Source organism: Poromitra crassiceps (assembly GCF_964638095.1).
Source record: "Poromitra crassiceps genome assembly, chromosome: 13".
Lineage (NCBI taxonomy): Eukaryota > Metazoa > Chordata > Actinopteri > Beryciformes > Melamphaidae > Poromitra > Poromitra crassiceps.
In genome coordinates, this window is record NC_139644.1 from 26115359 (window position 1) to 26186488 (window position 71130).

The 71130-nt window shown below is 44.8% G+C and overlaps 6 protein-coding genes across 8 annotated transcripts in view; 5 read left to right on the forward strand and 1 right to left on the reverse strand.

The window, feature by feature from the left end:
* Positions 1-1255, forward strand: part of emc10 (ER membrane protein complex subunit 10) — a 6427-nt gene extending 5172 nt beyond the window's left edge. Inside the window, exons 7-8 of one of the 2 annotated variants that reach the window (XM_083649162.1) lie at positions 248-345; positions 951-1255. In XM_083649162.1, the coding sequence (XP_083505288.1) occupies positions 248-334 (87 nt within the window). In that variant the 3' untranslated portion in view covers positions 335-345; positions 951-1255. The remainder of the gene's footprint in view (positions 1-247; positions 346-950) is intronic. The other variant, XM_083649161.1, reaches the window with a different exon arrangement.
* Positions 1256-26130: 24875 nt separating this feature from the next.
* Positions 26131-34623, forward strand: LOC310787639 (tripartite motif-containing protein 16). Of its 2 annotated transcripts, XM_083649117.1 has the most exons (5): positions 26131-26180; positions 32335-32358; positions 32521-32583; positions 32747-32886; positions 33488-34623. In XM_083649117.1, exons 1-5 carry the CDS (start codon positions 26162-26164, stop codon positions 33893-33895), a joined length of 654 nt encoding a protein of 217 aa, XP_083505243.1. In that variant the 5' UTR covers positions 26131-26161; the 3' UTR covers positions 33896-34623. The 2 variants fall into 2 exon arrangements, with proteins under 2 accessions (XP_083505243.1, XP_083505244.1); XM_083649118.1 differs by lacking the exon at positions 32335-32358 and having other exon boundaries at positions 26133-26204.
* Positions 34624-35541: 918 nt separating this feature from the next.
* On the reverse strand, positions 35542-41436 carry akt1s1 (AKT1 substrate 1 (proline-rich)). Its single transcript, XM_083648830.1, has 6 exons — positions 41311-41436; positions 39952-40766; positions 39597-39864; positions 39419-39502; positions 39143-39318; positions 35542-37129 (listed from the first exon to the last, which is right to left on the reverse strand). Exons 2-6 carry the CDS (start codon positions 40345-40347, stop codon positions 36992-36994), a joined length of 1062 nt encoding a protein of 353 aa, XP_083504956.1. The 5' UTR covers positions 40348-40766; positions 41311-41436; the 3' UTR covers positions 35542-36991.
* Positions 41437-44006: 2570 nt separating this feature from the next.
* Positions 44007-56147, forward strand: tbc1d17 (TBC1 domain family, member 17). Its single transcript, XM_083648799.1, has 17 exons — positions 44007-44081; positions 45099-45194; positions 45280-45357; positions 45448-45556; positions 45690-45873; positions 46070-46181; positions 46495-46665; positions 46816-46941; positions 47056-47159; positions 47265-47359; positions 47491-47607; positions 48803-48903; positions 49689-49788; positions 51529-51626; positions 53352-53468; positions 53588-53674; positions 54934-56147. Exons 1-17 carry the CDS (start codon positions 44055-44057, stop codon positions 55105-55107), a joined length of 1896 nt encoding a protein of 631 aa, XP_083504925.1. The 5' UTR covers positions 44007-44054; the 3' UTR covers positions 55108-56147.
* Positions 56148-60090: 3943 nt separating this feature from the next.
* Positions 60091-61737, forward strand: ccndx (cyclin Dx; the record flags this gene model as incomplete). The annotated part of the gene is made up of 4 exons (XM_083650152.1): positions 60091-60369; positions 60481-60696; positions 60821-61195; positions 61588-61737. 4 exons carry the CDS (start codon positions 60091-60093, stop codon positions 61735-61737), a joined length of 1020 nt encoding a protein of 339 aa, XP_083506278.1.
* An 804-nt stretch (positions 61738-62541) lies between these two features.
* nucb1 (nucleobindin 1) overlaps positions 62542-71130 on the forward strand; it is a 15407-nt gene continuing 6818 nt past the window's right edge. The window contains exons 1-4 of the mRNA XM_083648953.1: positions 62542-62605; positions 64875-65027; positions 65165-65272; positions 66832-66964. Coding sequence (XP_083505079.1) covers positions 64890-65027; positions 65165-65272; positions 66832-66964 — 379 coding nt within the window. The 5' untranslated portion in view covers positions 62542-62605; positions 64875-64889. The remainder of the gene's footprint in view (positions 62606-64874; positions 65028-65164; positions 65273-66831; positions 66965-71130) is intronic.

Here is a 71130-nt window from a genome sequence, read left to right on the forward strand (position 1 = left end):
TGATATTTTAAGCAGTGAGCAGCTTCCAAAGCAGCCCTGTGTGTCTCCACACAACCCATAGTTTCTTAGTTTAAAGCATTCCCATGTAGCTCCCGGCCTCATGTCCTGCCCCATGCCCTCGTCTCGCCTGAGCTCCTTCCTGGTCTCTAACTGTACCGTGCCATGTTCAGTGACCCGTGTTGACTGTGCTGCGCTGCATCCATCCAGTGATGTGTGGTGTTGACTTGCTGCTGTGCTGTTGTTCCAGTGGTATTTGATTCTGGGAGGTGCAATCTTCCTCATGGCCACGAGTTCGGCACAGCCCCCAGCAGGGGGAGACAGAGAGCAGAGCTGATTCCCACTCAAGTACAGTTCTCCCTTTTGGCTCATTCAGCAAACTCACTCTGGGCTGTCTGTCTCCCTTCTCCCTCTAGCGAGTTGTGTGTTTAACTTCTAAAGCAGCGTGACTAACTGAAATCCACCCCGCTAGTTCCCCCACTCCTTCCCTCTGTCCCACTCTTTGATTCCCTCCAGGTTCAATGCCAAAGATGTTTCTGGCTGGTTACCTTTATCCACACTTCTCCCATTTTGTTGATTTACAATCTACAGAAGGCTGTCATTGACTCTTCATAGGAGGAAATGCTAGAGTGCCTCCCTCCTAAACAACCAAGATAGTTGATGTTCAAAATATAATCATAATTACATAACCATGTAAATGTTAGCGTGTGAATGTTTTTGGCATTTGACCCTCATATGTGTTCTTCCTCACTGCTCAACAGACTCTCACCCCCCTGTAGACTTTTTTTTTTCTTCTCTTCTGTTGTTCAGAACATGACTTGGACCTAATCTGGGATGAAAGAATCAATCTGGAATTGTTGAAAAGAGGTTTTAGTGATCACGGTTAATTTGTTGTCTTCAAAGCAAAGATATTTACTTTGCGGTTTCTGTTCCCCCTTCTTCTTCTTCTCCAGTGGATGTACATTGTGCCTCTCGTTCTCTTCCTCATGATGTCCGGCGCCCAGGACCAATCAGGAGGAGGAACCGGTGGCGGAGCGGCCAATGGAGGTGGCCGATAATCACCATGCGAAGATATCTCTCTTTTTTGTGTGAACAGTAGTTTGTTGAACACAAATTCACAAGTTTCTAATTGCTGTACATAATGCTGTTGAAAGAAGATAAATTGTTCTCACACACCAATTAAACTTGTACAGTTAGACAGATAGATAGTTAGATAATCTGCCCTCCAGATGTCAAGGATTGCGTTTTTAATACTGATGGGGAAAATAAAGTATTTATTAATACCTGACATTTTGAGTTATGGAGTTATTGTATTAGTAGTGATGTCCTGCTGACTATTTCATTCAAGAGAAGAAGTTTAGTTTAGTTACTGTTTAGTTCCACATGCATGTTGTCCAGACTGATGGAGACGCTTGGTCTGACGGCTCCTACACACCGCCCGCGATAAACTCCCATGTACTCGCACTCGCCCAGTAAGCCCTGCCCCGCTGCTACAGCGTGGTTGGCTGCCTTGCTGTATTTCTGTCTTCAATTAGTCGATTTCAAAATGCCCCTCCTTCCCTCGCTGCCATCTTGTCGCTCACCAGCTTGCAAAGCATGCTGGGATACCTGGCATCAGGACATCGCAGGCCACAAGACGAGAGGAGGGGCCAAAACCGAAATAGACCAATTGAAGACGGCAAGGCAGCCAACCAAGCTGAAGGGCGAGTGCGAGTACATGCAAGTTTATCGCTTAGGCTCGTGTTTGGTGAGAAGGGGGTCTGAGTTCTCCACTAGAGGGCCTCACCTCTGAGGCTTACCATTACAGTAACATGATTATAATCTGCAAGCAAAAGGCTATTAATCAGGAAAGAGTGTCATTACTTTATGCCATTTTGGGGATAGATTTTCTGTTAAAGACCCTGGCAAGCAAAATGCACAAAAACCTTCCAACTATCTACTGTAATTTAGAGTCTTATGTGACTAATTGTAATCCTCAAAAGTTTGAGGCATTTGTTTCAATATAACCTCGCGTCACCAGGCTCGCTCTAGCCTGGCACGTGTTACTACAGGCAGGAAGATAAAAGAAGACCCGCCCCTCCTTCCGGTGGTCCGCAGTGTTTTCGTTCCACCACAACGAAAAAAACATCACATGGATGCAACTGGGACGTATCATCAGTGATGTACCCTGGGGTCATAGGATGTCCCATAGAAATGCAGTAGTAGGCAACCTAAGCTCGCAAGTCACTACGAGTTCGAGAAAAAATTAGAAGCATGGACATACCAAAGGAAGTATTCAAAGAAGTACTTGAAGAAACTTGCCGGTTCCATAACATTACGTCTGAACGGAACGCAAGAATTGAGCAGGATATGTTCCTGGAGTACAGCACTTTGGTTCCTACGTTCCGCCCACCATAGGAGGATTGACGGCCCTATTGCCTTCTTTCCTTGCCTTCACTGCACTTCCTGCCAAAACCACAAAAAGGCCAACTCTTTTGTCAGCCATGTAACTAAGAAAGAATTTAAGATCCATAAATGTATTTCTTGCCGTTCTATCAATGTTATTTATCTACTTATTTGCCCTTGTGGGCTTCAGTACGTGGGGAAAACAAATAGACAGCTCAGAACCAGAATCAATGAACACAGAAGCTCCATCCATAGAGGTGATCTCAAGTCACCTGTAGCTCGACACTTCCTGGAAGCTAAACATCCAGCCACTGCTCTGAGATTCTGTGGTATTGATCAGGTCGACCCCAATCGTAGACACACAGATCTAGAAACCAAACTTCTCCAATGTGAGAGTACCGGTAAATGGATCTTTAAACTAAAAAGTGAACAGCCTTTAGGGCTGAATGAAACTTTGTCTCTAACCTGTTTCCTCTAGGCTTCTTGACAGTGTCTGCATATACCAGCATGTCCCTATGTCCTCCTGGCTCTTTATTACTCTGCCTCCCATTGCTTTCTCCATTGATGAATGTATTGTGGCAACTTTTGTACATTTGAGGAACATTCTTGTAGTATACAGCCATTATCTCTTGTTTTTGGTGAAGAACCTTACTTTCAGCTAATTGACAGTGACCTGACTTTGTCTGGCCCACATGCAATCAGCAAGGACCATAATGGAAATAAGCGGAAGCTTTTTTGTGTAATCCTTGACTGTTTTTTTTTATTACATCTTACTTTTGTAAAGTTTTTTATGAAAATGTGTCAAATAAATCAAATCAAATGAAAGCTGATTGATTGATGGCACCTGAGCAACATGATGTGCCTGCCTGTCTATTTAACCTAGACCTGAATGTTAGTAGCACTGATGATAGTCACAGACTGAAACGTTTGCTGCCTTTTAAATCCACCTTTTCTTTTTTGCACTGTTTTGTCTTGCACCATGTCAAAATAAAGTACGGTAAGTCTTTTTTGCTTGATCTCAGCCTCTGGACCTCCTCTGTGGCTTTTTTAGCCCTGTTATATCTGGTGTGTGGGTATTCCCTTTGACCTCTATTGTAAGTACTTTTGTACCGACGTGATTCCTTTCTGTGACCCAGACGTGCCCCTACCAGGGCTGCTCCAAAACAAGAAGGTGGGATAGTCAACCACTTGTGGGCAAGACTCAGGAGTCGGGACTGAAAGCAGATGAGAGTAGAGCCCTGCATTCTGGCCCGAGCCGGACTAGTGCCGATTTTCACATCACTAGCTAGGGCCAGGGCTGGGCCTGGCTCTTTCTTTTCTTTCTTTCTTTTTTTACAAAAAAATATCTCTATTACACAAAAAAGTAAAAAAAATATAGGCATTAAAATGACTGACTGAATGTCTTTGCAGTAATGTCGCTGCAACAGCCCCCGGGCTCCAGCTGACCTCACCAGGTCCTCTTGGGCAGGAGAGCAGCCTGGATGAGTTGGGCAGCATGCCTCCCTCAGGGCTGGTGACCCCGGCCAGCAGCTCGTTGAACTCCTCATCATTCATGACGGCCAGCAGGACGTGACGAGAGTTGATGCGTGACAAAGACGATGGGATTTCAAGCAAGACGGCCCAACTTCAACTCAGTTCCTGTCATTTTGGCACGCGCGTTTTGCCCATGGCTTTCCACAGACATGCCCACTTGAGGTTTTCGGCAGGTCTGAGTCTATTGGAGTCAATGGGAAAAGTCAATGTGATCTCAGATTATGACCGTTCCCTTCGCCCCCATATTCATTAAAGTAAATATTCTGTCCATTCTCCGAAGCCACATATCTTCAGAATATTCTGACACTAAAATGGCATTTTTCAGACAGACAGATCAGGAGAAAATTAAACTTGTTAAAGACCTGTCTCTATCTCAGCAACACACTCGTGAGATTTGGCAACAGGAACTCATGTTAGCAGGGAGCGATTAGCTAAAGCTGAATTTCGTTAATGTAGTAACTAAATGTGGCTACAAAAAATATTTTTTAATGGAATGTCTTAGTTTCAACTGTATTGAGCCAACAACGGGCAGCTTTGTGTTTAAATGTGTGGTTTGTGTGGAGTTTGGGAACTCACAATCTCTATTTCAAGTTAGCTTGCTAGGTCAGCAGCACTAACCCCGCATCACCAGGCACACTCTCACAACACTTCAAGAGAGGTGACCACGTGACCATTTGTTAGAATTGGCGGAGCGTACTATCTAGATAGACAGTAATAGAAAATCTATGGCGTGACCGCTTGTTGTTTGGGCAGGCGTTCCCAGCCAGCTCCAGGATCTCTTCCGACAGGTACTCCAAGATGGCTGCCAGGTACACCAGGTGCTCACTCTCTGGGCGTAGTTGCTCTTCTTCAGCAGCCAGTTGATGCGGCCCACTGGGAAGATCAGCCCTGTGGGTCGTGACTTTCTTACCACGGCCAGACATCTTCAGTCAGTAGGAGTATTTCTTGGCAGAACTTGTTTTGTTTTTTAACGTTTGAAATGAGAGTAGAACAGAAAACTCCCGCACACCGTCTCCCTTCTCTGGAGAATATATTTTATTCTTGAATGGCCAAACGTTTCGGTCGGTAGACCTTCATCAAGTGTTATTGTGGGAGGCACATATCTCCATCTATATATAGCTACATATGAGGAGTGCCTCCATCAACCAATCATCCAATGAATGAAGAGGACATAACCTGGCTGATCACCTTGAGGTAATTGCAAATAGGTGCTCAATCAGGGGAAAAAAGACATTGAATACACTTGAATAATAAAATAGACAGTGCTCAACAATTTAGAACAAACTTGAAAACATCCATAATTATACAAGTAGCAAATATAGAATATAGAAAAATACAGCAAGCAAAAAAGAAAGAAACTTGTCAACATCATAAAGTGATCTAAAAAAGGGTTTATAAAGGGGGGGGGGACACTATGGAAGAGAATAGGATTGAGTTGCCAAAATCATGTCGGGCCTGGGAATTAGGCTATACACTGTAGGCTATAGCCTCTTGTATTTGTAGGGCCAGTGTCAGGATAAGCAAAATAGTCTGGATATGCTACCATATATATACATATACATATTTATATCTACAAGTGGACATTTATAGATATGGCTATAGGCCTAGTTGCCAAATTAGGTTACATCATTATGTTTAGTAGCAATTCATCATTAGGTCCCTTCGGGGAAAGCGTCTGTAGTGTGAAGATCCAGAACGCTTTCCATCTCTTCAGTAGATTGTGGTTTCCGCCCCTAGGTGGCATCACAACTTTTTCGATGCCACAGAAACGGAGGGAGGCCACGTCATGCTTCATATTATTAAAGTGCAGTGTAACTGGGGAATCCATTATTCATTCATTCATCCTTACGGCGTATCACACTTTTGTGTTCACTTATTCTTTGTTTTAATTTTCTGGTAGTTTTACCAACATAAGCGAGACCACATGGACACTGTATCATATACACAATGTGGGTAGATGCACAAGTTATGACACTCCTAATAAAATATTTTTTCCCATTGAGGGGGTGACAAAAGTGTGTTGTTTTCATTGTGTTGCACTGGGCACAAGAACCACATCGGTAGGTTAATTACCATTTTCCAGAGGGCTTAGGAGGTATTGAACCTGGCCTTTTGGAGCTTTTTTTTTTTAAATTAGCATGGTGGTCTTCAAAGTGTTTTAATGTACTTTTTTAATAGGCTTAGGCTATTCAAAATTGATGAAACACATAAGGTGAGGGGGTTGGGGCCGTGCTCGGGCCCAGAATTCGGACAAGCAGTAGGGCTCACATTGGGCTCGGGCTCGAACATGTAGTGCCCGGGCCGGGGTAGGGCCTAGATTTGAGGCCCATGGCATGCAGGGCTCTCTAGAGGAGAGCTGAAATTTACAGGAAATCATATTGACACATTGACAATTAAATACTACTAATCAGCGTGATGTCACTTGCCACCCAGAAATGCGCAACCCCGCGGCAGTTAATAGTATGAGTTGTGTCAAACAAACGTTAATATCTCAAAAACCATACATCACATTGCTTATATTTTGACATTCTGAGTGAGAGCAGAATTAGCTCAAGAGTTTGATGTATAATAATATTATACATACATATATGCATGTAGTGTTAAAGTTGTGTGAACTGTCGCAGTTTTTAAAATGTAAACAGAGTCAAGCGGCTAGAGCAGACGCCTCGCGCCACTTGGGCTCCATAGGGTTCCATTGGCGTTGCCACCCAGTGCCGCGGTTTGTTTACCAAAATGCTGCTCAGTAAACTGATTTATAATAACACTTTTAAAGTAGCCATAATATAGGAATTCAAATGTTACCTTTATTTATGTATATTTATTATGATCCAAGGTGCTTTAATAAACTGTTGAAATTTCATTTTGTTGGAGTGGTAAATGGAACCTTACTGCATTTTCAAAAATCCCCCTTTTTACAGGCAGTGTGTGACTCACTTGTATTTGCCAGTGGCACATTCATGCAAATAATTGTGTACAATTGTCTGCTGTTTGCTACATTATCAATTGTGTCATGTTGATCAAAATGTAAGCCTATTTATACTGGTTCTCTGTTGAATAGTCTTACCCTCCAAAACATCTAGGCATTGGTTCATTGCATATACAGTATTATGCCATTACATTAAAAATGGTTGAACCAGTTCAGTTGTCATAATCTGTCAAGCATATTTTCTAAAAAAAAAAAAAAAAAAAAGTGAATGTGTCCTGAATTGAATAATTTGTCTCAGGTGAATCTTGACTCACACTAATGAAGAGGAATGTGTGAAGCATGGAGATCAACCAGTTAACTAAAATAGCTCAGAGGTGCTTCTCAGGAACCTTCACAACACAGTGCTACAATGTCTGCTGTTGTGATGTGGATGAGAATATGTGGCCTAAACGTCAGGAGGTGTAGAAAGACAGTCATAGATTGGCCAGAATTGGAACGAAGTGAAACCCAGGCCCCAATTTGATTAGTCCATAGAACGAGAAGATTCAGAAATGGAACGCAATGGGCTACATGCACAACTCCACTACTTCCTGAAAGTAGTACAGCTTCTTTATTTCCTGTCATCACTATTGGATGAACTGATTAATGTCAGGTGTGCTGCAGTCACAACAATGATCAGGCACACCTGATTAATCAGTTCATCCAATAGTGTAGGACAGGAAATAAAGAAGCTGTACTAATTTCAGGAAGTAAAGAAGTTGTGCATGTAGCCAATTAAATCCTCCTCCCCTCCGATTTGGCCCAGGTTTCCACGTCCGCCGGCAGCCAATCGTTGCCCCCTGACGTCATAGGTACTTTTGCATACGAGTCCCAGGATTCCTTTCGTCACCTTTTGTAACGCACCGAACCTGACCCGGTACAGACTAAGTCAAACCGGGTCAGTGCTCTTCATCAGAGCCAGCCTTCATACACCTTCTGTGGTCCTCCACAGCCCTTCACTGCCTTCCACTGACCTCGCACCATGAGTGTTTCAGCATTCACATGTCAGGCTATATATAGGTCGTGGCGTTCATTTCGATATTGTGTAACTCCGGTTGCACATATACTAAAATTGGAACGATACAGAGAAGATTAGCATGGCCACCGCGCAGGTATGACACGCAAAATCGTGAAGCGTTCCCAATTTTCAAATTTTCCATAGAAAAAAATATTATTTTACTTTTATTTTTATTCGTTTTACTTGTGTTGAGAAACAGCGGCTACTGGCGGCGGCCCCCGCTACTACACCGTTGCACTGAGGCTGCTGTACACATGAGTGCACACAGCTGAGTTGAGTGTGGTGAAGAACGGCTCGCAACTCGCTAGTAGTGATGAATGGCAAACTTTTCTTTACACATTTATTTTTTGCATAAATGATAATGAAAACTTGCAGGTTTTCTAACCTTCTACAGCCTGGTGAAAGCATTTTGCAAGCTTGGTGGAAAGAAAAGTAGAAGATGTAATGGCCTTTTATTGATGTTGCGGAGGCTGGCTTCTCTTAGTTATAATCACAAAGTGTATCTGTCAGAAAGTCCCACCAAGACTTGATGGAAATAATAGGCTACTTGAGGCAGTTAACAGCTCACTTAAATAATAACAATGCAATAGCTGCAATAGGCTACCTACAGGTAGGTAGGCTACAACACACAGCTAAATTAACTAATGTTTGACATTAGACTAGGCTACTCTTTCAGTGGGTAACATAGGAATTCGATAAGAACATACATAATCCTTCAGAAAAAGGGTATGCACAATAGCAAAATTGTATACCCTACATTAATAAAAAAAAAACTGTTTAGGCATATAGCCTACATTAAAAGGACCGTCAGGTGCCGCTCATGGCGATAAATGACACATTTCACTACTCCGAGTCCTCATACACATTGTAGCAGTTACAGTAGGTAGAACATAAAAAAACTTAGAATAAAGCAATACAGTGTAGAATACAACTTACATTTCTCTGGACGCACACGTGGATCAACTGTGAAAATGAAACAGCGACTGAAGACAAAATGGCAGCCTGTATCATGCCTTCATCATGCTTCTATCATGGCTCTCCGCGTGATTTCTAACCCCACATAGGATAAGCAATAACCACGCCCTGTGGCGCTGGGATTGGCCAGGAGCATTGCAGTTTGGGACTAAAGCACCTGGGGGTTTTCATCTTTTAAAATAAAGATGTTTAAAAAACTATTGCTTGTTACATTTTCAGTGCTGTAGCCTACCTTTTCTCTGGGTAAGAATTGAGCTTGAAATTAACGATATGATACATTATATTATATGAGCTATGAACGTGAACACAACACCGTTTATATTATTGCATGTTTTTGTAGATTGTGTACATTGTGTAGATTACAATTATTATACTTATTATTATTATTATTATTAGCCTACTATGCTAAGGAAGGTAGGTGACCATAATTCATTTCAATGTCCGCTCTCGAAATCGCTGTCCGTTCTCAAGAGCTATTCAGTTGGTTCATGAAATCGCTGGGCTGCGTGCCCTCCAGTGTTGCTCCTGGCCAATCCCGGCGCCACAGGGCGTGGTTATTGCTTATCCTATGTGGGGTTAGAAATCACGCTGCATCTCCTGATTGGCTATCACCAAAATGGTAATTAGCCTAACGGCCGGTTCACACACACGCCTACGCTTATGCCTACGCCTATGCCTACGCCTATGCCTACGCATATAGGCATTGCTTCATGCACGCCTGGCGCCTATTTTTGTTCACACAGGACGCCACGCTCTGCGCTACGCTGAACACATGAGCAGCGGTTTTTTTACACTTTTCAGATCTGATTTATAGCATGGGTGAGTCCTCTTTTTTATTGTAATGTGCAAGTGAGGATGTCTGTCTATTTCTTGGCCCGCTGTAATTGTTATTTTCCCTCGGGTAATCATGTGACTATGAGTCATCAACACCATGAAGCATTGAGACAGGGGGGGTATATATACATCTGACAGAAAAGACGTTAATAGAGGAACACATGAAGGACAGCTCTCTTACTATGCACTGTTAATTCGCGCTCCACCCTCCCTTTTGGGCAAACTCGGTAGAAAATATGGCCCAAGTCCACCAGAAACAACAGCCAGCTTGACCGTAACGGCCGGTTCACACACACGCCTAGAGCAACGCTTAAAGCAACGCCTAAGCAACGCCTAAGGCGTCCTTGTTAACAGACGAGAGCGTTCACACATACCTGCGTCTGTGCGAATTAACGAGTGCATAGTAAGAGAGCTGTCCTTCATGTGTTCCTCTATTAACGTCTTTTCTGTCAGATGTATATATACCCCCCCTGTCTCAATGCATGTATCACTCATGGTGTTGATGACTCATAGTCACATGTAGGGAATATTGTGCCCGGGTACAGTTGCACCACGGACTGTTTTAGCTGATGCACTATCTGATTCAGTTCCTGTTTGAGTCATGTCAACAACCTGTCTGATTATTGCGTATCCTAAATAAACAGGTGAAGCAAATAGAACTGCGTTCTTATTTATAATCAGACAACCTCTCCTCTTCCTCAATGACGACCATACGTGTGGACTGTCCCGCCGAGGGATGCACGTATGTGGCCGCGCACACGGAGGCTACGATTGTAGCAGCTATGCTCAACATACATGCTACTACGCACAGAGCAGCCCCGGGAGTGTCGGAAAAGCTCAGGCGCCCTTCCGTAGGACTGGCCGGGACTGCCGAAGCCTGGTCGTACTTCGTGACCCGTTGGAGCGAGTACAAGGTAGGCACCAGGCTCGCCGGACACAACGTGGCTACACAATTACTAGAATGCTGCGAGGAAGATTTGAGGAAGGACCTCACCCGCGCGGCGGGGAAGAGTCTGATAGACAGTGATGAAAAGAGCATCCTCGCTGCTATGAAAACGCTCGCCGTCCGTGCAGAGAACACCGTGGTGGCTCGTGTGGCTCTGGCCAATATGTGCCAAGGACACGAGGAGTCCATCCGATCATTCCATGCCCGCATCAAGGGACAGGCAGACATTTGCAAATACAGTATGGAATGTACCAGAGCGGGATGCGACCAAATCAATGACTTCACTGAGGAGATACTACGGGATGTAATTGCACGCAGGATCGCAGACCAGGAGATACAACTCGACCTGCTCGGAGAAAAGAATCAGGACATGCCACTGAAGGACATGATAGAGTACACCTCCACCGAGACCAGATCCTTCCTGCGCAGATGGGGCGTGCACCACCGCCTCTCATCGGTGGCCTTCCCTCACAGCAACTGCCGCGCGGAAATTGGGGTGAAGACGATGAAGCGGCTCATTGCCGACAACACCGGCCCGAAGGGTGAGCTGGACACGGATGCTGTACAGAGAGCGGTACTGCAGTACCGTAACACGCCCGACCCAGACACAAAGATATCCCCAGCGATGTGTGTCTTTGGGCACCCGATACGTGACTTCATCCCGATCGTCCCCGGGAAGTACAGGCCGCACGAGACTTGGCGTGAGACGCTGATGGCGAGGGAGGAGGCCCTCCGCAAACGCCACATCCGCACGGCTGAAGTCTGGGCGGAGCACACTCGGCGCCTCCCGCCGCTCGTGGTGGGGGATTTGGTCCGCGTCCAGAACCAGACGGGGCACCACCCCAAAAAATGGGACAGAACTGGTAGTGTCGTGGAGGTGCGCCAACACGACCAGTACGTGGTCAAGATTGACGGCTCGGGCAGAGTTACGCTCCGGAACAGGAGGTTCCTGCGCAGATTCAGCCCGGTTCGCAGCGACCAGCCGCTGCCCCGATCGATCTGTGATGACCTGGCACTGCGCGCCGCCATGCCGGCACCTGCCGCGATGCCGCGGCCACTGGACATTGACCCCCCGCTCCTGACGCCGGCGCCAACGAGCCCTCTCCGGCATATGCCTCGGCCCGCACCCGCTACGCAACCAGCATCATCGCCTGTTGGGCCCGTCGCCCCTGAGGCCCCGTTGCCCCCCCCCCCTGCTGGCGCCCGCCGTCCCCGGGGCCCCGGTGGCCTCTCCACTGCCGGTGCGGCGTTCCGCCAGGGCGGCCAGCGTGCCTGCCTGGCACAAGAATTATTCCATGGATTAGCCCTGCACGTCACTCCACACTCCACACTCCACACTCCACACTCCGCACTTTACACTTTACATTCCACGCCTTATGCCTCCGCTTTTCCTGTGGACTATTTTTGTGGATTAATTTTTCTGTGGACTATTTTTGTGGATTAATTTTTCCTGTGGACTATTTTTCCCATGGATTACTTTTTCTGCTTTGAGAGGACTCATCTGTGTTAATGTTTATTTGTTATAGCACTGATATTGTGTTGCACTGCTATGCACCTTATTGACAGCCTTTACCCTTATCTTGATAAAGACTCGGGGGGAGATAGGGAATATTGTGCCCGGGTACAGTTGCACCACGGACTGTTTTAGCTGATGCACTATCTGATTCAGTTCCTGTTTGAGTCATGTCAACAACCTGTCTGATTATTGCGTATCCTAAATAAACAGGTGAAGCAAATAGAACTGCGTTCTTATTTAACATGATTACCCGAGGGAAAATAACAATTACAGCGGGCCAAGAAATAGACAGACATCCTCACTTGCACATTACAATAAAAAAGAGGACTCACGGCCGGTTCACACACACGCCTAGAGCAACGCTTAAAGCAACGCCTAAGCAACGCCACGCTCGCGCTGTGCCTACGCTGCGCTGCATTTATTGTTTAGGCGTCTGTTCTATTTTTCAGCTCTAGGCGCGCTGAACTGTCAAGCTGGCTGTTGTTTCTGGTGGACTTGGGCCATATTTTCTACCGAGTTTGCCCAAAAGGGAGGGTGGAGCGCGAATTAACGAGTGCATAGTAAGAGAGCTGTCCTTCATGTGTTCCTCTATTAACGTCTTTTCTGTCAGATGTATATATACCCCCCCTGTCTCAATGCATGTATCACTCATGGTGTTGATGACTCATAGTCACATGATTACCCGAGGGAAAATAACAATTACAGCGGGCCAAGAAATAGACAGACATCCTCACTTGCACATTACAATAAAAAAGAGGACTCACCCATGCTATAAATCAGATCTGAAAAGTGTAAAAAAACCGCTGCTCATGTGTTCAGCGTAGCGCAGAGCGTGGGGTCCTGTGTGAACGAAAATAGGCGCCAGGCGTGCATGAAGCAATGCCTATATGCGTAGGCATAGGCGTAGGCATAGGCGTGTGTGTGAACCGGCCGTCACCCATGCTATAAATCAGATCTGAAAAGTGTAAAAAAACCGCTGCTCATGTGTTCAGCGTAGCGCAGAGCGTGGCGTCCTGTGTGAACGAAAATAGGCGCCAGGCGTGCATGAAGCAATGCCTATATGCGTAGGCGTAGGCATAGGCGTAGGCATAGGCGTAGGCGTGTGTGTGAACCGGCCGTAAGTGGCTGAGCACCCAAACTCTAGTGTCCTCTAGTAAGAGAGTGGCGTCAGCGGAGGACCAAAATGCGAGACTCATTAGCCAATGAACAGCCAGGAATGGGTCTCGCGCTACTTTTGCATGCGAAAATAAAGCCGATAATGTACAATTTTATTCATTTCAAGGGATGAAAAACCCTTTCAAAGTACAACACTGTCTATTTTGTTGCAACTCGACAGTGCTGCTTTTTTTACTCAAGAGTTCCACTTTCTACTTCCTGGAAAAAAACTGGTCCATTGGAGTGAATGGAGATGTCGGAACTCTTCGGCTCTAACAATTGATGTTTTGCCTTCTTTTACATCAGCATGCTTACCGTAGTTTTGTTTTTATCCTCTGTGTGGTGTTTTGTAGGCTTATAGGCTACATGGGTGTAACCACGCATTCTTGGGGTCCAGGAGTTGTGTCACCCCCCCCCCCCCCAATCTAGAGAAAATACCAATCTATGGGTACCCACAAGTCTCCCCTGTCTCCAGCCAAATCCAGTGAATATCACTCTAATTTACAAAGAAACATTTAGTATCCCACCAGATATTTCATTATGAGATTTCATTTCATGTCCACACATTTTTTTGCTTTTAGAGAGTGGATTTGAAGAAATATAATAGAGAGCCCAAGTCACACCCACTTCCGATTTAGGCACACGCACCAGAGTAATTCATCAACCATTCTTTTTTCCATCTACATTTTGTAAAATGCTTATAAAAATGGTTTAACTTTGTCAAACCAAGTGATTCAGTTATATTTAGAATCACGAGGGAGCATAGAACATTTCACTCAGACCAAGGCTGAGGCCGGGGCACCCCTCCAGAGGAGGCACTAGTGCAGCGACCAGGACACAAACCCCCACCTCTCTCCCCTGTGAGTGAGCCTGACTCCTCCACCTCTCTCCCTCTGCCTGTGAGTGAGCCTGACTCCTCCACCTCTCTCCCCCTGCCTGTGAGTGAGCCTGACTCCTCCACCTCTCTCCTGCCTGTGAGTGAGCCTGGCTCCTCCACCTCTCTCTCCTGCCTGTGAGTGAGCCTGGCTCCTCCACCTCTCTCCCCCTGCCTGTGAGTGAGCCTGACTCCTCCACCTCTCTCCCCCTGCCTGTGAGTGAGCCTGACTCCTCCACCCCTCTCTCCTGCCTGTGAGTGAGCCTGACTCCTCCACCTCTCTCCTGCCTGTGAGTGAGCCTGACTCCTCCACCTCTCTCTCCTGCCTGTGAGTGAGCCTGACTCCTCCACCTCTCTCCCCCTGCCTGTGAGTGAGCCTGACTCCTCCACCTCTCTCCTGCCTGTGAGTGAGCCTGACTCCTCCACCTCTCTCCTGCCTGTGAGTGAGCCTGACTCCTCCACCTCTCTCCCCCTGCCTGTGAGTGAGCCTGACTCCTCCACCCCTCTCTCCTGCCTGTGAGTGAGCCTGACTCCTCCACCTCTCTCCTGCCTGTGAGTGAGCCTGACTCCTCCACCTCTCTTCCCTGCCTGTGAGTGAGCCTGACTCCTCCACTCCTCTCTCCTGCCTGTGAGTGAGCCTGGCTCCTCCACCTCTCTCTCCTGCCTGTGAGTGAGCCTGACATCTCCACCTCTCTCCCCCTGCCTGTGAGTGAGCCTGACTCCTCCACCCCTCTCTCGTGCCTGTGAGTGAGCCTGACTCCTCCACCTCTCTCCTGCCTGTGAGTGAGCCTGACTCCTCCACCTCTCTCCCCTGCCTGTGAGTGAGCCTGGCTCCTCCACCTCTCTCCTGCCTGTGAGTGAGCCTGGCTCCTCCACATCTCTCCCTCTGCCTGTGAGTGAGCCTGACTCCTCCACCTCTCTCCTGCCTGTGAGTGAGCCTGGCTCCTCCACCTCTCTCCCCTGCCTGTGAGTGAGCCTGACTCTTCCACCTCTCTCTCCTGCCTGTGAGTGAGCCTGGCTCCTCCACCTTTCCCCCTGCCTGTGAGTGAGCCTGGCTCCTCCACCTCTCTCCTGCCTGTGAGTGAGCCTGGCTCCTCCACCTCTCTCCCCTGCCTGGGAGTGAGCCTGGCTCCTCCACCTCTCTCCCCTGCCTGTGAGTGAGCCTGGCTCCTCCACCTCTCTCCCCCTGCCTGTGAGTGAGCCTGGCTCCTCCACCTCTCTCCCCCTGCCTGTGAGTGAGCCTGACTCCTCCACCTCTCTCCCCTGCCTGTGAGTGAGCCTGGCTCCTCCACCTCTCTCCCTTGTGAACGAGCCTGACTCCTCCACCTCTACTCCCTTGCCATTTTTGGGGACTAATGTGAACCTCTGCTTCTTTGCTCTGTCATCCTGCCACTTATCTGTGTATTTATAATCATGAGTCAGATTCATGGCAACATGGCTTTAGAAACAGAACGTTCCAGAACTCGTGTGTCAACATCGCCCATCCTCTTCTCCATGTCTGTCTGTCAGTCAGTCACTCAGTCAGTCAGTCCATCTGTTTTTAGTCTACATGTCCAGCTGTGAGGAATATGCTCTTATTTTCGGAGGCGGCTCAGCGTTGAGCTTCAACACTTTAGTGCCCTCTGCCCCTCCCTATCACCGGCTGGGACCTTCTCAGAACGGCCCAGCAGTGTCGCTCTGTAACCTCTCCTCCACGGCCTCTTCTCACCATCTTGCTTGACAAAGTGAGGGATAAGGTGATAAGGGGGCTGAGGAGAGTTTGAATGAGGCGCGCAGCAGAACGACAGTCATTTGTTTGTAAAGAGATCCGCCTCTGTGTCAGTTAGGGGTCAGAGGTTGGACTGAAAGACGCCGGTGGTTGTGGGCAATCCATTTCCCATATTTTATCATCGGAAAACAGCATGTCATGTGAATTCAACATGTTGCACATCAACAAATGCCCTTCTTAATTCTTCCATCAGCAGTACTTAGATCCCAACAAACCAAGCTCAAAACAAGTCCACCTCCTGTTTTTGCACCAGAACTGCCCAAGCAGTGCCTATATGATGAAGTAAGCGTTTTACGTTCACCATAAACACCTGTGATTCATGGGACAGCTATCAGCGTGGCGTGTGATAGATGTCCATCTACCAGGAAATCGGAGACACATGATTGTTGTGATCTTCGGGAATGGAATCGGATTTTGCTGTTAGAAGAGGAAACACGGAAACATGTGCGGCTTCCACCCAGTGCATAACAGATGGGAAAATGCGATGAGCTATGCAGCATTTAAAAATAAGCACTAATCCATGTCTTGTGCCCTGAAATGGTCAAATTGACTTGAGACTTGAGCTTGAGACTGTGCTGCAGCGAGTGGAAAAACAGCATCTTAAGGCCCGGAACACACCGGGCCGACGGCAAAGAACTAGTGGCAATGAAAGCCGACTATTGCGTCGCCTGTGTCCAGGACAAAAAGGCCTGCGTTCGAGACCTAGGACTGTGAATATACTGTAGTACAAGATACATGAAACAAAGCATTTGCCTACCATTTTCACACCCCTCTCGCTCAACACTTAGACGGTTTCATAATATAGCTACATATAATCCAGATCTGATCAAAAAAAAGTTGCAAATGACACTGGCTTCAGTGACTTGTCAGCCCTTGCCTGGTCTTTTGCTCATGGAAGAAGAAAGGAAGAGGCAGAAGTGAAAAATAAGGAGAAACCACACTGATGATATACAGTGACAGCTAAGGCCAACGAAGGCCATGTCGTGAAATTATTTGTGTACTGGAATGATCAGATGAGATAAAGTAAAAAAAATTGATGAATGTTTTGTGCATGCCCTCTTCTCGTGCACTGCTTCCTTAACCAGCTGACCAGCCAATCAGAGTGATTTCTCTCACCGATGGCCCAACGCCGATTCAACATGTAGAATCGGCCGAAAAAGCCGCCATGTGCGTGACACACTGCAAAGACTAGGGCGACAGATGCTCACCGACAGCCCAGACATCGCTGACGGCGACGGCGACGGCCAACCGTCAGCTTGGTGTGTCTGAGCTCTAAAGCAAACCAGTACATTCTCTAAATCCGACCCCGTGGCACATCTCAGCAAAGTAACAAACAAACAACAACAAAGTAGCACTGAAGATTTGGCTTAACCCCAGTTCTGTTGTACCCTGGAGGTCTTTAGAGAATGCAATTGCATTCCCAATTAGAATCCAGGATTTACTTTTCAGTAATAAAAAACGTAGAACTATTTTGTCCCAGTCAGGGTCAATCATTCACAACAGTGTTCATATATGGTATCAAATAAACACATTTCTTTCAATCACATGTAGCTTACATGATCTGTCTCCTCTTTGGAATAATCAATTTCTATTGACCGAGACTGGGCCTTTTGTTTTTCGTCCTTGGTCTGATTTGGGTATATTTGATCTGAGTGATATTTATGATCGGAATGGCCTCTGCTCTTTCCAAGATCTGAAGGACAGGTATTCCCTCCCTGGATCTTCTTGGTTTCTCTATATCAAATTCCGCACTGCTTTAAAAACATATGGAGTCCCTTGGGACTCTCAACTCTGTTCTCACCCACTGGCCCACCTGCTCCTCCGTACAAGATTACATAATATAGTCTCCCAAATTTATAATAAATTATCCTCCCATAATCTCAGTTGCCTCCCTTTAATGAACAAATGGGAAGAGGATTTCCATGGTTGTGGCCTTGATACTGACTGGGATTGGCATGAAATATGGAACAACATATTCTCATCGTCAAAAAATCTTGCCCACCAAGCAATTCATTACAAGTTTGCTCACAGAATTTACTTTACACCTGATCGCAGATATAAGTTAAACATCATTAGTAGTGATTTATGTGATAAATGCTGCGTTTCTGCTGTAGGTAATATTTCTCATATGTTTTGGTTTTGGGAACCGGTTGGGAAACTATGGACAATGGGCTACATGCACAACTCCACTACTTCCTGAAATTAGTACAGCTTCTTTATTTCCTGTCATCACTATTGGATGAACTGATTAATGTCAGGTGTGCTGCAGTCACAACAATGATCAGGCACACCTGATTAATCAGTTCATCCAATAGTGTAGGACAGGAAATAAAGAAGCTGTACTAATTTCAGGAAGTAAAAAAGTTGTGCATGTAGCCTATTGTGGCTGAACTGTTGGGGAACTTTTTTTCAAACTCTCTACCTTTGTGCCCAGCCCTGTTTTTGTTTGCTTATAATCCTAATTTAGTTCTAACTTACCAGGACAAAAGAATACTATTGGCAGCCTCAACAGCTGCGAAGAAAACTATAATTAAGAGCTGGTTTGAAGATAATCTTCCATTAAGGAGGATTTGGCTTACCTTCTTTATTGAGATATTACAACTCGAGCTATCTACTTCTAAGGTTAATAACGCTCGCAGCAATTCAATTGACAATTGGACCCGTGCTATTACTTACTTCAGTACTCCAAATTAACTATATTCTTACACACTCTAAACAAGTTTGGCATACCTTGTTTATTTTTTTATTTTCTTTGTTGTTGTTGTTGTTTTGTCTGCTGTTGTTGTTATGTCGTATTGTGCTCTATTGTTAGTTGTTGTTTGGGTTCCCTGTTGCTGTGCTGTAAATTTTCTGTTCCTGTACTTGTTTGTATTCGATTCTGTTTCTTGTCACCAACATGAAATCAAACTCAATAAATAATTGTAAAAAAAAAAGAAAAGAAAAAAAGCAAAGTAACAAACAACACTTGAGTAGGATATTTATACTCTTTCCACCACTGAATGTAATACAGAGACAGACTGCAGGAGAAAACTAGCTGTGGAGGGGCAGGACGGGGGGGAAAAGAAACATACTGACACATGAAACAGGCGACCGCTCGCTTGCATACCAGCGGCCACTCATAAATCGCGTGGCTCTGTCGCTTAGAGACCACCAATGTCCCCATGACACCGTGTGCCAGGTGGAGACGCCTCCCTCGTGACACCTTGTGATTTAGGAGTGGCTACAAGGTTTCTGTTGCACTAAAGCTGCACGGGGTCGTGTGGATTTGGCCTGTCATTTTCACACTGTAAACCTTGACACACTAACCGTGCGTGCTTTATGGAAGATGCTCAGTCATGATCTGTAACTAAAACCTCTCACTTTTGCCTTCTCTCATTAGTAGCCTACTTGCTCTCTGGTTACTAGCTTTTTTTTTTACATTCACACACAAAAAAATCTAAGCAATTGAATTTTTATTTTATTTCCTAGATTAACTGATAGGATTGTGTGCTGCTTCCTATTCAATTGTGACGACGCTGTTATTCTCATACTATAAAGCGAGGAACCTGTGTGTGTGGTTGTGTCCTTTGCTTAACTTGAGAACCGTTCATCTGATGGACTTCACACTTGGCGGGTGTGCTGGGGACGCCATGATGTGCAGTGTCGGATTTGGTGCCATTTGGACACACGTTCAGTATGAATAAACTTTGGGTAACACTTTACAATACTGTAACACAAAAATTGGGTAGTTACTAAGGAACGAGTCAGGAACGAACCATTAGTTCATGATTAGTTCATGAATAGTTAATAGGTAGTTCCTTAATGGTAGTTACTTAAGAACTGACCATTAGTTACCATGTTAACGAACCAGTAAGTAATGATTACTTCCTTAAAAATATATATTTTTTTCTTTTTTCTTTCGCTAGTTCATGAGTAGTTAATGGGTAGTTCCTTAAGAACAGACTATTAGTTACCATAGTTGTTACTAGGGAATTAATCATTAGTTAATGATTACTTCACCATTAGTTACCATATTTGTGCACCCTCAAGTAAAGCAGGCTATCATACTTAGTTGTTACTAGGGAGGTCATCATTACTTCATGATTACTTTATCATTATTCTTAACTAATAGTCTGTTCTTAAGTAACTACCCATTAACTACTCACGAACTAACAGAAGAAAATTAAGGAAGTAATCATTACTTACTGGTTCGTTAACATGGTAACTGATGGTCAGTTACTAAGTAACTACCATTAAGGAACTACCTATTAACTATTCAGGAACTAATCATTAACTATTCATGAACTAATGGTTAGTTCCTGACTAGTTCCTCAATAACTACCCATTTCTTGTGTTACAGTATTGTAAAGTGTTACCAAACTTTGAGTAAACAAGTGAACCATGCTCTGTGCAGCAGCAGGGCTCAAGCGGTACGGGCACGCACAACAGCAATCGGGCCCTTCCGGACACCACGTTTTGAACAGGCACTGCTCTAGTAGGCTACTTTTTTATTTATTTATTTTTTATTTTACCTTTATTTAACCAGGTGAATTGTTTGAGAACCAGTTCTCATTTGCAAACATGACCTGGCCAAGAGGGCCCAGTAGGAATAGACACATTGTCAAAGTCTAGTAACAAAAAGACAAAAAAATATATAAACATATAGACAAGTAACAGCATGTACAAATATAGACAGAGTGTACAAATAAACATATAGACAAGTAACATCATATAAACAAATATAGACAGAATATACAGATATACACAGAATTGAAGTGCTACACTACCACTAAACTGAAAGGGGGGGTTGTGTGTGTGTGTGTGTGTGTGTGTGTGTGTGTGTGTGTGTGTGTGTGTGTGTGTGTGTGTGTGTGTGTGTGTGTGTGTGTGTGTGTGTGTGTGTGTGTGTGTGAGAGAGAGAGAGAGAGATCCGGAGCTAATCAGCAGGTACAGCGGTCAACAAAGAGTTGAGTGAGTTTCTGTTTGAAGATGGAAAGTGATGTCAGGGTTGTGAGTTTGAGGGTGCTTTGGAGTGCGTTCCAATCGTTTGCGGCTGCAAAGCGGAAGGAGGTGCGGCCGAAATCAGATCTGTATCTGACTAAGCCGGGGATGATGAGCTCACTTGACCTAGTGTTGTATGCATTGGAGGCTATATGGAGGAGAGAGGTGAGGTAGTGTGGTGTCTTGCCTACTATTGTCTTGTATATAAAGTGATGCCAGTGGAGGGATCGCCGGGTTTTGAGGGAGGGCCAGTCTACCAGATCATAAAGTTTACAGTGGTGAATGTGGAAGGGTGCGTTGGTGGCAAAGCGGATGGACGAATGATGGAGAGTGTCCAGTTTCTTGAGGGCCGTTTCTGAAGCCGTTCTATAGATGATATCGCCGTAGTCAAGAATTGGGAGTACTGTCATTTTGACAAGGGTGTGTTTGGCAGCGTGAGTGAAAGAGGCTTTATTGCAAAAGAGGAAGGCTATTCTGGCTTTGACTTAAAGCTGTGAGTCGAACCGTTTGACCGATTGACGCGACATGTTTCATATTAAAGAGATTCTAAACACCCCAAAATCAGAGGTCTCAGCTCTGATTTTTTTTATTTAATTTCTCAAAAATTCACATTTTAATGAGCCTAAATACAGACTTTTTTCCACGCCAGTTTAATGGAGCACACAATCACTGGCCATTTAGTCAGGCCTCGCTCACAGAGTTAGCATGCAGCCTCTCCTCTCTCTCCCCAGAGGGTTTTCATAGTCCACATCCCTCAGGTGTGCTCCAACTGAATGCCTCCAACAGTAGCTAACGAATGGAGCTGTCCATGGCGCCGAACCTGTGTTTTTTTATATACATCTTATTTTCAATTTTTATAGAACATACAAACAAGATAAACAGGCTCAGACACAGGAAAAGAAAGGAAAGAAAAAAATAGATACTGTACATCATCGACAATCATCATTACAACTTACAAGGTGCTTATGTGCTTGTAGGAGACAATGCACATGATATCCCATGCAAGACACCACCCCCAACCTCAGTCACTTATCATTCTTAACCTCGTCAAAGTATGCCAAAAATGGGTCCCAGACAGTTGAGAACCTTTTGAACGAGTTGGTTCTCTGGGACCTGAGTCTCTCCATCTGTATTACAGATATCATCATGTCCATCAGCCACACGTGAAAAGAAGGTGAAGAGGAGGACTTCCATTCCTTCAGAATAAGTCTTTTGGCAACAGTTGTCCCCAGTGTCAGACATTGTTGCACTGCTGTAGCGAAGTTCAGAGAGGACTCCGAGCAGCCGAAGATGGCAAGTTCTGCCTCCGGCTGTAGGGTTATTTTGTAGGATTTGGAGTACCAGTCAAATATCTTGGCCCAGAATCCGGATAGTGAGAGTGCTGAACGTGTGTTGACTCATTTTGTCTACTAATTAGCCATTTTTGCTGGACCTAATTACCTAATTCAAAAATCCGGCTCCGTTAGGTCACCCTCAGGGGTGCTCTTTACACTTCCTGAAAGATTCAGCGCAATCGCACGTAAAATGACACAGCTGTGGCCGAACACAATTCACTCACTCACTCACACACACTTTGCATTCTTATTGCAAGATAAGATTTAAATTAAATTTTTAATGTTATTCAGCTTGTACAAAGGTACTTGTTTAGAAAATGGTTTAGAAAATACCATCCTGCATTGAAATATATTGTAGAAAAAAATAATTTAAGAATGTAAGTAGAACTTAATGTTTTTTTTAAATAATATTCCCCCCCCGATTTTTTATCCCCCGTTAGTGCTTATTTTTAATTTATTTATCCTGGTTGCTACTCCACCCTCTGCCGATCTGGGGAGAGCCGAAACTGGCTCCATGCTTCCTCTGAGACATGGGCAGTGGCCAGCCGCTTCTTTTCACCTGACAGGGGAAGCTTCACCGGTAGGACATAGCACGTGGGAGGATCACGCTATTCCAACGAGTTCCCCTCCCTCCGAACAGGCGCCCCTAACAACCAGAGGAGGCACCACTTCAGCGACCAGGATATTTCATGTTTTGGTGTGGGGTTCCTATATGAAGGAAACCCGCAGGGGGCATGGGGAACATGCAAACTCCACAAAGAAAGGCCCTTTTGATGACCCCACCCGGGCAGTGGGCACTCGAGGACATGCGGACGGGCACGGGCACGCACTCCTTCGGCGCTCACAGCGTCCCCGGTGGGAATCGAACCCAGGACCTTCTAGCTGTGAGGCGACAGCGCTTACCACTGCGCCACCATGCCCCCCAGAACTTAATATGTTAATTGATCAAAATGAATAACATACTCAAGCTCTTTATTACTTCCCAACAAAATTCTCCACATCCTCCAGCAGCACACGCTAAATGTCTGGACTGACCCGTTATTCCCTCTGTGCTGCAGCGGCTTTGTTAGGAAGGAAATGACTCTGAGTCTCACATTGGGTTATAAATAATACTTGTTTTACCAAGTCCTACTTGGAGGTAAACACAGCATGCTGTTCATGCTGACAGCCAAACGGACATAGACAACAACACTCTGGAAGAAAAGGGAGAGGAAAGCAAGAAGCAGCTGCCTTGTCAATCAGAGGAGAGGCGCGAAAACTATGAGCGAAAGACTCCCCGTCCTGCCAGGCCTCACACCCTCTGGATCCCTTGTGTCCCATCAAGCTATACCTTTCATCATGTTAGCATGTAATGAAGCAACCTGATAGGCTAGTGGAGGACGGTGGGGCTTGTTAGTGTAGAATATTGCATCGTGATTTGTAGGCTGTGTGAGGCTGTGCATAGCGACCCTCAACACACCCAAAGGTCATGGAACAATCCGGTTTAAGCCGGGCTACTGACAGCATTAAGCTACAGGTGTTGAAATTTATTCGCATGCCGCACACTGGGCATATCTGTGGTGTTATAGGGGCTGGCGCTAAGCACTTCATTAAAATTCTTGTTTTAATAGCTTGGATAACCAGTGAAACACTTTCTCGTGACAGGAAGTTATTTTCTAATTAGTAGCCTATCAATTAATTATAGGATTGTGTATTGCTTCCTAACAATTCAGTCAGGACCACTATAGTCAAAAGGAAACTATTATTGCCATATGCAATAGTTCTATTTGGCGGTATGGAAAGCCTAAGGCAGGAGGGAGAGCAGCAGCAGAGACCACCAGGTACAGAAGAGCAAGCAACAGTGATGACAGAGATGACATGAAGTCAGATACAGCATGTAAGGAGGAGCTGGGGTGGAGGCGGGTTGCAGAGGAAGCAGAAAACTGTATTGAATGCATAGCAGGAAATCAGCTGATGTGGGCTGGGTTTGTGAGCTAAGCTTAACTTCGTAGTGTGCCTGAACTAACGCTATGCTGAGGTGACATGGTCATAGTTTTTCACACGCACGCACGCACGCACACACACACACACACACACACACACACACACACACACACACACACACACACACACACACACACACACACACCTTTTTAAGAGAAAATGTGTATGTTTTTCATATTGCACAAACTTACTAGTCTAGAAAATGACTTCGAAAATATTATCTTGCATTGAAATTTATAGAGGAAAAAAGGAATACATTAAATATAAGTAGGAAATCAATGTTAATTGCTAAAAATGAATAAATGTACTCAAACTCTTAAATACTTGTACTAAATACTACTACTAAATTAATTTAGTATGATGATGATTATTATGATTATAATTATAGAAAGAAAAACATGTTATAAAAAGTGTGAGGTAAAAGCCCGGACGTAAATGACAGACGTCGCAGTACTCCTTTGTGTCGAGACTAAAGATAAAATATACTCAACGTAATAAAAATGGACGTCGACACTTCAGATTGCCCAAGTAGACATAGAGACTTCTGAAAAGCAGCGTTGCCAAAAAACCGCTCAAGCAGTGTCGTCCCCAAGCTGTTATTTTGGACCTCTGAGCACAGCAGCAGTTCACTTCACTTCACCCGCAGGCTCGTTGCCAAAGAGCACTTAAAGGTAGTGGTGATGGACGATTATGTGGGACCGATGACAACTTTCCAGTAGCCGGCTGATACTTGTTAAATCCTGACTACCTGCTCTCCCTATAAACCAGCACCTGTAGCTTGTGTCAGGGACAGTTGAGAGCTTTAAAAATCAGGGCCCTTTATTTCCTTACTTGGGCCAAAGTTCAATAGCAGGTTCATGTGAGTCAAAAAAGATCATGTTGCTATGGCAACACAACAAAGTGCAGATCCCACATGTGGATGCCAGGGTTGGGGAGTAATGGTTACATGTATTGAAAAGACAGTATTTAAAATACAAAATAGTATAGTGAGTAACGGCATTCCGTTACAGTTTAATTTGGTGGTAGTGTATTCTGAATACAGTTACTGTCTTTAAAAAAGTAGATTACTTTCAGGGATTACTTTGTTTTGTTTCATTTCCTCTAAAATTCATATGAGACACGCATTTCCCATAAACAGATAAAAAAAAAGCTCCAACCACAAGAGAATGGCAATGTCGGAGGAGACACGGAGCCAGGACTCTCTCAGGAATGTATTTTTGACATGGACACATACAGTAACACATTTTACTTACAAACATGCTGAAGAAGAACATTACATCAGTACGCGTTTGCATATAATGACCCAGGCATTGGGGCTCAGCAAGATGATTTTGAAATAATCCAAAAGTAATCCAAAATATGTTACTTAATTTGAGTAATCTAATGGAATATGTTACAAATTACATTTTAGGGCAAGTAATCTGTAGTGGAATACATTTTAAAAGTAACCCTCTCAACACTGGTGAATGCTCAAACCGCACTTTCTAGACATATTCCAGAGATGCGTTTGCCACCTTTTGACCCTTTTTCCATTCGTCGGTGGATGTTTGTTAAGGTTGTTTGTGGCGAGTGTTTCACATGGCCGGTCCATGTGTATGTAAATGAGATTGCATACTTGGGATATACTGTGTATTTGCTTGTCTCCATCTATAATCTGTTCCCCAGAGGGGATCACTGAAGTCATAGGCGTTTCAGATGTCAGGACCATCCCTTGGCGTAAGCGTTGCATCCAACCAAAAAGCACGCACATCCCCTCCTCCTGATGAACCTGCCTCCCCCCTCATCACCCCTCTCCTCCTCCGCCCCCCTCCCCATTCTTTTGGAAGTAAATAAGAGTGATCCTCCAGAGAGACACAGGTCAGTGTCACATGCGAAGACCTTAGGAGTTTGAGGGAATCATGCCTGCACCTAATAAGGGTAAGAAACCATCCTCTCCTGAATGTCTATGGGTTCCTCTGAGGGACATTATACTCTGAGCCATAGGAGCAAAAGCATCATTTCTTTATCAAGCATTTCTCATTGAAACGAGTTTATTGTCAGCTGCTATTTAAGTACAGTAGCCAAATTCAGGGAAGTGGTAGCAGCTACACTTATTGGGATGTACGGCATTTACAGTACATTTTTTGACTCCTTTTGATTCTGTGCCAAGAGAAAGGTTCTGTGGCATACATGTTAAAATATAGATTTCAAACAGCTGTTCATGTGGTGTGTTGAAATGCAGGATAATTAATGGTGACTATGAGTGCAAATCATGATGCTTTGAGCCTTTGATTGCCTAATGCCTTGTGGCCTCCTCGCTCACTGGTCAATGACTTGTTTCGGTCAACCTACGGTAGTTATTTTTAAAGCAGTTTCTGCTGATCTTTTTGCATTTGCAGTAAGATTCACAAAGGAACTCCTATCGTATCCATACCAGGAGTCCTCCTATTTAATTTTTTTTTATCTCATGTGTTCATTATCTGTGAAATGTCATCTGTATAAATGCCCACGGTTTACAATGAGAAACTCTTTGTTGGAGAAATGCTGGTGTAAATTATTCAGAGCAAACTGGAGCAAATCTTCTGTAGTGACCGTCTGCCTTCAGCAATTCACCCGTAAAAAAATTACATTCTACTCAACATGTCTCGCAGCTTAGAGAGATAGATAAAAAGCTTGTTTGCTTGCTCAGTTATAGATAGATTAAAGACATACTGTAGATGCACCTTTTACTGCTTGTCATAGTGTTTTATGATGTGCTTCTCATGCCGTTTATTTGATGCGGTTAGGTTACCCCGTGCTTTCTCGTCCCCGCATGTCAGCTGGGTGCCAAACGTCCTTCAACACCTCCTGTGCCACCAGATCACCATTAATCATCTCAACAAACGCCATGAAACAGATTCTCCTCAAGCCGCGGTGCTTCTGCATTTGCACACTGCCTTACTCGGTTCCCTCCAGTGTCACGGCCTCATCTGCCGTTCCAGAGTTCACATTTCTGTCTGCTTCTTCTTCCTATGCAACATGGGCCCACCATACCTCCCATCGCTTCCCCTGTCTCTCCTCCCCCATCACTACAGGCCTTTGCTCGATACCCAGCCTTATCATCCTCATACTGTATGCCTTCTCATGCTCCTTCTGCATATTTCCAAAACCCACCATGTCATAATAAACCATGCTCACTGTCCACCATCATAATAGCCCCTCTCATCCCAAAGGTTACTAATCCATCCTCTGGCACCATAGTAATGATGAAGTGTGAAACGCTGCACAGTAACTCAACTCCCAAAATGTAGGAGCCCATCTCAGTTTTAGTTATTTATGGCTGTTTGGTTCTGCAATTATGTAACTGGACTCTGACCAGTCCACTCCCCGACGATCAGTATTAGTACGAGAGCTGAGAACCATCAAAAGTGAATTTAGTGAAAGACTGAATTTGCCTCAAATGCGGCAAGTCTAATGAATTAATCTAATTAGCTAATATTGGTTGCATGGGGGGAAAAATTTAAATAAACATAATTGAATAAGACATTTAATGTGGAAATACTGCATTGGGTGATGATGACAGGAGAGTCCGTGTTCGGTCACTTCGTGTTATCAGGCACTTAAAAAGGCCTTTCCTCCTCCTCTTGCCTAAATTCATCCTTTACCAAAGAGGATGGGATTCAAGCAAGACGGCCCAACTTCAACTCACTTCCTGTCATTTTGTCACGTGGGTTTTGCCCATGGTTTTCCACGGACACGCCCACTTGGGAGACTTTCGGCAGGTCTGAGTCAATGGTTGACCACGCCCATTTAGATTCCCATTTGTTAGAATTGGCAGAGTCTGTGGTGACCCATCTATAGTAATATAATATCTATGCCTTTACCCCTCCTTCCATCTCCATGTCAGGGCTCCCAGCCAGGGGCTTTCCACGTTTAACATGAACAAGAAGGATGAGTCTAGTCCACGTCCGCCCATCCCTCTATCGCCTCATCTCACTGTCATTGGGCTTCTCTGATCTCGCTGTCTCAGTGGGATGTTTCGAACCCGATCTCGTTCGCGGTCGTCCAAAACAAACTTTGGCGAATATTAGCGCGAGCAGTTTTTTCACCTTGGTGTGAACACACTGTTAGACCTTTCCATTGCTGAGGACCCGTCTCCTCCGTATGCAAAAATCTGTATTGACACATGCATGACTAAATGTCAGGGTGAAGGGAACATGTTTAATGCTTCTATCACCTGTCCCCTTTCTTGCCACATACTGGAGGTAATAAATTATTAGCCATCCCATCTCCGCCCAACCCTCTCTCCTCATCTCACTGTCAGTGGGCTTCTCTGATCTCGCTGTCTCAGTGAGATGTTTCGAACCTGATCTCGTTCGCGATCCTCCAAAACAAACAACTTCCTTGTAGCATCGGGGAGCGACTGACCTTTGACGGGGGATCTGCTGACCTGGCCTGCCCTCCTTGACACGTACACAGAGGGATTAATCATTAGGTTCTTGCAGTCTAGCTACACGTTTATCTCAGGCTCTGGGTCTTATTGTTGGAGTGGGTCAACACAAAGCCCAAAACATTCTCCCTAGATGTACTTTCCTCTAAAAAAAATTACTCTCTTGAAGTATTCTGCTCAACTTCTGGTCGGTTTCACAAGTCCCATTCACAAGTGCCAGCTTAATATTTTTCACTTATAAGGCTTGAAACTCAAGGCCCGATACATATTCACTTCCCCTGATGAAATAGAGATATATCTCTGGAATGCTGGCTTAATAGCTCCTTTAAGGGCAGGGACTCCAATCAGAGAGTAGGACAGAGAGAGTTTAATCCAAACTAACTGTAATGATCATTAATTGCGCTAACAAGACATTAGTTTTGATGTCTGATTGTGTATGTTTGGTTGTTTGTGTACGAACACACACAACAGGCTTCCATTACTGCTCACCCATGGAAAAATGCACAAAATGACAAGAGATCTTGCTTAAGGACATATTATGACATCACCAACTATGGCAAGTGCGCTATAGGACCAAACTCACAACAGTACCGGGGCTTGACAACTATTTATAAGAATGAAAACAGTACTTTCCTACACCTGAACTATTCATCCATCTTGTTTTTCTGTCACATTCCCTTTGCCTTCACATGTTCCTCTCCCCGTCACCTCCGACACATTCCAGGTCTCTTCCGTGTCTCTATCGGCGTAATGTCACAACATCAATCTACCTTCTGAGTATCTGTTTATCCTTCTGCGGATCTTCATGGTGCTTTGCTGTTGATCCTACTGAGCATGGACGGTCATCTGCGGGGGCTTAACCTCCACAGAGAAGCCAAAGAGGTGACTCCAGGGCGCTCAGATAGGAGCCACAAACATCTTTGCGCGCTCACAGATTTGAAGATTACTTTATTTGCTGGATGTCTGTCGTGCTGGTGTAATATTTCTCTGAATGACTGTCTCTTAATCTGCCCTTGTGGCGACTCAATAACTCCCCTTAATGCCTTGATGAACCCTGCCTGGGTGCCAGCGCCATTCCACAAATACTTTCCTTCGCTGTGTCCCTGTCTCACCCGCTCTACTCCTTTAAGGGTGAGTTCAGGGAAGAAAGACAGATGACCTGACCTGTCATCAGCCACCTTCTGTGCAACCAATTTTCAATGAAGACTATACAACCTTCACTCTATCCCTCTCTCTCCTGCCACATCATGCCTTACTCATGCTATCTTCATCTGTTGTCCACATTATATATGTTAACAGTATACCGGTATGCATAGTTTACACTGAAGTCACACATTGTACTACATGGAGCACGCTGCCCTGCCAATAAGGACATGTGGACAATAGCCAAACTCGAATCTGGTCTGCAATTGGATCCTAAGCTTCACTAGTGTCCAATGAATATTCGGGCATTCCCTCGTCAAATTAACTAATCTTCTAGTCTTAGTGGCCGTGGGTCAGGTAATGACTGTGTTTGACATAATGGGCCCCTGCATAGCTGTAATATATATTTAGGTTTTTAATTATGTTGCCCAATGACACATAGTAATTTGGGCTTTTAAGGCAGAGGCTTGAATCTCTCACCTTGCAGCAAGGCAGCTGGATTTGCATGAGATCATGAGATCACATGACAAATCCATCTTGCCACGCTCCAATCTATTGGTTTGAATATTAACCAATTCTGAACCAATTTGAATTCGCACCAATCAGCGTCCAGAGACAGCTAAGGGAGGGATTTATGTGTGGCGACAGCAAGCAGCGGGACGTGATAGACAGATAGTTCATCCAATCATCTGCCAAGTAGCTTTTTGAAAAGTGCCTGCCCCTTTCAAAGATTTGCCAAGCGCGTTCCCAAAATGGTTCTGTGAAAACAAACCATCTGGCACCATCAGGTAATTGAATCTCTGCATTAAAAGCCAAAGAATTTTAAGTAAGCTCAGTCGACTGCTGGCATCTGCACTACCCGTCTCATCTCATTAACCAATCCATGGCCAAAACGATTCAGGGAAAGCAACGCCTTCTGGCCCCCGACTCACATCTGATGTTTGCAGATGTTGCAACAGACTCACATTTTTCCTCCCGGTTGTCACGTTGTCGGATTCCTCCGCGGCTGGGGTCCATGCAGACTTGTGAGGTTACGTTAGCCCCGGGCTCAGGCCAGGCAGACTTGTGAGGTTACGTTACCCCCGGGCTCAGGCCAGGCTATCCTAGCTGAAAGAGCTGACTCTCCTCTCCTTACTGACGGGTGGCTGCACCGCCGTGACCAGTGACCACCTGTCGCCCAGAAAAATAGGTGTCATGGCCTTCCCAGGGTCACTATAACAGCCCAGACTGTAAAGACAAAGCATTAGGATGCTCTCTTAGATGATCCATTACTGAGGGCAATCGTGGGTTAACTTTAGGCATATTTTCCCCCCACAATCAAACACTGTCACGCTGTCTCCTTCATATTATTCACAAAGGTGTATTGACGCATGCATCACTAAATGTCAGGGTGAAAGGAAAACGTTGAATGCTTCCATCACCTGTTCCCTTTCTTGCTGCACTGTAGGTAATAAATTATGAAAGCATGCCTCTGGGCATAACATACCTTGAGATTAAGCATGGCATTAGTGTGACAGTCCACAAGGCTTACTGCATGCTGCCCATAGCTACTGACCCTACAATGATATTGGTGCAGTTGCTGCAAACTCTCAACGACGGGCCACTCCAGCAGGTCTGCACTGAGAAAGTATAATAAGCAGATATGTCACAAGTTAAGCAGGAAATGTCTGTTATCAGTCTCGCCTTGTTGGAAGAGCACACGACACATATATGGAACCAGAGCTGAAGAAAACCAAGGCTGTTCTGTCTAAATTTGGCCGTTGACGTGATCGCCATGGCAACGGCCAAATCAACGACATGCCGTGCCGTAACGGCATGTGTGCCTGATAGGAGAGTAAGAGTGATGAGACTGAGGAGCAGGTTGTCTCGGTGACAAATGAGAAACTGTAACTGGAGCGCCGATCCCTCCACCCGGGAGCGTGATGGCTGGTATTAGATCTCAGTTTTCTCAGAACAGAAGGACACACTGATGGACCGGAGGAGGAAGAAAGCAACATAGATTTCACACAGCAGCCTGCCACTAAGAGGCGCTCGCTGAGAGAAACATGGCATCATACACAAAATATATTCATAGAATGAGCTGGCACCCCCCCCACCCCCACCCCCGGCTGTCAGTGACTGTGATGTGTGTTCTTGCCTTTGCATTCCTCATGCTGTAACCTAAACCCTGCCCCAGCAGGGGGTAAACCACATGAATCAGTGCTGAGAGAAAAGACATAGTGCGCATACCCCTCTTTGATTTAGTAGTCTAATGTATGGCGCAAGAACAGCAGAAGATTTAGATCAATAACAGCCTGACGCAAGCACTGACAAAGGAAGATGAGAAAGAGAAGGGAAACTGATGAAAAGCTTTCAAGTGTATGGCTGGATTTTACTCTGTTGAATTGTTGCTTGACCCTTTTGTACTGCTGTCACTAGTGAAGCTATGCTGGTATGCAATCCAATCTGTCTGTCTGTCTGTCTGTCTGAACTGTAGCACATTGCACTGAAATAACATTAGCTTTTCTTTTGACTTTCCAGGAAGAAAACATGGCGCTGCAGAAGGTAAAGAGCAACACTGTGTATTGCTGTTGGGAATCCCCAAAGGATAATGAGATTGCATACATTAAATTGGACAGGTGCCATGTTGATTATCCACTTATCCAGGATGAAGTTCAATGCATTTCCCTCTAATTGCCTTATTATCTCTCCTGCCCGTCACCTCAGTGAAGCTGCCTCCATATGACCCGAACATGCCTGAGCCAACCACCAGGGCAGACTTTGTGAAACGTAAGGTCAACTTGTTGCTTTAGGTGCTAAGGTTTATGAGCTACATTTGCAATTTGTTTGCTGTACCATAAAAATAATCTACCAACCAAACAAAACCAACCAATCAATCCCATCTGTATCTGCACTTTTCCCACTTGTAACTTCTCCATCTCTGTCCTCTCAGATTGGTTACCTCTCTCTCTGGATGACAAAACTGCACAGAAGCTGCTGTGGATCTCCGAGGGCGGGTCCAAGGTGGCCCGTTCGGCAGATACAGTGTGCCCATATCCCTCCAGGCCTGAGAGATACGAGCACTCACCACAGGTAGACTTGGTTGCACACCTGTGTGATCACACCGAACTGTGCGTTCACACCTAACTGTGCGTTCACACCAGGGTGATTTTCAGATTGACCCGATTTTCGCAACTCCGATTTCCTGAACTGGAGCGTTACTTTAGCCTTTGTGTGAATGTACAGTAAGGCAAATTTTCTTTGGTCCAACCCACAGTCGAAAAGTTTACTTTATGCGTATTTGGTTAATTTAGGTTCACAATTACAAGAAAACCAGGGCTTGTAAACAAAAGTCACATGAACTCACAATCAGCTTGTTTATTGGATAGAGTTTTGATAACCTGTCATCTCACCAAGTCACAGATTTTGGCAGCAGGGAAGTCAAAACAAATCTGATTCCTGTTACTGTGACTATCTCTGTATGATGTGAAGAAATAGCGGAATATGAGTATCAGTCCGGGCTTTTCAAGCATGAAGAAGTGCTGGCTATTGGATGTCAACATCCGACATCGGATGTTAACACTCCAGAGTTCAAACGCGCCCGTAGACTCTGCACACACTTCTCGTCATATCGCAGGACTTTGGGACTGGAGCTCAAATCATTTCCCTGCCCTGCGCTTCCTCTCTCCTCCAGGTCCTGTGTAAGGAAGGGCTGCTGGGCTCGCGGGGGTACTGGGAAGTGAACTTCGACGGCTGGGTAGTCATCGGGGTCGTCTACGAGAAGTCGGGCCGGAAGGTCACCGACGGGGCCTGTGGCCTCGGAGAGAACGACAGCTCCTGGGGCGCCGGCTGGGCTGGCTCCTGCTACCACGTCTGGCACAACGGGGAGAACAGGGAGGTACAGCTCCCCCTGACGTCCACCATAGGCATCTACGTGGACCAGCCCGCCGGCATCATCAAGTTCCTCCTGGTGGAGGGAGAGGCTGAGAAGGAGGTGCGTCTGATTCACAAGTTTCCCAAAACCAACTTCAAGGATAAGCTCTTGCCGGGGCTCTGGGTCGGCACAAATTCTTTCTGCCTCCTCCGGAAAAAAGATCAGTAACACACAGCAGAAGGTGTAGCGGGCAGAGGCAAGAAGGGAAATGGATTGAGGATCAAGTTAACTGAGTTTTCAATCTAGCAGGGGGACAGAAGGGAGGAGAAAAGCTTCTGTTTGGGGAACAAGTGCTGGAGTTATAAAACAGAACTGAAGCACGGGATCTTTGCAACATGACATCTTTGCAGATTGTTTTTTTTGTTGTTTCTCTAATGCATGAGGAAAACTTATTTATTTCTGTATAATGACAATATTGATTATCCACAAGGATGCTATTTAAATGACTATTGTACATCTATGTATTTTAGAGTAGGACAGTTAAGGCCCAATTACAGTATACTCTACGTTAAAGACGGAGACGGACACAGCCTTCTGTCCGTACTCTGCGTTCATTTCGTGCGTTTTCTGTCCGTCATCTGAAAGCTTACGGATACGCATGAAACGGAGCAAAACCACATACACACTCATACATTTGACTCTCTACTGCCCACTGGTGAATGTACTGCTTAACATGATACCAACGTGAAAGACGCATGGAAGTATGCGGGCAGTGACGATAACGTTTGAACGGACGCATCTATTTACGTATGAAAGTGGAGTATAAATGAGCCATTAGGTGATGTCTTGTATGTTTTTGTTCTGTACTGGACTTTGTGTATGTTAGAATGCTTATGTAACTTTAGAGCCTATATCATTTTATATTTGTGTGTATGTGAATGTAGTGAATAAATACAACCATTGTGTAATAACTCTGTGTATCATGTGATGCTGTGTATCATGTTGAAATAGAAATCTTCTGGTGTTCATTGAATTACACACATATACTAAAACTAAAACCGTTAATTTGATCAATTCCTGGATGCCTATGGGATCATGATTATGTTGTTTGAACCCATAGATACTCAGCGATAGAGCAAAGATAGCCTGATATTGTTGTTTGACATACTTAGTTCAGACTACACCAAATACATAAAAAAGTATCTTTCTGATGGCATTTCTTAATTTCTGACACTGGGACGGTGAGAAAAACTGACAAATTCCCCCAAACTACTGTATCTCTGAACTATCTCTTTAACCAAATCACACGCATTTAGGCTATTCTATGTGGTCTCCTCCTAATCGAATATTTTTTCCACTTCCATTCACTGAGCCTCCCCTGAAACTGCTGGAGCCCCCCTGGGGAGGCCTGCCTCCCACTTTTTTTTTTAAACCTCTCATCTAAACATAAGAAATACTGTAAGATAAATATACTGAAGGGGTGGATTCATGGAGACACTAATTAACTAAGGGATTTCTCTAAATGCCTTTTGAGCATGATTATAGGGCTATTAAGGAGTTATCAACGGACAGTTCCTGTATCCCTGAGTTTTTCATCATATTAAACAAATTGGTGTGATTGAGGAGGTTTCGATGTGGTCATTAATAACTTCCTCAACTAATTCTGAGGGGACTTTGCATGAATTAAGGGGTGAATTAATAATATAAGTGTAGGTGGACTAGGGTTACGGTCACTGACCTAAATAATACAGTACCGTGTTTCGTCAATGGAGTTTTGGTTATTCAAACAGGTCTCAGTGCCCTCTGGAGGCCTTCAATCATATTGCACCGTTCAATGTGTTCTGTTCAAATAATCACATTATTCTGTTGTTTTGCTCCTTTATTTGTAACATAACTGAGCATGTATCAGTTTTTGAAACATTAGAGATGGATGCATCTCTCTCTCTCTCTCTCACACGCACAAACACGCAGTCACTTTCTCAGTCATTCACTCAGTCAACAAGATATTTGGAGCAATTATCATACTGTCCTCCACACCTCAGATAGTATTGATTTACAATCATTCTATCAGTCAGTCAGTCAGTCATTCATTGGCAAAAGTACAAATAGGCATGTTATGGGGAGGCGTGGGCGTCCTCCACTCACATTTTCAAAAGCCACAAGCTTCGTGTTGACCCAAACATTTGTGTTTCTACAGTTTCTAACCTGGAATACACCGAGTTTTGGGGAGACTGTCCTGTTGGTCAGTTTACGGTAGCTGTTAAGTGAGGAGACCAGACACACCAAAATCCCTGGTAGATCGTTCACTTTGGTGCTCCATGCTAACTCTTTAGCAGACACTATGATGAGCGATAGTGGGCGGTTAGCATTATCATTATAGAAGACTGACCTTTTGGTAAGAAAAAAGGTAATTGTTATATTATTATATGAACTATAGATTCATAAAAATAAAAAAAATCATTAAATCAATATAGCTGATGTAGCCAGGTTTATCTTTGGAGCCATTTCAGGTGAGGTCATCCGCTCTGCAGGATTTTTTTGATCCCTTTTAGCCCTATTCCCTTTGCCCACCACCTGTAGTCCCTATTAGTTCAACACATAATTTTTGAAATTGTATTCAATTTAAAAATTGACCAATCTTTGACACAAAACTGCCAGACTTAGCCACACTTGATTTCAGATGACTTACCTTAGCTTTAGCGCTGCTACAAGTTCTCAGAACGCTAGCTGCCTACTACTATCAGTCAACCTAGTGAATGCTAAAGTGTTAGTATATGGAGCACTGAGGCTAATGATCTACCGTGGACACATGGATGATTTCGGTGTCTCTGTTCTTCTCACTTACCAGATAAGATGATGACCAACACCCAGCCTCCCAAAAGCTTGGTGGAGCCTATTCCTTTCAGCATCGCCCCACAAGGTACATAACAACTGGTGTTAGTCATACATGATGTTTTAGTGTGTCCATGTTGGTCAGTGCAGCAGGTCACTAAGCAGACGTCCTGAGGTCCCATCCTAACGCTGTAGGACGTGTAGTAGCTAGTGTTTTCAAATGTGAAGAGTGGCGACGGGTTTAGTGTTCAGAATGGTGTTAGTGTTTCTAACAGCATCGCTTTTTCTCAGTTATTCCTTGAAGCATGTGCCGTTACTTTTGGTTAGTGATAAATAAATGGAGGTACTAACTTTCTTAAACTGTTTCGAGTCACATACTTCACGTCTGCCGGCCAATCAAGGTGTCTCTCTCTCTCTCCAATTATCTCCCTCTATCCCTTCCTACCTCACTCTCTCTTTCTCTCTCTCGCTCGCTCTCTGCGCCCCTCACTCTCAGTGTTTGAGGGAGAAGTCCCCTGTGTTGAGCCGGGGCCGGGGCAGAGCTCCAAACATCTCTGTGCCGTCGTTGGCTCCGGGGGCCAGCAGGGCCTTCATACTGGCAGCGATGTGTTCCAGGTCCGCACAGCCCACCTGCAGGACAGTGACAGCACACAATACATTAGCAATGGAAACACTTAAATAATGATGTAGAACTGATATTGTGTTTTACTGCACAACAGATGTAGCCTGATATCAGACTGAATTGTCAACTCGTGACACTCCATTTCCATTTTCTAGTCTGAGATTGCCCTCTGTTTAACCAATTTCTATGGGAGGATTCCCTCAGGGAAACCCATTTTCCCCTAACCAATCACTAGAGACCCCCGGATCCGCCTGAATCTAACGTTAGTTAATCCAGTTGGGAGAACACAAAATAACATCTCCCCATTGAATAAATGCCTTCAAAGCAGAGTGCTGTTCAGATTTCAAAAGTGGTACTTTTAATTATTAAAACAGCCTCGATAGCGGAGTCTCTCTCATCTATGGTGGCCGCCTTTGTTGTTAATACTCCTCAGCGCACAATCGCTTGACAACAGCATTAGTTCCGCCCGTTGCGCTGTTTATTGATGCTGATTGGCTAATCGTCAGTGCTTCTCGCACTCATTGGCTAATCATTCAAACAAACAAAAATGTATCCACCGCAGGTTACCTAGGTGACCAGGCGCATTTGAGCTAAGAACGCCTACGAGAGAGCACAACAACCAATGACACAGCTCAGCGATCAGCAAATCGCTGTATACTTGTAGCCTACGCAGAGAGTGATACTGGAGATAGATAGGAAGAAAGTGTATCAAACTTGGCCCAGCACTACTGATGACATGCAAAAAAATATATATCATAGGTGAAGTTTGAGATGACAGAGTGCACAAGGGCAAGGCTCAAACTCAGGACCCCTTTATAAATCCAAGCACTTTCAAGTCTGTGATTATTTTTTCTTAAATCCAAGCACTTTCAAGTACTTTCCAGACCTGTGGCAACCGTGAACTTTATGAACTAATTAAAAAAAGAATTAAAGTGCCCCAACGACAACGCCCCCAATTTTTATAACCTTGCTTGCAAGATGGATAACCTCGCGAGATCAAAAGAGATTCTCTCGACGTAATCCATCTTGTCATGCACAGGCAGTTAAGATGATTGGCCGAACCATGGCCGGCTCGACGAATCAGCGGCAGCCTTAGGCGGGCTTAGGCTCGTCTGGGCAAGTAGTGGGTACATGGTCTTTGTAGTTCTTTTCACTCAAAAAACGACCCTCAACATTTGGGAAGGCTAAGCCACACAACTAGTTCGTTATAATCGAACGTCATGCTTCGAAGGCGACTTTACGACGATGAGGACGGTGAGGACTCAATCAATGATAGACTACCATGGAGATCAGGCACAGGCACCTTCCTCCGGTCGCAAACGTGACGGCAGAGACATGGCGATCTGATCGGTTGAAGTTAACACGCACCAGCGGTGATAGACAGATGGGTCATCCAATCACCTGCCAAGTAGCTTGGAAAAAGTGCCCGCCTCCGTCAGCGGGTCGGGTTACTGCATTCCCAGATCGACTGGTTTAGTGAAACGTAATGTGGAGCTAAATCGTCCATCTGGCAGCATCAGGTTACATTTTTTAGACATTGGGGGCAAAAATATTTTATTGAATTTCCTACACTGCATCAAATGACAAGTAAACAACTTTCATGCACTTGTTTTATACTAGGCCAATATTAGAATGACTGAATAACTTAAGGGCTGTGAAATATTATGGTTTAGCGTCTTTCAGTGGAGTCATATCGTGAGGATATGAAGATATTTCAATATCATTCATGACACACGTCTGCTGTTTAAAATGATGATGACAAGTAAATTGTATTTAAAAGCTCTGATAAAATTAAGTATGGAAGGCATATTATTTGAATATTTCTGTTTAGTTTCACATAATGAGATGAGCATTAATTTGGTTATTTAATGTGATTTTGCATATATGAACCATATCGTGATATATATTGATATCAAGAAAAATCCTTATCGTGATATTGATTTCAACCATATCACCCAGCCCTAACTAATGTATGGTTACATGTGTGTATGCAACTTTCCAGAAAGCTCCTGTGCACTGACCCGTTCTCCACTGTTGCCGTCTCCCGGACCCCCTCTGTTCCCTCTGTAGCCCCACACCGGCACAGAGACGGGCAGCGAGCGGGCCAGGGCCATGGGGTGGGGGTGACGGGACGAGAACGCAGCGTGACCCACAGCCATGCTGCGCGAGGGAGGGGGGGCGTCCTCACTCAGCGAGCCTACCACAACCAAACAAACAAAGACATTCAATAATACATCCTGATAACACACAGAGGTGCGTCCATGTCGCCGCTTTCAATCCGCATCCCGCGCTCTCACCGTCAGTACTCTCCTCCTCGCCGTCGGACTCGAAGAACGGCTCACAGTCGCGGGACAGGGAGTCCTCATCCATCGAGAAAACGCCTGAAAGAGAGAGACCGAGAGAGAGACACGACACATCAATACTCAATGCACACAGACCGACTGAAAAGTGCAGGTTACCGGATTCAACCCTCACCGGCGCTTTCGTTCAGATTGCGTCTCCTCTCGTCCATGTCCTCCTCCTCCTCCTCTTCCTCTTCACACTCTTCCTCCAGGTCCACTACCCCGGGTCTCTGTCTCCCTCTCTCCACCTCCTCCAGCACGCCCAGTTCCCGCTCCCGCTCCCCGTTGCCATTCTGCCCGCCCGCCTGCCCGCCCCCCGCACTGTAGATGGACGGGTAGCTTTGGGAATACAGTCTGCCATTGGGGCTGACTCCGCCCGGTCCACCGTCTCCTGTCAGGCTCTACGACGACAAACAAACATTCAGGACGCTAACATCAGAAACAAATAGATATCAAAGTGTGGTCTGGGAAGGCGGGTGGCCACTCACCCCCCTGGTTCCCCCCTGAGTGTCAGCCGTGAGGTCGACCACCAGCGGGGCCCCTCCCTCCCCCCCGGGCTGGCGCATGTGCCTCTGGGCCGTCAGCATGGTGGTGGAGTGCAGCACGGCGATGTCATCCATGTAGCGGCGTGCCGACTCGCCCAGCGCCCCCTGGCCCCACACGTTGTAGGAGAAGTCACACTTCCGGGGAAAGGAGCCGCCGCCGCTCTTCCTCACGCCGTCTCCCTCCGACGCCAATGGACGGAACTTCTTGCAGGCTGTGAGTATGGCCAGGTCGCAGCCGGATTTTTGGCAGTACGCTTCCGCGGCAGAGAGCAGCGCCAGCCAGCTCTCCTTGTGGTTGTCGGGGATCTCCGGGTCGGACGACTGGGTGATGGAGGCCATGATGGTGCGAAGTAATGCCAGTCGCTCTCTTTTCGACGGGTTTACTTGATGAAGGAATGTAACAATGCTGATGAATGCCTTTAGAGGTAAAGAGTGTGGAGGTTCAGACTAATCAGATGCAGGTTTGATAGATTTTGTTGATTTCGGGCGTTGGGCTTAATCTTGACAATCAACTTGGTAACTCGCTTTGGTGTGGCGTATCGAACTTTTGCACAAATTGCAGGTGGATAAATCTGTATGGCAGTTCTGTTTCGTCGGTCTTGCTGGTTTAAGCCTACTTTACAACAAACAAACAAACAGATCTAGCCGGTAAAGAGGCACTAGGTGACTGTTATGATATGGTGTATTAGGCCTGTGAGTCCTTGTGCATCAGAGAGCCAGGGGAGAGCCAGGAAGACGATGCACGTTGCTGGTGATGCCTGGAAGAAAAACAAAGCATCAGTGATATAGAAATAGGGAAAATGACAAGAGCAATCACTGGAAATGGATGCCTCTTATTTCTGCTCTGGGATCATTTTATGAGCTGGAGCCCGTTGCACTATAATCAGATTGAAACCCCTGCAAATAAATGTATAAATACGACCTGGATAAAATGATCTGTCATAGTGTCGTAGTGTCGTAGCCCCCCCCCCTTGCTCTATGGTTAGCTCAGCTGCTACTGTCGCTGCCCGATGCCATGTAACGACGCTGCTCTCGATTTATCCTCTTTGTTTCCACTGACACATTTGCCAACCGCCCCGCCTTGTTATAAAGTGCATGCTACGGACTTTTCTGCACGGCGGCTGTCGCTGCAGCTGCTGCTGTTGTTGTTGTTGTTGTTGTTGATGATCTTGTTTGTTCAGTGTTGTGTGTGTGCAGCCTCCTCATGATGAGTCCCACATTTTCACCTCCATATTTAACGCTTTAGCAGCAGCCCAGACGCAGAAGTATAACTTGGACCAACGAGGGCAGATATTCGCCTACCTGTTCGGTTCCTTCTTTCCTCGTTGCCAGATATTTATCTTCCCTAAATTTAGCTTCTTTTAATCCTACGTTGTGTGTGTCTTCTCCCTAGGTTTCTCTCCCCTAGACTCCTCGCCAGTGGCAAGCTCGCTAGGATAAAAAATATATAACACTTCCGGTCAGATATTTCAAAGTAAATTCCTTGTTGACGAACACGTGTTACAGCCATAGACAGTGGACTCAACTGTCTATTTAATACGAGGAAGTGCCAAATAGAAACGAAGGGGACCATTTAAGCAGGGATTTGTAATATTTTTTAGACAGAATCAGGCCTTAACCATTGTGAGTGCCTCGCTTAATCCGTTTTTCTGACAAATATTTGTTTATTTTGGAGGTGGAATCAGTAACTTCCGGTCTTGTGTCGGAACTGTGATGAGCTTGACGCAGTTTTGACGTCGCCTGTTTACAGAGTTCCAATTCGCACGTTGTACACGTGACTGGGCTCAGTGGGGCGGGCTCGTGCTCGCCCTGTTCTCGTGCACGTGGACGACGACGACGACTCAAGGGGCCCGTTCGACAAGTGAATTTCACACTAAATCCCTCTATCATCCTAGCTCCTCTCCTAGCTCCTCTCCTAGCTCCTCGGTAACCTCGCGTCACCAGGCTCTTCTCAGTGGTCACAAGTTGAATTACATTATCTAATAGAAAGAAGGCAATTAGCCTACTGCATAATAATAATAATAATAAGAAGAAGAAGAAGAAGAAGAAGAAGAAGAAGAAGAAGAAGAAGAAGAAGAATGTGAAGTCTGTGTGTGTGTGTGTGTGTGTGTGTGTGTGTGTGTGTGTGTGTGAGAGAGAGAGAGAGAGAGAGTGAGTCAGTGAGTGAGTGAGTGAGTGAGTGAGAGTGAGAGCGAGTGAGTGAGTGAGTGAGTGAGTGAGTGAGTCAGCCACAGTTATGCCATTGTACATGCAATCGCACTGAATCTTTCAGGAAGTAGGCCTATAAAGAGGACCCTTGCGGGTGACCTAGGAGCCAGATTTTTTTAATTACGTAATAAGGGCCGACTAAATGGGCAAAAATGGCTAATTAGTGGCCAACATGAGTCAACACAGGTTCAGCACCATGGAGAGCTCCATTCATTAGCTACTGATATGGAGCACAGTGGAGGAGCACACTGCACACAGTTGGAATCAGCCAGGTAAGTGGACTATGAAAACCCTCTGGGGAGAGAGAGGAGAGGCCTACTAAATGGCCAGTTATTGTGTGCTTTGGTAATTAGGGCCTATTTTAACTTATTTACTCACTACCACTTGGGACTCACAAGGACTTACATGTTATTACAGTACATGTATACAGGTCCCAGGTCAGAATTCTGAATTCAGTCAGAATTCCGACTTTAATCTCAGAAATCTAAAATACATTTATTACATGTGGCCCTTCAGGAGCGTAGTTTTGGGAAAACATAACATAACAAAACACTCTAACATGGGCATGGCCATCAGTCAGTATTATTCTACTCCACCCCTACCAGACATACACCCGGAGGTGCAACACATGTAGGCCTATATGAAAGCAACATGCCTCATGTCTGAAAGGGTACACTTTACGTATCGCCCGGGTCAGGCTCAGAGGAAGCAACCCTGACCTGACCCGGAGTTCATTTCTGAAAGTGGCTATACATTTTTGTATATTTTAGGGGGGACAGCGGATCTTCAGGGTGAGATAGCAGGTCAACAGTATGACATGGTACACATCTGAAAGCAACCTGAAGATTAGATTTGAGATGCAGCTCAGCACTGTGTCAAGTTTTTCTAGTCATAAATCTGTAGGCTAAACATAGTGTTTTTTATTGTGTCATGCTTACATTGATGATGATGATGATGATGATGATGATGATGATGATGCTGACGGTAACGATATGTAACGGAACACAACACAGCTCAAGAATTTCACATGTGTGGACTTGTAGGCTACATGGAGTGACAATAAACATCTTGTTTTGAAAACAAACTAGGAATCTCGCATGCTACATGTAGACAGACACCGCCCACCCACCTAGGCGCCATCATGCAACTGTGCGCCATCCACTCATACTACATCACAGTTGCTTGAGTGACATCACTGATGACATCACAACTGCCTGAGTGACATCACTGATGACATCACTTCCATCCCAAATCTTAACTGACACCGCTCGGACAGACATACACCACCCACTTACCCAATTTTAACTAATATGGATAGTTAAAAATCGCTCCAAAATAGCCTACCATTTTAGGGATTTCTCTAAGAATTTAATCTGTCTGTGATTGGCTGGCAAGCACTTCTGTTGTGTTTTGGAAATGGCTCCCCCCACTTATTGTCAATAGGGTAAACCATAACCACTGAATGACATAGGCTTCTAGTTTGTTGTAAAGTTTCATGAGGATGTGATTATCCTAGAGGTCGGTAATTTAGCTACAGTAGGCTACAGTAGCTACAGTGAGGCCAAGTTTTAAAAAAATGGTCTCGCTACAATGATGGCTACTATGGGGACTAACATCATCATCACACATGTCTCAGCTTTCCAGTTATATCCAATTTATGCAATTCCAAGACTGTTTAGGGACTACAGTTCCAACATGCATGATTTACCTAGTTAACCTCTGATTGGTATGTGTAATGACGTCTCTCGTGGGGGCGGGGCTTCTCGGACGGAGGAAGTGTGACGTCGCTTTTGTTTTGGAAAGGAAAAACCGAGCAGAGAGACACAAGCGACAGAAGAATGGAGCCAAAGGTGGAGAATTATAAGGTATAACTTATTTGGTTACTTGTCACTGATAGCTTGTACATTAGTTTAACTGTTAGCAACTTTTCTCCCACAAGGTTATGATATTTTAGGTCGATCTGTCACCTTCTCGAAGTCACACAAATTGTATCTTACGTTGATGAACCAGCCGATCTGGTTGTTAGCTAACGTTAAACATACTAGCTAAAGTTTGCGATACATACATAACCAACGATAGTTTCAGACATTAATGCCGTTTGTCTGATTGTAATGTTGTACTCAACCTGAACTCCGATGTGTACGTTAGCTTATATCTAGGTTCTAAGGTAGCTTCTAGGTAACGCTAGCTGTAGATAGGATAGCTAGCTAACACAGTCAGTCGGTGGTGTAATAAACAAGGTCCAGCAGTTCATAAACGATTCAGTTTAGTTGGCTCGGCTCGGCTTGACCGACTAAGCAGGCAAATAACCCCCCTTTGATCATGTGATACATCCTTCACTTGCTAGCTCTTTCATCTTCATCCAACGTAGCTAAAATACTCGACCACAGTGTGATCCAATTCTAGAAGTGATATTGAAACAAAGTGCAGCTTGATGAATCATGTTGTATGTCTCTCGAATTTTCCAAAGTATCTGTGCTAGTGAGTATGTAAGTAACTCTCACATAAGTGTTATTTTTTTTCTAACTTTCCTACCAAGTAAGTACTGTTACATAATAGCTCTGCTTTATGACCATATTGTTTATGCCTATGCTATGTTATGTCCTTGATTATGCAATAGACGTGTTCAGGGGGAGTCCCCACACACAGGTCATGTGACTTATTATAGATTAATAGGTCAACCTCTTATTTTTACCATAGCACATACCAGAGTCAGTCAATCCCCACCCCCTCCACAGATTTAGAATACACTTGCCATACTCTTGTGTCTTGCCCAGCCTGATCCTATGAGTGGAATCCAGTGTAACTGGAAGTGAGGCCTCTCATTGTAACACAGCGTACCCTTTATAATGGATATTGCTGTTTTACATTCTTGTCCTCAGCTGATATTTGAGAAGGAGGGGGTTTACCTCCACACAAATGCCAAGAGGAGCAACCAGGACACCACCCTCCCCGGGTTCATCCGCGTTGTAGAGCGGGTAAGAGAATCTGTGTGAGTCAAGTCTACTGAAATATAAAGAAATCAAACAGCAAGCACTGGGCTAACCATGTGTTTGTGTTTAGGGTGGGGAACCAGCTTTAGAGTGGAGCCCACTAGAGGATGAGGTTGGAGCCGCCCCGGCTGTATTCTACACTAAAAAGGTCAGATGTCATCTGTTTGATATTTATGGACAGGGAAGAAATACTTGTCATTTGTCTAACTGAAACTTAAATCTAATTTACCTGCTTCAGGATGGAGAAGGAGAGGAGGATACAAAGTTTGACCCTGGGTATGAGCCGGACTGGGCAGTCATCAGCACGGTGAAGAAAGCTCAAGAGCATGTCCCAGTCAAAGACTCAGGTACCGCTTGCATTTCTGTCATATTACCCGCGTAAAGGGGATGTGTGTGTTATTGTCAGTCATATATGGAAGGATGTAAAATATGAATCTGGAGAAATTATGAATAATGGCTGTTTTTGCCTTTTGTTTTCAGGCCAGTGGTCGTTCTCCTTGCCTCTGTCAGAGCTGTACTCTCTCCGGAGGGCCCGCTTCTCCTTGGGCCGAAACTTCCTGGTGTTGACCAGCAGGGGGGGCCACCCGCTGCCTCCTCTGCACTTCCACAGAGGGGGAACCAGGGAACTGCTGCGGGCCATGCAGCGTTACATCATCCTTGCTCCGTAAGTATGAGCAGACAAGCCTACAGCAGCTCTCTGTCTGACTGGGTCCTACAGCTGTCTGAAAGTGCACGTCACGGTGATTAGCTGAGCAGCTGATATCCAGTACGCTGTTGTTTTACCTCCCTGTTGATACATCACATGATTGGAATGGCATCACGTGACTCCTACTATTCGTGTGTTTCTCCGTTATATTTAGGTCACCGGTGGACGGGCGGCTCTTCCTTGCCTATGCTCATGACTCAGGTGCCCTCTCTCAGTCCTTTGATGAGCTCCAGCTCCTTGATGATGGAGGCTCTGATCTTGTCTCGGTAATCTTTGTTTGTTTGTTTTTGATTGAAAGAAAGGCGGTAGGGGAGAGGCTCCACGTTCAAATGTGTTTATTTATATGGCCCTTAATCATGCATGTCTCAAAGGCCGTACGTAGCCTTTACAGAGAATGAGCCTAAATAGAATGGTATAGGAGAAACATAAAGATGCAGGACAAAGCACAAGACACACAATAGCAGATTTTAGCACTCGGTATGCTTTGTAAACTTGTAGGGTAGCACACTGTGCATTTTAAAGGGGCAAGAAGTTAAAAAATGTTTTGTTTGTCATTCTTTTCTCTGTCCACTTGAGTAGAGATTCATCCAGGACCCCTATGCCACTACTTTTGGTGGATTCTCCAAAGTCACCAATTTCTTCAGGGGCGCCCTGCGGCCTCCAGATTCCCCCCTCCACCCTCGCACTGCTCACGACCCTAACATGCCCCTCCTACCTGACGAAGAGCCCGGCTTTGAACTCATCACCTGTGTAAGAATAAAGACAAGAATCACTTTTTAGTGCCGAAAGTCTATTCATCTGTAATCCTGTGGAAAGCAGATGTCGGTGTGGAATATATGGAGATTACAGACCCTGAGTGATGAATCAAATGTTTGCGTTTGCTTCTGTCTGCTCATCCAGGGGGCGGAGCTTGGCCCCAGACCGGAGGTGAGCAGGGGAAAACCTCTGGACAAATGGGAGGAGTTTCTGGACCCTGAGGGGCGAGTGCAGAACCCAGACAGAATCAAAGAGCTTGTGTTCAGAGGGGTAGGACTACAAATCTTACGGTGCATCACTTCCCTCATCGGGAAGATCTCTGTCTGTGTTACCTCCCTCAGCCAGATCTGTATGTGTTGACGTGTTTCTTCAAACCTCCTCCAGGGCATCACTCCGTCGCTGAGGAAAGAGGCATGGAAGTTCCTCCTGGGCTTTTATCCCTGGAACAGCACCGTGAAAGAAAGGGAGGACATACTGCGGTTTAAAACGTTAGTGTTTTGTTACTTTGTAGCCCTTCTTCTCACCCCCTCTTGATTGAAATGTTAGTTGAACTTCAGGCAGTCCAACAGTTCAACGCCCCTCTGTCTCCTCAGGGATGAATACTTCAGAATGAAGGTGCAGTGGAAATCGGTCAGTGAAGAGCAGGAGATGAGGAACTCTCTCCTCAGAGGATACCGCAGCCTGATAGGTCAGTCCTGCCCTCTGTCCAACAACGAACGGGGGTATCTCACCTTATTGGTCATCAGTAGATTTGAACGGGGGTTATCTCACCTTATTGGTCAGCAGTAGATTTGACTGGTCTCTGTTGTGTTGTTGCAGAGAGGGACGTCAGCAGGACAGACAGACACAACACCTTCTTCTCTGGGAACGACAATCCAGGACTGACTCTGCTTAACGACGTGCTGATGACATACTGCATGTACAACTTTGATCTTGGTATGTACTCATGAAGTGTTTGCAAGCAGAGGTGCAACAACTACTGATCCAAGTCTTACTCAATTTCCAGCTTTACTGTTCTAAATAACAAGTGCATCCATTGCATTTATTTATTAATTTGGTCAAACTTGTGCTTCTTAGTAAAAAAACAAATCTAATAATAAGTGATGGTAGTAGGCATGAGCTGCAGGATAGAGCTTATATATATTTTTATATTGGATTGGAGAAACAGCATATTGATTGAAAACCACTTTATGCAGAATAGTTGTAAAGTACAGCGTAGCCTAATAAAACAAAATGCTATTCAGCCTACATACAAACAGAAGCTGCTCTGCATATCTACTTCACAAATAGAATTTTCACAGGGATGGATATTGATAACATTTTGATACCCATGCTATTATCGACTCTGCTTATCGGTCCGATTCTTTATTGATTGCCTTATGTATTCCTGATTATTTTTCTGTGTGGAAAAAAGTAGGCATACACAGCTTTTCAGCGTCAACACACCTGTTTACTCGAGTCTGAACACAGTGTGGAATGTCTGCCTAATAACATTTGAACATGTGTTACAAATAAATGACAATGCTCCTTTTCTTAAAAGAATATAACATGTTTCAACATATTGCTGCTGTTTCCACCCTCAAAATGTCCATTTTACCAACGTTACAAGCAGCACTGTTGTCATCTTTCTTCGTGAAATGGCTCCCCACACACACACACACTTTGGACCATTTCTTCCTCTCCGTCAGGACTCCTTGCAAGTTTCCAGCAGCGTTCGCTCAGAGTTTGACGTTTTTTGTAATGCGTATGCACAACTGTCAGAAAAACGTGCCGCTTCGATAAAAGGAATTGATCAACTTGGAGGCATACGATTCTGAGTCATTGGACAATTTGGAATCGGTTCTAAGCGGTTCTGGTTCTCGATTCTCATCCCTGCATCAGAAGACATTTTCCTTCATGTTATCAATATCAGTTGCCAATCAGAGTATGAGTGCTTAGGAGCTCAGTACCGATACTACAGATGCTATAGGACCTATAGCATCTGTATAGTATATAGGTGAAACTTGATTTACAAGCATTTTATTACAAAGGATTTTCACATCGTTGAAATGTTTCAATTATGATCTCAGCTGTCACTGGTCAGCTGGCCAGACACAGACTGACAGTGTCACTTGCCTGCTCTTCTGTCCAGGCTATGTCCAGGGGATGAGTGACCTCTTGGCCCCGCTGCTGTTTGTCACCCAGAACGAGGTGGAGTCCTTCTGGTGTCTGACGGGCTTCATGGAGTTCTTGGTGAGTAGTCTGGATCACTCACAAACCCCCATGGCTTTCACACAATTCACATACAATCTTTTGCGATATTATGAGGGGTGACTTACTGATGGCTAGTGCTGAAGACGATTGATCGATTGATCGATATGTCAATCAATTAATCGTTTTAGTCATTTGTCAAGTAAGAATACAAACATTTGTTGGTTACAACTTTACTAATGCAACGATTTGCTGCCTTTCATCACTTTGGGATGTAATAAATTTTATAGGCTAAATCAGTGGTTCTCAACCTGTGGTACACGTACCTCTGGTGGTACGCGGTGCTCCTTCCCTCTCATACTTTCATATGGTGGTCATTTCTGAGGCGTTCTTGTTCTTGCTGAGACTGTCCATTTAAATCTTTACTGTTTGTGTTCGGAGGCTCAGTGCCTCATTCTTGGCTTAAAGATAAGGGTAGACTACGCGGAAGGCAGACACCACTAAATATGCAGCAGTGCATTGAGCTTCAGACCGACGAGGATGTCTGTCAGTGTGAACATTTTTGTCAAACTGAATGGGCCCTTATGAGCAGGGAAGTGTGATGTGCCTTTCAGCTGCATATTTTTCACACCATGTGTTTTCTCAAACTGCAATATCTGCCTGTTATTCACAGTATCCTCACACACGGCAGGAGTATTTTGGAAGGTGGAAGTCATTTGATGTGTTTAATTAAGCTGTTACTGCAGTGCAGGCTACTGAGCGAGTAATGAGTCTTTCCTCTCTCTCTTTCTCTCCCTCTCCCTCCCCCCCTCCCTCTCCCCCTATAGCACCAGAACTTTGAAGAGTCCCAGGAGGCCATGAAGCAGCAGCTCCTCCAGCTCAGTATCCTGCTGAAGGCTCTGGACCCGGAGCTGTGTGACTACCTGGGTTAGTCGGCTACTAGCCATGCAGTCAGATTGGATTAGAGATCAGATTAGAATAGATCTTAATGATCCCCGTGGGGAAACTGGGTCGCTGTAGCGGAAGATAATAGGATACAGTGAAGAACTAGAGACCATCTTGCGATGGGATCACACCAGCCGCGACTTTAAAATGAATGTGGGCCAGGGGGCGTAAAGTGGGGGGGCCGGCCCCCTTTCTCAGATCACACCCATTTTGCGAACTCGGCCTTCATTTTGATGTCAACTGCACACTTGTAAACTTTGTGACTGCATCTTGCACGGTTTTAACACTATCGCATTGGCTAAAATGTGTTCACAGACAGACAGACACATAAACACCTACTCAAAACAGCTTCTGTGGTAGTTCCCGCTACAAGGTGTCTGCGGGACCACATTTTGCCTTGGTGACACACACACACACACACACACACACACACACACACACACACACACACACACACACACACACACACACACACACACACACACAGACACACAGACCCAGACTCACACACAGACTCACACACACAGACTCACACACACAGACTCACAAGGTGAAAACAATACCAGCCACGCGCTGTCATGGCCAATAGAAACTGGATATAAATGGAATAGAGCAAATGGGGCTACTGTATTAAACACAACACAGCTGACAATAACACTAGAGTCCATTAAATCAGGGGTGTTCAAAGTCTGAGAATGTGGGCTTCCCCCAAGACAAAGCTTGGAAGAAGGAGCCCCCCTCGCTCAATTCCTAGATGCCTATGGGATCATAATTATGTTATTTGATCCCACACACGCAACAATTGTGACAAGATAGCCTGATATTGCTGTTTGACATACTTCAGACTACACCAAATGTATAAAAAGAGGTCTGTCTGAAGGCATTTATTAGTTTCTAACTCTGGGATAGTGGGGGGGAATGGTAAAAATCCACAAAACTACTGTATTTCTGAACTCTCTTTAACCCAAATCACACACATTTAAGCTATTCTATGTAATCCGCTTTTGATAAGTAATTCACTGAAATTCACAGGTAGCGAGCACACTGAAAATGGATTAAAAACTCACTGGGTGCAGGGCAAGCAAAGAGTTCAGTAAGTCGAGAAAAGCCAGCACTCCAAATGTCCTTTCATAGGTTTTAATAGTTCCTCAAACCCTTCCTTAGCGTTGTGCTGTGTCAGCCAAAAATTTTTTTTTTTTTGCCTGACACAGCACTGAGGAAGGCCTTTGGCTGAAACGTTCGTTGCTGCTGCCCGGGTTTGAGGAACTATTAAAACCTATGAAAGGACATTTGGAGTGCTGGCTTTTCTCGACTAAGTAATTCACTGAGCCTCCCCTGAAAAGGCTTGGAGCCTCCCTGGGGTGGCCGCTCCTCCCACTTTGGAAACCCCTGCATTAAGTAAAACTGTATGAATGAATTTCCAGCATGAATTTCTCATTCATGTATGCAGCGTGTGCAAAATAGCAGCGGTAGAACATACTGTGACAGAAAAAGAAACAAAAAAAAAGTAATGTGAAAATTAATGTTAAAAAAATATCACAAATTATTTCCATACACATTGTTTTTACATTATCAAGATAGACTGTCACAGACTAACTAAATTTTGCTCAATCCTTGAGTTTTTAGTAATTTATATAGATCTAAATAAATATCATTTCATTCCTTTCTGTCAATTGATAACTGGGGTGAAATATATCTCTGTCTCCCCCTTGTGTCCATCAGACTCTCAGGACAGTGGCTCTCTGTGCTTCTGTTTCCGCTGGCTGCTCATCTGGTTCAAGAGAGAGTTTTCCTTTGAGGACATCCTCATCTTGTGGGAGGTGAGAGCACAACGGCCACAGCATGTTATAGGATATACGTCATGGATATACTGTATGTCACGGTTTATGTGGCAAATGGTCAATGTACAAATGTGCCACATAGTTTATATATTTACATGACAGTGTGGTACGTGTACATGTATACATTTACCAGAGATGTGGTAAATGTAGAAATAGCTCTCCAGAAATGCCCACATATCCCGGTTCATCTGCACATTCCCCGGTTCATGTGAAAACTCATACTATACATACATGCAGTGATAATGTGAAATACAAATTGACAATTTGTACATTGTAGTACATTGACTGTTTTTCCACATAAACCGTAACATACATAGATATATTTTGTGTGACACTGAAATAGTTCATGTACAGTCGATTAAATCAGCAGTCAGACATCAGCCACGTCACTCATCAAACTTCATCGTGGTTTACAGCACTCAACCAAATCACTTGCTGCAAATCATTTCTGTCATTTATAGAGCAGTATGGAAGTACGTGTTCTGTTGTGAAATTGTATGTTAGCTCTGAGTCACCGTCGCTGAGAAGTTTCACACAATTCCTGCAATCCTCTTCTTGTATCTAGAAAGAACTACTCCATCTATTCTCATGTTTGAATACTCATGTCTGAGGAAAAATCTCCTTCGGTTTGTTTTTGCATGTCGGGAATATACCTATTACAAATATACTCACAATTCACCATCCTTAGTCTGACATGGATTGTGGCTGATAGTTGCACTGTTACAATAGGATTTGAAATCATTGGTAGCTAGCTAGCTGTAGCTGTAAACCACAGAGCCACGGATGCCCCATGGAAGTGTACAGAATCTGTAATGTGGCTGGACACCTTTGGGTGTGGGATCCTGAGAGGAATCTCACTCAATCAATCAAGCTAGGTTCATATCTGATTTAAGCAATAAGCCACAATGCTACAGTGATTTTAAGCCAGTCGGCTCTTGCTTGCTGTATTAAAATGAAAGGCCATGTCTTGTTCTAGTTCTTAAAACAGCGCACGGCCCACATAGTGTCTGACTGTGCCAATTAGATTCTGGAATTTCTCTTCAGGAACTCTTCAGTTTTCCCCTCATGTATTTCGTATTAGTTTTCTCTTCTTCTTCATACCAGTCTTCCATTGTCAGCCCCTCAGATAAGTCCACATTTGCTGTCATATTGACATAGTTTGAAGTGGTGGGTGGCAGTGTCAAGTCTGAGTCCTGGACACCTTCTCAGGATGCATGACTCGACTTGGACTTGAGTACTGATCACTCAGACTTTCATGCATTCAGACTCGGAAGTTGGAGACGAGGACTTATGACATTTTATTTATTTATTTGTTTTTGTTTTTGGCCCTAATAATTTGCCATAAGATATTGATAGCTATATTAATACTGTGACATTATTCAAATTTGTGCAAGGGCAAGCACATGTGTTACCCCTACATGTGGATTCAGTTCAGTAGGCTAACTCGGATTAATGTAATGGGGACTTGACTCGGACTCAACACTGGGGACTTGTGACTCGACTTGTGACTCGAGATATACAGTAGTGACTTGACTACAACACTGGTGGGTGGGGATTATCAGTTAATGCTTTAATATTGAAATGAACTGCAATGTGATCACAGGCATAGGATTATCAGGTGTTTTACATCATCTTTGAACGCAACCCAGCCAATCAGAGATGAGGAACGGTGCTGTTCAGATAACGTCCTGTTTTGTCCCTCAGGTCCTCTGGACTCGTTTGCCCTGCGAGAACTTCCACCTGCTGATCGCCTGCTCCATCCTGGAGTCCCAGAGAGGGGAGCTGATTGGCTCAGACCATGATTTCAACACTATTCTGAAGGTTTGTGCATGCTTGCGTGCATTTGTGTGTGATGGGTGTTAGAGTTACTTTGGACATGGGTAAACGCAGCAGCATTTCTTCCTCGTTAAGCGCTAAATGCATGAACCTATTATCCACAGCATATCAATGAATTGACGATGAAGCTGGACCTTCAGACTGTGCTGCGGGGAGCAGAGGCCATCTACCTACAGCTGGTGCAGTGCAAGGTAGGAAGTGATGTGAGGGTTGGTGCACACTATAAGTTTTTAAATGGGTGTCTTCTGGGTCCCAGCTAAGTCTGGTGCTTGACATACCTGAGTGCATCCAGATTTTGTCATGTAGTTTGTATTGTTATAAACTAAGAGCAAATATTCTCGCTAAACATTATAAATCAAAGGATATGAATCAAATAAAGGACTGTTAAAGAAATCGAGTATACATTCAATCATAATGTATGTATTACAATTACATGTTATGCATCAAAAATCACCTGAAAGGAGCCTTTAACAATTTATGACATTCAGTATTGATAACATCTAACAGTCGTACTCACACACTTATCTGTAATCTCAAATTTGAAAGACCGATTGAAATTCCAATTCTGTTTCCTGTGTGTGTGTGTATGTGTATGTGTGTGTGTGTGTGCGTGTGCGTGCGTGTGCGTGTGCGTGTGTGTGTGTGTGTGTGTGTGTGTGTGTGTGTGTGTGTGTGCGTGCGTGTGTGCGTGCGTGCGTGTGCGTGCAATTACATGGAACCATTCACTGAAAGCTTGGCCGGAGTGCTGTTGGCTATGTGTTTGTGTGCCTATCCTGCATCCGTTTGGAGCGTTGGTCGTGCACGTCCGAATCGCTGTCCATAGGCTCCAAACGGACGCAGAACAAGGTCAGGGCCTGCAGCCATCATGCACACGCGAACGCGTAGCATGTATCTCCGCCAAGGACGCCAGGTAGTTTCTGTGAGCATTTTGACAGGCCTATGTGACAACAAACTAAACATGCATGGACTGACTGGTTGAATGCGAGACACTCAAGTCCAAGAACTGGTGCGCTCAGTAGGTAGGCTAATAAATACTTTGGGTGCCGGCCCAACATACCATGAAAAGTCCAATAGAAATGTCAGCACTCACAGTTCAAGTTTCAAACAGGATTTTAATCCGCACCGCAGCAGTATAACAGACGCGTTTCAGCCTGTGGCTTTCCTCAGTACACTGATTTTTGTTTGAAACTTGACCTGTGAGTGTTGCCATTTCTGTTGAATGTGAGACACTGACACTGCAAAGTGCACTTAAAAATGCTTCCCAGTTGATCTGGATCTACAAGTAGATCCCAATCGAGCACCACTGCGTTAGATGGTGGTTTTAATATGTTTACCTCCACAGCAAAACCAACTGTAGTGGAAGCGCTGTCATTTAGCTATGGAAAGCTCCTCCTTCGCTCCTCCTCCCCACCCCACTGACTCCGTTGCTTCTCCTCTTCTCTCCCCTCAGGAGCTTCCGGTGAAAGTCCAGGAGGTTCTGGGTCTCTACGTTCCCCCCAGCTCCGAGGAGGAGAGCCCCGACTCTGAGATCAGTGAGAGGCAGCAGCTCCTCGGCCTGTCGCAGGCAGGGGCGGCCGTGGCCGCGGCTATCCAGGCATGCACCCCTCCCCCCACCTACCCTTAACTCCTGGGAAAAGACATGACGAGATGTAGGAAAGATATTTATATATGAAATCTATATATACACTATGGATATATGGGATCCAATGAGGGAGATTGATTACGTACTATACTGAGCAGTAGAGGAAAAAGACTGTTGTAAGAGGCAGGGGGCGTTGTCAAGCCTTTTTTTTATGTATGTTTATGAATGTTATTATCCAAGATGTGTAAACTGACTATAGCTGTAATTGCAGTGCTCTCTTTTTATTTGTTTTGTTCTTTTACGTATGCCGTCCTCTCCTCCTTATTGATGGTGTAATAGCGTGTCACTTGTTTACATGTCTTTCCGTCTATGCGAGAGAGTATTGCCATCCTTTTTTTCCTCTTTCTTTTTTTCCACCCTCCCTCTTCCTTTTGTATGATGCTGCTATTTTACATTTACGTACGTGCATCCTGTTGCGCTTTATTTAAATCTCACCCCCCCCCCCCCCCCTCTTTGCCACTGTCACCCAAAAGGGATGAAGCTGAAGGATCAACCCACTGACAGTGCGTTGTTCGTACTGTATAATGCCATTCCAGCCCTATGCAAACTTTTGCATGCCTTATAGATTTTACATTCAGCGTGGCAATGTTTTTAGGTTTGTAATTATCTGTATTGTCGTAACATTTTCACCAACTGATTATTACCAAATAAATGGTTGAATCTTAACCAGAACGCGGTTATTCAAATTTTACATTTCAGATTAATTTTCTTTTTTTCCCCGTAAGACATTGCTCCTTTACATAATTTCAAACTTTTTCTAAGTGTCTCTCAGCAGTTCCCACAGACATAAACTGATCATTCTGGACACTCACTCACTGACACAGACATAAAGTGATCTGGACACTCACTAACACAGACACGAGCTGAATGTGATGAAAGACAAAAGTGCTTAGAGTGTCACAGCTCAACACAGATAACTGCTTCTGAGCAGCTGATCAAAGCCAGGCATTTGACTGATAAACAAGGCTGAAACTGCAAATGTGAAAGAAAGAAAAAAATACACCATTTTTGGGAAATCCTTGTTTTCCCCCCATTAAAGAAACAACTCCAATAAGATGCGTTTGTTAGTTCTTTTTATTTAGTGTCTTAACTTGTGAGCTGGTTAAACTTTGGCCTTCCCCCTCTCCTCCCCCTGGTGACCAGCAGGTGTCTGTGTGAGGTGAAAGGCTGTGGGGAGAATAGGGACCTCTGTTCTCCACTGTCCCGGGAAATGAGCTGGAAAATGAGGGGCGGGGATCCACACACCCCCTTCACAGGGGCTGCCGCTCTCTCTTTCTCCCTCCGTCCGTGTTTGAATACAGCTGCGACGTATGAATTTAGAGGGGCGCTTAAACAGCCCGACGAGCTGTCACACTGTTTCTCTTGCCTGCACCCCCCCGATCTGACCTCACTTGACTGGCCGAGCCCAAACTCACTTAGTCCCACATTCAAACTCAATCTGCTTTATGGATGAAGGCCTTGTCAACTGCTTTAAACTCCATATTCTCTCACTAATGCTACAATCGGCCAAGTGTTTGAGGATTACGGCCTGTTGTCGCTGTCATTATGCTGGCCATGTTGGAAAAGCTTTTCATGCGCAGGAGATGATGTGGCTGTTAGATCTACTCTCTGCGCTGGAGATCTGCATCTGAATTTGTAGTTTAAATGTCAAGGTGGTGATTCACCTAAGGCTTCACTGTGTGTGTTTGTAACATGATAATGTTGTTATTGGTCTTTTTTCTGTGCGGGGGAGGGCTTATCACTTGTGTTTCAAGCTGTGTACATTATGTTTTTATTTTATTATTTTTGCTTAAAAACCTCCCTAGCCTTTTGTTGTTTTCACTTAAAAGGAATAACGACGGATGTAGTGAAGGGTAAACCCAGCCGATCTCAGTTTACACACTGATCTGCAGAATAGAGTTTACCCTCTTTAGGCTGACAATCTGTTTGAAGTAAATTCACAGTATTATTGGGAGGAGAAAGCATCAAATAATGCATTTCTGAAATATTCATTTTTGTTCATATTGACCGTGGATGGCTGCTTGAGGACTGGAAGCCATAATTTGTATTTAGCACTTCACCACCACTGACAGGCTGTTAGTCTGTTAGTCAATCTCAAATTTAATATCAAGTAGCCTACTCAGTCCTCTAAGGCTATTTGACATTCTGTTGAAAATTGTTAAAACCAAAACGCTACTGCTGCCTTTTCCCTATTCACAAAGACAAACACGTTCGTATTAACAGTTTCTCCTGATTCTCTCAACTCTACACGCTGTATCAACCTGTTTCAGTAACCCTTTAAATTACAGGACATTAATTCCACAGTAATGACCAGAGATAATTAAGTCATATCTAAGTAAAATAGATGAACAAGTAGTAGAATAACTGGTAATTAATCATGTCTTTTACTTGGATATCACTTATTTCCAGTAATTACTATGTAATTATTGGCCTGTAGTCTAATTTAAAGGCTTATCCCAGTTTCTGCTCTTCACTATTGAGGTAAAAATGGCCTTCACCTGCATATTGAAGAGAACATGAGTTATTGACACTGCTCAAATCAATTCGGCGTGATGGTCGTCTCGCTCTCTGTAAACGCCCAGTTGAAACGCGAGCTGCAAATGAAACCTTAATGTGCGATGAGCCACCTGTAATGACTGTGTCAAATACAATCTGTATTCTCCAGTGCGACCCCATTGTGACCGGCCGGCGGGGGAATCCCCAGGGAGCGTGTGAAAAGTGTGTCTACCCCATGAATGTGTGAAGTGTGTGTCAGGAGGCAGCAGCAGCAGGCAGAAGGCCCAGGGGCCTGTTGTCTGACACTGATTTGTAAAGGGAGACAATACGGCTCATTGACCTGCCTGGGCTCCACTGTCTGTTGCACATACCTCGGCCGGTGGCTTGACTGCTCTTTAAACAGGGGGAGCAGATTGCCACAGGCACAGGGAGGAGCGAGGAGGTGACGGGACACAGGTTGCTTTGACAATGAGATTCCTCAGAGAATAGAATGAGAGAGAGGCAGCCCTGAGCCAAACGTTTGATGAACACATTTTCTAGTGAGACAGGATTTACACTTACAATCAAAAGTTTGGACACACTTTTTTTTTCTTTTTTATACTGTTTTCCACATTTGAGAAAATGCATCACAACTATAAAATGACACAAATTGAATGATGCAGTGACCAAACAAATATCAACTATCTAATATGTTCAGATGCCTTTCCCTTTGGGAAGAAATTCATACATAGGCATCAACTGCACTATTTATATTTGGCTAAGAAACAGATTTAAAGTATTTAAGCATAAAATTCAAAATGGCTTCAACAAATGATGCAGTGACCAAACAAACTTATCTTATATTTCAGATTCTTTAAACTAAACCTTTTGGCTTGGAAAGGCTTTGAAATGCATACAGTAGGCGTCAACTTCACTACAGTGGAATCCGCTTATATTGATCATGCAGTTATAGTGATCGACCACTTAGATTGATCAAAAAGCATGGTCCTGAATCAGTCATTTGCTATTTGAATAATTTGCTTATAGTGATCAATACTCTGCTTACAGTGATGATTTTGGGCCTTGTCACACCTGAGAACAATGGGGGGGGGGGGGGGGAAACTACAGTAATTCTATATTTTTTTTCCCTTACAAACTGCCAAAAATGAGTCAATGAGATACAGCGATACTTGGTGCATGTCTGTCTGTATGGAGAGATTGGGGCATCTCTTGTCTGTCTGTCTATGCGAGACCGCTGTGTTTGAAACAGCTGGAGGCCTAATAAAACTTACTGTATGTAATTTTAAAGGCAATAACATTCAGTAAATAGAGAGGCTGTCCATTACTTTATATGGACTATATTCATGTAATAAATATACAAATGTCAATTAGATGGTCATCTGTATGAGAAATAAAGAAAAAGGGAAAATATGGTTATAATGATCATCCACTTATAGTGATCAATTTGACCCATCCCAAAGTGATCATTTGGCTAAGTAACAAATTTCAAGTATTTAAGCATATGCCTTTAGATCAAAATGGCTTCAAGATAATAGAAAACATAGAAAACAGTCTTGGAAACTGTGGAAACCAACTGTGATGACATCTCAAGAACAAGACTGGACACTAAAACTAACCATTGAAACCCATGCTAACGAATTTCTTCTTACAGGACTAGCACCTTCTGAAGTTAGGGTGGGATCTACTCCACTTAATAATTAAGTCTTCATTCAACAATCAAATTCAAAAGGTGAAACTGCAAGAAATGTAGCAGCATTTGAGAACATTTCATTTGCCACCTCAAAATATTTCACTTCTTATTCTAATAGTTGACGGAATGAAACATACGTCCAATGGTTGAATTATTTCCTCCCATATTCTCCTCGTAAACAAACACCCTCGTCCCTTTGTCATCCATTCCCATTGTCAGAGTGTGGAGATGACCTTTTCTCTCTGCCCTCTCTCTCTCCTCTCACCCATCATAGCCCTTTCTTCCCCCCCCCTCCACCCATCTCTTTTTCACTGTCGAACACAAGCTGTCGCCCCGTCCCTGCGGGCCACTCCCTCTCTTGTCCGCTCCTCTTACTCCTCTCCTCCCCTCCCTTCTCTCTCTCTGTCTCCCTCTCCCCACCTGTTGAAGCAATTGTTGCACAGGCTGCATTGTTGTCTTCTTCTTATTTTATGTCACTCACTCCGTTGCCGCCCCTTTCTACCATCTCTCTTTTTTTTTTATATCTTCCTCCCCTCATTACCACTCCCTCCCCCCCCCCCTCTCTCTCTCTCTCTCCCCCCCCCCACTGGGTATAAAACTCAGAGAAGATAGTTGAGGCATGATATTCAGCACAGCACCACAGGGAGACACCCACAACAACTACTCTAAGGAGTGATTTCCAGCATTAACAGCTGGATCAGGTGCAGTGACACTTTCAGTACTGTCGTGTTTCTTTCTCCCTAGAGGAGAGTGTATATTTTACCCGGCAGGCCGCGTGGATGGACAGAGGCATGTCTCTGTCTCTGTGGTGTGAGGAGGTGGAGGATGACCAGAGCCAGGACCGGGGTCAGAGCCAAGCCCAAACTCAAACCCAGGCCCGGGCCCCTGTCAGGGGCTCGGCTGGGCTGCGGGCCGCCTGGGACCCCAGCGTCTCCGGGCAGCGTGTGATCCAGAGGCTGCTTCAGGTGGAGGAGAGGTACATGCCATCCATGCTCTACATCACCCTCATCCAGCGAGACCCAGAACGCAGGGAGGAGCTCGCCAAATGGGCCCTGGAGGTACGGATTCTCTCCCGCTTTCGCCGGCATCACGCCCCCAAACTTCTCCATTCACCCTCCTGATAGTTTGAGAAGTCTGGAACTGATTTCTTCTGTGTCTCTCCTTTCCAGGTGTGCTGTGAGTGCAGCTGCGATGAGGCGGTGTTCCCCCTCTCTGTCTCTCTGCTGGATAGGTACCTGTCTGCCTCTCTGTCCCTGCCCGTCTCGCCCTACTGCTTGACCGCTGCCTGCATCCTGGTCGCCTCGAAGCTCACAGAGTGCGAGAACGTCACTGCTGACGCCCTCTGCGTCACGGCCGAGTACAGCTTCCTGCCCTCAGACCTGCGGGTGAGTCAGTCAAAACCAGTCAACCAGCTTCTTTGATTTACAGCTGCATCACTGCTTATAATGCGTAACTACTCCGCACTATTCTGACTCACGCATTCTACCATTCCCTCTCTTTCCTCCGCAGGAGATGGAGCGGGTGGTCCTGGCGGCTCTGCGATGGGACACGGCGGCGGTCACTCCTCAGGACTTCCTCCCTCATCTCCTGGCCTCTATGGAGGAGAGGGGAGGTCATCTCCTGACCTCTGTGGAGGAGAGGGGAGGTCATCTCCTGACCTCTGTGGAGGAGAGGGGAGGCAGGGGGGATTCCGACAGCACGCTGCGGCGGCACAGCGACACGCTGGTGGCCATGTGTGTCTGCGATTCCCGTTTCCTGGGAGCGCTCCCATCGCTGGTGGCCGCGGCGTCGCTGAACTCGGCCCTGCGGGGCCTGAGCAGGAGAGAGCCCGCTCAGCTGGCCCGCATGAGCCAAGCTCTGGCGGAGCTGTGCCACACTGACCTGGTGAGTGCTGCATACCTCTTTTATTTTCAACTGATGGGAGAAGCAAGATACAGAGAAGGATTATGGCCACATTTCAAAATGTGTATTATATTCTGACTTCTCAATGTAATTCTGAGTTTATTCTGAGAGTAAACTCAAAGACCGATTATTCTCAGAATTTGATTTTATTCTCAGAATTCTGACTTTTATTATAAATTCTGACTTTAAATTCTCTCAGAATTCTGACTTTAAACTCTTAAGCATTTTTCACTAGCAAGCAGATGTAGCTTCATGCATGCCAGCAGAAGGGGAGTGGCTAATGTGCAGAAACAGAGGGACATTATTTGAATGGTAATACTCTGGGAGATCAGCATCAGTTTCAGTAATCATTTTCTGTCTGTCCTTCATCTCAGACGGTGCTTCAGTGCTACAGTGAAATGATCGAATACGCCCTCAGACAGCGTCTGAGGAGCGGACTTCAGGAAGGACCCATGGAGAAAGACGACGAGGTGGAGGACGAAAGAGCAGGAACTCCTACTGATATGAGAGAGATTGATTTCTAAAACAACCAATCAACTGCTGCATTGGAATTGTGAATCAATCAAAACCCTTCAAGTTCATCAGTCAAACTGATATAAATTGATTATGACTTCAAAATTGCTCTACATGTTTTTATATTTGAAATTACTTTATTGGTGTGACTGTTAATTTATTGTTGACTTTATTTATTTATTTATTTATTTATTTATTTATTTATTTGTGAACATTTTTGCAACTGTGTGTTGTTATTTTATTATTATATTATTGTGTTATTGTGCCATATTTTATTATATATCCCATTATGATTGCAAATGTAATTTTATTTTAGACCTAGATGTCATTATATTTATATACATTTTATTTATTATCATATGCAATTGCATGAACTAATTTATTTCAATCCGCCATGGCTTTGTCTTTGTGTTATGAGGTACTGAATTCAATATACAACAAATATATTTTTCAAAGCAATTAAAAATGTTTGTACATACTTTGCATCCATTATTTACAATTAACCTAGACTGCTCAAGAAGAGGGATAATGTTGCCTTCAATTGCTCTTTCTAAGTGTCTGGGTCTAATTCTGACATCAAAAGTCATACTAGTCGTCACGCATTCTGTTGCCTTTGGAGGGGGAGGGGGCTGCTTTTGGACGGAAATAACAACAAAATGGACCCTGAAACTAAAAGAAGTTTTTTTTATGGCTGTTACATAGCCAATAATTTGTGCTGCACCACCAATCCCAGAAAATACCGACTGGATCGTTCGTGTATTTCCAAATCGTGATTACATTTCCGACAGCATCTGAAGGCAACAAAGTTGTTCAATCGTCTCGTGCGTATGACGTCAATTTCCACCGACGCAAAAAATCTTTTCGGGTTGGACAGAAACGGTAGGAGAATATGAGATACGTTTCTGTATTTTCTGACAGAACACTTGACTTGATATTTGAAAAATGTAATGTAACGTTATATGGCGATAAAAAATATCACAGTAACTTCATGGTAAAACTGCGTTATAACGTTACGGGGTTTTGTGTAGGGTAGGGTGACCAGATGGCCCACTTTGTGTGGGATTGCACAGCATTTTCTCTAGTTCTAGTTTTCAAAAGTCAAACCGCTGCAGCTAGGAGAGATAGAGAGAGAGGGAGATAAAGATAGAGAGAGATTGGTTTCAGTCTGAATAACTTTAATATCATGATGGTGTTTTGAAGGCATAGCCATGTGTTCATATCTGTTGTTGGAGAAAATATAGGCGGGGTCGCTTAAAGTGTAGACAGTTTCAACTCAACAACATCAACATTCTAAATTGCCCCAGCTTACTTCCTGTTGCAGTGTTTGCTAATACAATCAATAACTCACAGGAAATAAGATAGGTTCCAAATTGTTCCCTAGCAACACAATTCCACGAAAACTGTCTAGAGCAGGAAAACCACTGAGTGAAATTCTCTTTAATTCAAGGATGGACAAAGTGTACACCCACAGCTCTAACATCATAGTAAAATTTGCTGATGACACAGTGGTGGTTGGGCTAATTGAGAATAACAACGAGACAGCCTACTGAAGCGAAGTGGAGAGACTGACATTGGGGTGTGTTAAGAGCAATAACCTGGACATGAACGTCACCAAAACAAATAATAAATGTTGGTGGACTTAAGAAGGGAGGGGCACACCACTTGAGATAAATGGGACTAAGGTGGAGTTTGTGAGCAGTTACAGAAGTACCTTAGCGTGCACATTTCAGCAGACATGACTTGGTCCCACACACCACTATGTTAGTGAAGAAAGCGAGTCAGCGCCTGCCGCCTATATACCATCTTAGCCGGCTGAGAAAAATTTAAATCTCCTCAGCGCTGCAAAAAACTTTCTACACTGCCACAATTGAGTCGGTGCTGTCTGGATGTATCACAGCCTGGTTTGGAACCTGCTCCTCTCAGGACAAGAAGGCACTGCACAGGGTGGTGAGGTGTACGAGCGTATCACCAGGTCTGCTCTGCCCTTGCTTGAGGACATCTACACCAGGAGGTGTTGTTCCAGAGCGAACAGGATTATCAAAGACGCTCAGCATCCCCATCACAGCCTATTTCAATGGCTTCCCTCCTGGCAGAAGTCTCCGCTGCCTCAAAACAAAAACTGAGGGGCTGAGTTTCTTCCCTCAAGCCATACGGGCCATGAACTCATGACAGTCTGCCTGATCTGCACTTTATAGACCTTTTGCACAGCTTCTTAAATGTGAATATTTTCTGGTTTCTTTAGTCTTCTATGACAGTAAACTGAATATATTTGGGTTGTGGACTGTTGGTCAGGACAAAAGGAGACATTTGAGTATGTCATCTTGGGCTTTGGGGGAAAAGTGATCGACATTTTTCACCATTCTGTCACGACCAAACGATTAATAATTATTATTAATGATTAGACAAAAATAATTGACAGATTAATCGATAATGAAAATGATTGTTCGTTGCACCCCTACTCAGCATTGGTAACGTGTCCCACACAAACATCCTCTTTGTCCCCCACATTTGGTTTGTTGGGATCTGGTCACCCTAGTGTTGGGCTAACTGTCGCAATAAATTGTAACGTCCCCAACCCTGTTTATTGCCATGTGGCAACTGGCAAGGTTTGTCTCTAGTCTTGTACCGCCGAACTCCATTCAAGACATCTGCTAGTTCAATGTTGCCTTGCTTATCAGCAAACACACACTTGTTAGAAAATAACGTCATCCGTTTTGCATAAGCTCTACTGGTTAATTCTGCATACACCACATCACCCAGCAACACCTGTTATTTTACTAAATGTCATTTTTTAGAATGGGTCCCCAGTGATGTATTTACTTTGATTGGTTAGAAGATTATGGGAATTACAGGTGAACAATTTAGGAAGGCGGACATTTTCTAAAAATAGTGCAGCTGTGTGATTGGATTTGTCCCGAATTGAAGAGTGGATTCTAGAGATTCGTGAAACAGGTCTTTGATCGCACAAGGAAGTATGAAAATGACCGATTTTGAATGGAATTTGGTGTGAGGTTCCAGAGAGAGCGGGAGGTATGGGTGCTGCTAGCTGTCATGGGAACACTGACTGACTGATTCTGACTAATCTGTTAAGACTATGGTTTGTAAATATTGGTGAAATTGTCAGCTTCATTGTTGTTCATGCCTGTAGTCCTATTGAAGGAGGATGAACTTGAATCCTCGCTGGCTGCTGCTGCTGCTTCTATCCATCTCTGCCGAGGTCTGGTCTGTGCCTATTGATCGCAATGGAGGCAACCAGGAAGCCCAGCATCATGTTGAAGAGGAAAAACAGGAGGACAATGTGGTAATAATCCATACTAACTCATAGCCACTGTAGTATATCTACATTAGACTTACTTTTATGATATGAGGACGTTTTTTTGTGTTTGTGTGTGTGCGTTTCCTGCCGATAACCTGCACATTATACCTTAACTGTTGCAGGACACTGGCTTGTACTATGATCGGTATCTCAGAGAGGTGATTGAGGTTTTAGAGACAGACCCTCACTTCAGAGAGAAACTCCAGACAGCCAACACAGAGGATATCAAGGTTGGCATTGGCATTGATCTCTCTTACTGTTTCTCTCTCTCTCTCTCTCTCTCTCTCTCTCTCTCTCTCTCTCTCTCTCTCTCTCTCTCTCTCTCTCTCTCTCTCTCTCTCTCTCTCTTTAATTCTCACATACATACATACACATGTGCAGGCTTGGGAAGTAACTGATTACATGTAACTCAGTTACTGTAATCAGGGTACAAAAAAATGGAACTGTATACCCTATTGTATATTTGTCCAAGTGGCTGTGCACTGTAAATATTGACTCTTCTTATTGTTTACTTTGTTTGATTTGATATATGGTGCAAATAAATAAAACCTTGAAAACAACACTTGGAAAAACACACTTGGCTCCCAAAAAATGAATTACCGGTACTAGAAACCAGATAATATCAGTGCACTGTAACCCGAAGATGGAAACATTGTTATTGTTATTGTATTATTATTATTAATGAGAAACGGGTGAGGTGACACTAGATAGATTAGCTGAAAGCCTGCTGTAACCAACACATAAATCTCAAATGAGGATTACAGAGCTGTTTTTGTTTTGTTTTTGTTTTTTTGTGTGTGAAAAATGTCCTGAGGATCATAACCCCAGACTCCAGTAGTCAAATGCAGGAAATGTGTTCAAATTAAGTAATCCGAAAATAACAGAAATTGATCAGTTACATTACTTTTATATTGTGATACTCGGATTACATTACTGATTAATTTTTTTTACTCAACTCAACTCAAACTTTATTTATAAAGCTCATTAAAAAAACAACCGAAGTTGACCAATGTGCTGTACAGGTCAATATGAAAAAGGCAAACGCAATAAATGCAATGCAGCACATAAAAACATACCATAATATACAACACAATACAAGGGATTATGAGAGTTTTCCAGAGGGTTATAAGAGGGTGTCCAGCTCAACCTGAGTTGAAAGCCATGGAGAAAAAGAGTCTTCAAAGAAGACTTAAAAATGTCTAGGCTCTGAGCAGATCTAATGTGCCAGGGCAGGCAGGCTATTCCAGAGCCTAGGGAGAGCCGCCCCAAAGGCTCGCTCGCCTCTGGTCTTCAGCCTAGTCTTTGGGACAACCAGCAGGAGCTGATTGGCCAATCTGTGTTCATGCAGGGGCGTGAAAGTGCAGGAGTTCAGCTAGATGCTGAGGTGTCAGCCTATTTAGAGCTTTAAAAATAAACAACAAAATCTTAAAATCAATTCTGAAATGCACTGGGAGCCAGTGGAGCGAGGCCAAGACTGGAGTGATGTGGTCACGCTTTTGCTTACCAGTGAGGAGACGAGCTGCTGCATTCTGCATGAGTTTCAGGCGATGCAACGATGACTGGTCGATACCAACATACAGAGAGTTACGATAATCCAGTCGTGTGTATTAATAAAAGCATGGATTATCCTCTCAAGTCTTTGGGAGAGAGATAGCCCTCCCCCAAAGACACAGTAATTAGTAATTGATTACATGTCAGAGTAACCCTGCCACGCACCTATTGTCTTCATCTAAAAGGTATTTGCTGTTGAATGCATTCTGATCCAGCTACGTGTTGTGTTGTCCGTCAGAACGGGCGTCTCAGTAAGGAGCTGGACCTGGTGGGGCACCATGTCAGGACCCGACTGGACGAGCTGAAGAGGCAGGAGGTGTCCCGCCTCAGGATGCTGCTCAAGGCCAAACTGGACAGCACCAACACACAGAGTGAGCGGGTTTGCCTTTTTCTAGGCCAGTGAGTGAGTGAGTGTGCGCGTGTGTGTGTGTGTGTGCGTGTGTGTGTGTGTGTGTAGAGTGCCTAAGTCAATGATTGTAATTGCTTTAGTAACATCACTGTTGACATCAGCACTGATGACATGCGCTGATGACATCAGAATTGCTTGAGTGACATCACTGATGACATCAAGTGCTCGAGTGACACTGATGATGTAATAGACATTGTGACATCATCAGTGATGTCATAACTCCTTCATTGCAGAGGCTAAAGTAGGTCCAGTGCAACTCGAACAGCTCAACATCACTTGCACTTCCTGACAGCACTTCCTGACAGCAACCAGGAAGTGTTCCAGACAGATACTTTTTAGTTTTAGCCTTCTGGCTAACGGGAGGTCACTGCTACTGTATGTGCTTTCTAACCCTAACAGTGCCTGTGCTGTCCCTGCCTTAGTGTGCGTGGCCTGTCTGTCATGGCTCTGATAGAGGGTGTGGGGGACGAGATGACCCTGCTGTTCTCTGCTCTGGTGGTGGTGGTGTTGGTGCTGGCCCTGGCCTGGGCCTCCACTCGCACCGCGCCCGAGCCCCAGGAGCACCTCTTCACCCCACCCTCCTTGCTCCACGCTGATGCTGCCCAGGACCAGCCCCCCTCTGCGGACTCTTCTTCTCTAGACCAAGACTCTGACGTTGGCAATGGCTCAGAGGTTCTGCCCCCCAACCTGAGTGCCCCCACGCCCGGCGAGGAGGTGAAGGAGCAGTATGAGGGGAGCGTGGAGAGGGAGGACAGAGAGAGAGGAGAGCAGGCTGGGCTGACACACAGAGAGGGAGACACAGACGGGAGCATGGTGGTGCGGCTCAAGTTCATGAATGACACAGAGAGAGCAGTTCAGGTCAGACCACAGGACACCGTGGGATACATCAAAAGCACCTACTTTGCTGGCCAGGAGCAGCAGGTGCGTCTGATCTACGCGGGTCAGCTGCTGCAGGATGACGGGCAGACACTGGACTCTCTGCAGCTGGCCCACGGCTGCGTGCTGCACTGTCTCATGTCCCCGCACTCCCTCATGTCCCAGCGGTGCACACACCACCACGTGCACATGACTCTGAATATGGGCAGCTTGATGGTGCCTGTGCTGGCGGTGATGCTGTCCCTGCTGTGGTACTGTCAATTCCAGTACCGAAACCTCTTCACCACAACTGCCACCGCCTCCCTCGTCTTCGTCAGCTTCGTGGTCTTTATCCTGTACCACCGCTAGAAGCCGCTCTCAGATTGGCCGAAAACGCAGCTTCACGAGTCTGGGGCACGGTAGCGCTCTCGCCTCAAAGCAAGAAGGTCCTGAGTTCGACTTCCCCCTGGGACGCTGTTGGTATTGGGTGTATGTCTCCCCATGCCTCTGGTGCCTGCACTTCCTGGTGCTATCTTGTGAAAAGGGCCTTTCTGTGTAGAGTTTGCATGTTATCCCCGTGCTCTCCTGGGGTTCCTCCATACAACATAAATATGGATCCCACTAAAAACATACAGAAGATCATTGACCAGCGACGATGTAGACTGAAGATGGTCCCCGGGCGCTGTCCTGTAAAGCTGCCCACCTCTCCTGGCCTGCCCCCCGGAGGGACATGCCTTGATGGGAAAGTGCAGAGAATGAGTTGACAGCATGTGGGGGTGTGGTTGCTACATGCAAGCATTGTAGGTGTGTTGTGTGACAATAAAAGACATGTCCGGTATAAAGAGCGTCGGTGGTGCAGGTTAAATTGTTTGAATGAATTGACTCACCTAAAGGTGACTAGTTTCCATCGCTGTGACATCACAGGTGGACAAGTTCCATTTCAGGAAAGTGCCCCCTGCAGCTTACAAAACGAGTCTAGATGCAAAATCCCATGGCTATATACAGTATATACCCTTCCCACATATTAATGCAATGTGGTCTCCAACCTGCACCATGCTCTGTTGGGAGACTGCCAAGAGGAGCGCTCTCCCCCGTGACTCTGATCCCCTCGGCCACACCCCGCTCTGAGGTCCCTCCAGTCCCAGCTTTGTCGCCTGAATGCAATGTTGGAAGTTTGTGTTTCTGTAAACCAACCATAACCAAGTTGTTTTCATTGCGCAACATTCTCAAATTATAACATTGATGTTTTCCAATTAACCAACCTAAAAAAACAAGACTAGGCGAAACCTAGTAGTATATTACAGGCAGCATTTGTATGTGTTGATGTCACCACGGGAGGTGACATCATTGGTTAAAGTGTAACTTACCCCCAAAACACTTTTTTTCAGCTTTTAACCAATATATATGGCTTTTGGGGTGGTATGTGAAGGATTCTGGTCAAAATCTCCACATTTGAGACCAATCTGTTACAATTTTACAAACTTCTATCATTTCAGCAGCATAAGTGCCCTCTATGGGTTCAGGTTCAAACCTGCTTTTTTTTGTGCCCTCAAATGAATGGCCGATTTGGTACATTGTTACGTCACGGTGGTATTTGCGTGTGCCCTTTCCCACTCATGTTTTTTTCCATGTGATTATTACTCTAGTTCATGCGGCGCGAGCCCTTTAACCCATTGATACCTGATGCAGCATTTGTGTGTGTACCCCTTTAAGACCGCGAACCGCGTTAACGCGATTCGCAGTCTTAAAGGGATACGCACACAAATGAGGGATATACATGCAAATGCTGCATCAGGTATCAATGGGTTAAGAGCAATGCATCATGTGTAATTGGATCACCAGCGCTAGTTTGATGTTTATAACGTGGCTGGCTATATTTCTAACGTTCTCCAGCTATCTATCTCTGATACACTGAAAATACTGGGAGGCGGGCCATAGCGACTCTGTCGATGATTTGATTTGACAGTTCTGGGCACTGGCGTTGGCATTGGCCAATCCTGGCGTGTTCCACCCCCAAATCGATTCGTTTGTGTTCTGGCGCAAAGCGAGTGGGTTCCAGGATGAAACCGGCTCGAGCCAACTACGTTATCTTTGGAACAGCGCAGTAAATACAATATTCCTGGAATGCCAGTTTAACTAAACAGTTACATGTCCTCTGCATTCTACATCAAATGAAGACATTACCGTCTGTTTTATTTTGTATGTTACTTATTGGCCAAGTTATGATAGTTTATGAGCTAGGAATTCTGCCAGGGTAAAGAAGGGAGTATAGGCGGCCATCTTGCCTGCAGAGTTTTCAAATCAAGTAGAATACAGTTTTGCAAGAAATCTGGGGGGGTCAGTCCCCCTTTAAGTAAATAAAACATTTACAGACTATTTCGCATGGATATGAATACAGGTGTGCCTTGAGATGTTGGCCATCCCTTTGGTGTGCCTTGAGCACAAAAAGTTTGAAAATCACTAATCAGTATCACTAATCAGTAATGTAATTCTATCAGTGAGTGATGTCATCAGTGATGATGTCAGACACACACACACACACATCGCTCGAGATGCCCGAGCGATGTGTGACATCATCGGTGCACAAATGCTCAACTGAGCATGCTCAGCCCGAGTGATGTCATCACTGAGTGACACAATTGACCAATTTTCTTGCTTTGCTGACATCACTGATGATGTCACAATTGAGCAAGCTCGACCCAATGACACACACACACACACACACACACACACACAACGACACACACATGCCCAAGTTGCTCGAGTGATGTCACTCAAACTAAGTTAACACAAAACTTCACAATGGTGTGGATGACATCACAATGGAGTCTGAGATTCGCATATCTGATATTCTGCAGCTATTGCGAATTTGCACTTGTTTCTTTTTAGCTGCGGTCAGCTAAAATGTCAAATGGCAGCTATTGCGAATTCGCGCTTGTTTTTTAATTTTTCCCCGCACCAGATTCATGCCACATTTTGGAGGCGATCAGAGCAATGGTGCATGCTCCTTGCAACTCCAGACATACACACACACAGACACACACACAGACACACACACACACACACACACACACACACACACACACACACACACACACACACAGACAGAGCTCTGTAATTATAGTAGTACGATAAAATTTCTTCGCCCTAGGAGGTGGAAATTTTACATGGAGGTTGTGTGTGTGTGTGTGTGTGTGTGTGTGTGTACAAAAGTTCATGCCAACTGTCTAAAAGAAGAGGGTGTGACTTTCTAGGTGTGTGTGTAGTTATGTG

Coding starts and splice junctions, on each gene's coding strand:
- LOC310787639 (XM_083649117.1), top strand. Junction 32,359..32,520: donor AAAACATGGCGCTGCAGAAG/GTAAAGAGCAAC, acceptor CCGTCACCTCAG/TGAAGCTGCCTCCATATGAC. Junction 32,887..33,487: donor GATACGAGCACTCACCACAG/GTAGACTTGGTT, acceptor TCTCTCCTCCAG/GTCCTGTGTAAGGAAGGGCT.
- akt1s1 (XM_083648830.1), bottom strand. CDS start 40,347: ATGGCCTCCATCACCCAGTCGTCCGACCCGGAGATCCCCGACAACCAC. Junction 39,865..39,951: donor CTCAGGGGGGAACCAGGGGG/GTGAGTGGCCAC, acceptor TTGTCGTCGTAG/AGCCTGACAGGAGACGGTGG. Junction 39,503..39,596: donor CAATCTGAACGAAAGCGCCG/GTGAGGGTTGAA, acceptor TCTCTCTTTCAG/GCGTTTTCTCGATGGATGAG.
- tbc1d17 (XM_083648799.1), top strand. CDS start 44,055: ATGGAGCCAAAGGTGGAGAATTATAAG. Junction 48,904..49,688: donor CGGGCTTCATGGAGTTCTTG/GTGAGTAGTCTG, acceptor CTCCCCCTATAG/CACCAGAACTTTGAAGAGTC. Junction 49,789..51,528: donor GGAGCTGTGTGACTACCTGG/GTTAGTCGGCTA, acceptor TGTGTCCATCAG/ACTCTCAGGACAGTGGCTCT.